Genomic DNA, 72,089 nt, shown 5'->3' on the forward strand with positions numbered 1-72,089 from the left:
ATTAACATAAATAGCATCTTTTTTTTTGAGAGGGAGTTTCGCTCTTGTTACCCAGGCTGGAGTGCAATGGCGCGATCTCGGCTCACTGCAACCTCTGCCTCCCAGGATCAGGCAATTCTCCTGCCTCAGCCTCCTGAGTAGCTGGGATTACAGGCACGCACCACCATGCCCAGCTAATTTTTTGTATTTTTAGTAGAGATGGGGTTTTACCATGTTGACCAGGATGGTCTTGATCTCTTGACCTCGTGATCCACCAGCCTCGGCCTCCCAAAGTGCTGGGATTACAGGCGTGAGCCGCCGCGCCTGGCCCCATAAATAGCATCTTTAATGAACTATATTTTTTGAAACAAAACAGTCAGAAAAGTAGCATGATTTTACTTTTTTTTGGAAACGTCTTTTATGTGTGGCTTAATAGAAGACAGTGTCTGTTTCAGCATATATCTAATGAAAGATATATGCTTCAGCATTTAAACTGTTAATGATATCATATGTTATGTAGCCTCTGGAAAACTCCACTGCGCCTTCCTGAAATAGTGAGAGTATAAAAAGCAAATAATGTTTTCGTAGAATCATGAAAGTAGTTTTGGCCTTATGCAGCCTCTGAATGGATCTTGTGACCCACAGGAGAATCCAGACCACTTTTGAGAGCTGCTGCCCTAAAACTTTCTCCCTGCCCTACCAAAAGGATTTTCCACATTCCTGTCTGATGAAAACCACTCTTCATTCATTCCCCTCTTCTTCCCTACTAGCTTGCTCCCTTGCCTTCCCTGGTCTGTAGGGAAGGAAGTTGGAGATGAAGATTAATTGAAAGGAGAGGATGGCTGAAAGTGAAATGTTCTTAGGGCAGGGAATAGCAGAATGTTCCCCATTAATTGGTGGGTGGGGCATCCGAACCTTCTACTATGCCTAGTCTGCCTTCCAAATATTATGTTCTTTCAGCCACATTTGTCATGTCTCTTAAATTCATGAGTCCAGCTCACTTTCTTAATGGTCAATTCACTAGTTTGTCATTATCTTGCTTTGGGGAACCAAGGCAGAAAAGATCTATGCTTCCTTTTGCATAATGATAAACATGTATCACATACTATAAGTGTCTAATAACCAAGACCTATAAACTCAGTCCAGAGTGATGAAGCCATATGATTTTTTTTTCAGTGTCTTTCATACCAGTCCTCCTTCCCCACAACATCATCAATCAATCAAATTGCTCTTGTAGTTTGTTACGCTGCCATGGCAACATCTTCCTGCACAGTTAAAAATAAAAATTCTGTGCTCCTGCTGAAATTTAGAGAGAGCAAGAATCTAATTGCCTGGCAGTCCTCACCATGGGAAAACTGATACCTTGGCAAAGGCTATTCAGCCACTTTGGAGAGTCGAGATGAAAAGGAGCCACTGAGTTCTGTCTCTGTCTCTTGGGATAGTACCCATGAAAAAGTGAGGTTGTCTTTTGCAGAGCTGCATTGGTGTTTTTTGTTATGGACCAACTAGAGGCTTCCCAGTTCTTAGGCTCGGCATCTTGACAGACATCTCTGCAGTTTGGCAAATCTATGGGGAAGAAGGCAAAAAAAAAAAAAAAATCAAATGCAGAAGGCTGCTTGGGAGTTTTAATTGCTCTCGTGGATACTTTGGATTGCTTAGTAAGCAAAAGATGTCTTCAGAGATTTGAGTTCTCTCATAGACCCTGAGACAAGGATTCAAGGCAGGTAGTTTATTTAAGAGATACAGGGAACATCAGAGGTGGGAATGGAAAAGTAATATCGAGAAGAAAAGACGGCCAATAAGGGTGTATTATTAACTTAGCAACTATGGGTGACTCAGCACTGTGGGTGACTAGGGCTTAATTCTGCAGGAAATCCCTGAGAATTGGGGTGAAACACTTGCCTTTGAATTGTTCTATCCAAAGAGTGAGGGAGCTGAGGTATTTATACACTGACTCCCAAAAGTCTTTGGCTGAAGGCTATTCCCAAGGGTATTTCTTCCTAGCACTTTTGTTCTGCTCCTTGGTCAGGAGAAGCACTTCAGTTCTATAAAAAGCCTACAGGAACAGAGATGCAAGTATCTGCAGTGAGAGGGCTGTGGATAAAGAATAAGGGTGGGAGACTGATAGTGTCAACTACAGATGCTCAGATTGGGAGTTTTATTTTGGTAAGGTAAAGAAATTGTGTTGACACAAGCTTATAAGAACCTAGCAGCAATAATAGTGAGTGTGAAAATAATAAAAGTGTTTAAAAAAGAATTTTGTGGTTGTTTTAGTTAATTTGTATTTGTATTTATTTATTTTAAGATAGGTTCTCATTCTATTGCCCGGGCTGGAGTGCAATGGCATGATCACAGCTCACTGCACTCTCAATCTCCTGGGCTCAAGCGATCCTCCCACCTCAGTCTCCCTAGTAGTTGGGACTACAGGTGTGTGCCACCATGACAAGCTAATTTATATATATATAGTAGAGATGAGGTCTTGCCATGTTGTCCAGGCTGGTCTCAAACTCCTGGATTCAAGCGATCTTCCCGTCTTGGACTCCCAAATTCCTGGGATTACAGGTGTGAGACACTGTGCCCAACCAATTTGTATTTTTAAAATAGGAATTTTCATCCAAGATGCCAGATCTTTGAATGAATGTTTACATCTTCACTATCATAAAATGGCTTTTTCATCCTCCACTGAGCCCTTGGAACTCTAGTTCTTCAGATCCATGCACTTCATTCCAAAATAGCTTCATGTCACCATATTAGTGCAAACTACCTTCTGTATGTTTTGCTTTTGATTTTGTTTCTTTAAAACTTTTCTAAAGATGACTCCTGAGTTCAGTGTCTTTGAATAATGTGACTGGAGTAACTGACAGAAGATTACCCAGAAGGAGTGCTAGTAATAACTCACAATTATTGAGTGCCTACTGTATACGCTAGGCACTGGACTAACTGATCTCCATAAATCATTTTGTTTGAAATTCATAATCACTCACTGAGAAAGGTACTGTAACCATACCCATTTTATAGAGGAGGAAATGAAGACGCAGAAACTTGTTCAGGGTTCCACATCTATTCAGATTCAGATTCAGGACCCAGGACTGAAATCCAGGTTGTATGCTCCTATAAAATGTTTTTAGTCAACTTTATTATCTTTTTCATTCATTAGTACTTTTTTTCATTCATTAGTACTTTGAAATCAAATTGTTACTTGGGATTGACATTTTTCAATATTTAGATGAACCGTAACACACAATGTCCTGGATTATCCAGGGCTAACCCATCTATAGTTAACCAACCCTGGTCCTAGCCAGGAAGCAATGCTGCTTAAAATCAGATATTCAAGAGACATGTACTATCATTCTTTTTCCCTATAAAGGCAGACAACTGGTAATATTTGTCTCAGGTTAAAGTTGTTTCTTTGTACTTCATGGTAAAAATTCAGGGGCTTCAATTGATTTCAGTTTTTCCAGGCTCCTAAGAGGATGCTGCTGGAGAACAATTTTGCCTCTGGCTAAACAGATCCCCAAAAGATGGGTTTAGCCAATCTGTTGGGGAGGTGAAAGGCTCTTTCCATAGATAAAATAATATATTTTAATTTGTCTGCTTTGGGTGCAAAAAGAGTTATGTAGGAAAATTACTTTAGGTAATTCACCATTTACTTGAAGTGTACATATACACAGGAAGCTGGGAAAAGCTGAAGAACCAGACAGGAAAGGGCAGGACCCACGGAACTGAGAGAAGCAGAATGATCTCAATTCTGGGTTTGGAAATTGGTGTGGTTCAGCCACCTCTTCAAACCATCCTTGAATCCTTTTTGCTCAGATTTCTCATCTTTATCTCCATGTACTCCTCTGCCTCAAATCTTCTGTTTCTCATAGGTTTCTCTCTCTTTTTTTTTTTTTTTTTTTTTTTTTTTTAGCTTTGTTTTACACATGGAGCAACATGAATCCTGGCTTTCATCTATGTCATGACATTTCAACTGCTGTTTGGACAGTTAACTGTCCCAGTGTCAGTATTTTTTGTTTGCTTGTTTAAATGATGAAGGGAGCCAATCAGAATGGACAAGTTTATGTTTTCAAGCCAAGCCATGTGATGGGGCTCAAGAGATGCTACTTGCAAATATGGCAGCTTGTCATCTGTGGAAAAAAAGGCAGGGAGGTCACTCTCACCTTCTCCTTGCTCCTCTTCTGAAGCAGACCATAAAACCAGCTGACCTTCCCTTGAAGGAGGCCGTAAAACTTTCATTCCACAAGTGCCTGTCCTGCACCTTGAGGAAAGCAGCATCCTTATCTCCGAAGAACAGACACAGAGAATTATCTGAACAGCTTTGCTAAGTTCCCCCCAGTTTATTGCCATTAGATATATCCTGTTATCCTTAGATCTTACTTCTCCAAAACCGCCTCTTTCATCAAACATAAGTGTGCAAATACACATTTTCCATGTGGCACATATACACCATGGAATACCATGCAGCCAGAAACAAGGATGAATTCATATCCCTTGCAGAGACATGGATGAAGCTGTAAACCATCATTCTCAGCAAACTTACACAGGAATTAAAAACCAAACACCACATGGTCTCACTCATTAGTGGGAGTTAAACAATGAGAACACATAGACACAGAGAGGGAAACATCACACACCAGGGCCTGTTTGGGGGTGAGGGACTAGAGGAGGGATAGCATTAGGAGAAAGACCTAATGTAGATGACAAGTTGATGGGTGCAGCAAACCAGCATGGCACATATATACCTATGTAACAAACCTGCACCTTCTGCACATGTATCCCAGAACTTAAAGTATATTAAAAAAAAAAAAAAAAGAAAAGAGAAAACCCAAATACACATTTTCCTATTTCTTTGGGTCTTTCCTTTCTGAAGGTGCCAGAGTCATGTATAATGTATATTAGATAAATGTGTGTGCTTTTATCTTGTTAATCTGTCTTTTATGATAGGAGCCTCAGCCATGCACCTTGTGATGGATGAGTAAAAGTTACTAGTTTTTCTCCCCTACACATATCACAGGCCTAATTGGCATATGGCTTATTGGCCCTTAAGTTAGGTGACTGCCCCTAGTCCACTTAGCTTTGGCCAGGTACATGTGGTACAACCCCTTCAGAAATGATGTCTGCAAGGGGTCTGGGCAGGTATCATGATGGAGATCTTCTGTGCTGCTTTTTGATTATCTTAACCAAGTGGCATCTGACTCTTCACACGTCTGTTACCAAAAGCGTGCAGGTCTGATTTTAGGTATCAACCAGACAATAGACACACTCAAGGGAGCTCAGTCTTGAGTTGTCTGTTAAAGACACAGCCACAGTGTTTTATACTTGACTAAGGTTAACTAACAGCATTTCTAATCATCTAATCTTCTAGATTTTCCAGGCTATATCTCATCGAATTACAGCTCCAGAAAAATCACATACCTGGACTATATTAGTTTATTTCTCTGGAGAATAGCCTTCTGAAAATGATGATTTAATATTATACCCTTGAGGTTATATGAAATGTTCACATGAAAAAAAGTTTGCTTCTTTAAAATTGCTCTAAAAGTTACCTATTATTGTCTAGTGTTCTTTAGGTAAGGATTCATACAATAATTTTCTCTTAGATTTTAGTGCGAAGGAAAAAGCTTTGTTTCTATTTTAATAAGTGAGAATTACAATGTTCTCCAAATTTCCTGTTTGCCACTGAAAAATCTAAAACAAAATTTAGGACTGAATTATAATAACTGCCCTTAGCCTGGGTTTCTGATATAATAATCTTCCTCCTCTCAAGTACATGCTTTTAATATTTTATTTATTTATTTGCGAGACAGGGTCTTGCTGTGTTGTTCAGAATGGAGTGCAGTGGCACAAACATGGCTCACCACAGCCTCTACCTGCTGGACTCAAGCGATCCTCCTGCCTCAGTCTTCTGGGTAGCTGGGCGTATAGGCTGGCACCACTTTGCCTGGCCAATTTTTTTTATTTTTTGCTGCCCAGGCTGATCTTGAAATCCTGGGCTCAAGCAAGCTTCCTGCCTCAGCTTCCCAAAGTGTTGGGATTACAGGCTTGAGCCACCAAGCTGGGCTGATGTTTTATCCTTATTTTAATGATTGAGAAGCACATGTGTTTATTGTGTGAACCATATCAGGTACTTTTTTGAAATAGCTAGAATACAAGTAACAAATATGGTCTAATATAAAATATTGTCATTTCATATGGAAAATGCTAATGATTTTAGAAAAATATTTGGTGTTTTAGGGGGTCTCCAGGCCAGTTACTTTTTATATTTAACATATAGTAAATGAGATATTAGTTACTACTGTGCTTGTGCTACTAAGAAAATGTCTGCAGGGCCCTTGGCGCAATGTGATGATGATGTATATATGTTGTAGAAAATTTGAATTCAGTAGAGTTTGCACAAAGAGTTTTGTTGAAAGGGAAAGGACTGAGGTTGGTAGCCACTAGTGAAGAATTATTCATTTCAATAAATCAAAGAAAACCTGATAGTAACTGACTTTTTGTAATTGATGTTTTAGAATGCTAGAGGCTTTTGCTAGGTACTTTATTTTTGTTGTTCTGTAATTCTTATATTTGTTCTGGAACAGGTCTTTTTCTTCTCTTTTTCATCTTTATTGAGGTTCAATTGACAGATACAATGCTATATATTTAATGTGTACAACAACATTTTGATATATGTATACATTGTGAAATAATTGCTGCATCGAGCTAATTAACATTAATTACTTCACACAGTTACTATTTCTTTTTCTCTCTCGTTCTTTTGAAGTGGTGTCTTTTATTCTAGGTGCTTTAAGGGGCCAGTTAAAACTTTAGTGAATCAACTATTTTTCTACACAATATTAATAATGGTTTAACAGATTATTTTTTCTATCTAAAATAATCAGGCCAGCTGGTTGTTTTTCGGCATTGTTTGACATGGCTTCAGTAGTCAATTTTAAATAATTATATGGAAACATAAGCCTTCCAGACAGGAAGTCTCTTTTCTGGAAGACAGTAAGCCATGTGGTCTACCAGGGTTACAAACCCGTTTTCTACTGAATGTTTTTTGAGGTTTGCATTTAAAAAGTGAGATTTAGCTGTAGCACAAATAAAAGTGGTTGTTAGATTGACTTGCGTCTTTGTGGAGTGATATTTTCTGGGTCACTGGTATTTTCTGCTATTGGATTTAGTAGTATGTCATTGAATTTTTATTTTGAAAATTGCCAACTTAAAAATCTGCAGACATTTTAGCCCTGTCCAGACCTCCAGTGGGCTTGAATAGTTCTTAGTCAACCTCTGTTGTAGAGTGAATTTGCTATTTTTTTCTTTTTTCTTGAGGCTGGAGTGCAATGGTGCAATCTTAGTTCACTGCAACCTCCACCTCTTGGGTTCAAGTGATTCTCTCACCTCAGCCTCCGGAGTAGCTGGGATTACAGGCGTGTGCTATCACAGCTGGCTAATTTTTGTATTTTTAATAGAGACCACTTTCACCATGTTGGCCAGGCTGGTCTCGAACTCCTGACCTCAGGTGGTCCACCCGCCTCAGCCTCCCAAAGTGCTGGGATTATAGGCATGAGCCACTGCACCTGGCCAACTTCTGCTGCAGAATGAATTTGATTTGTTACCTTGGAACATTTTCCTACAGCCGTTTGTTCTTTGCTTTCACTTTGGAAGAGCTGTGCAGTTGCTTTTGGCACCTGAGTTTGTAACCTTTCCCGAATTTCTCCTTCAAAACCTCTTGTCACAGACCCAAATCCTAAAGGCACATGCTAACTCAGCCCAGATGCCAGGAAGCTCTGTCCCCAGCTGGGCCATCTGACCCTAATGAGTGAGCAGCCATATGTACAGTTAATTAAAACTGCAGTCAAAATAACAAAATGAGTTTTCAGGGTACACTTAGCAATGGCAAGATTTCATTTTATAAAACCTGAAAACCACTGTACAGCCACCAGGAAAAAGGAACAAGCTGCTTATGTTAATTCTATGTCCTTCAGAGTCTCAGTTTAATGGCTATACTGTGTATCTATGTCATACACTGAAGTCCACTGAAAGACATTACCAGAAAGATACAGTAACAAAGAAATCACAGTCTCTGTCCTCCATCAGCTCACAGTCTTATGGGGCACTGTAAAAATTAACATCTCTCCTTCAACGGCTGGCATTCATGATCTCTCTCTCTCTTCTGTTTCCTTTGACTCTCTGTAAGTAGACTTTGTCTCTTACCTTGGTGCTTCCATAGCCCTGCTCCTGCCTCCATATTCTTTATTTTTTTGTAGAAAGTGATTTATTAAAAGAAAGAGAGAAACAGGGGAAGGAGAGAGAGAGAGAAACAGGAGAAGGAGAGAGAGAGAAACAGGAGAAGGAGAGAGAGAGAAACAGGAGAAGGAGGGAGAGAGAAACAGGAGAAGGAGAAAGAAAGAAAGAAACAGCTAATTCTCACACTGAGTGAGAGAATCCAGAAAGATGGAATCCAGGAGAGAAAAGCAGCTTCCACACTGAGTGGAAGGGAATAGAGAGAGATGGAGTTTAGGAGGGGAAGACAGGCTTCCATGAGAGAGTGTGGAAGGGGACTCCAGAGGGAAAATCCAAGGGAGAGAAAGATGGCTTCCACAAAGGGAGTATTTGTGGAAGGGGACCCAAACATGGAGTCCAAAGGGGTGTGGAAGAAGGGGACTTTTAATCTGGGAGGAACCCTCACCTTCTCCAAGACCCCTGGTCAATGAAACGAGTTCCTCAGAACTTCCACTGGAGTGATTGACTCTTAGTTTCTTCCTGTGCCCGTGAAATTCAAACATAAACCGTTAAATCTCCCGGATGGAAAGAGATGGGAGGGGGGCATGGCCCTGAGAAATTCTTGCTCTTAAAACTACACCCCCTTGTGGACCCTGGAAAAAAAACACCATCTCTCATTCCCTCTCTCTGAACAGAAAAACCCAACTTCTGTTGGAACATGGGCGTGCGTCCTCTTTACTTCCTGCTGAAATGGGGCATAGAAGGGGCCCTGCGTTGAGGTTTCCTCCAGAGGGCAGCCTTTTAGGGGTGCAGGTTGATCTAGAGGTCCACGATAGACCTCAGGAGCCAAGGACATCCACGGTTCCTGTGGCAGGATTATTTGTGACCTTACGGTTTGGTTTACAGAATAGCAGCATTTTTCCTAGAAAGAGACAGGTTCCCTTCCCACTATGAAAAGGATACTCGTAGTTTGAGAGACAGCAAAGTTGAGAGTTATAGTCCTATTAATGCCAGTGCATAAATTAGACATGAGTGGTTACTTCCCTGAGGATCTCGTTGGAAAAGCCTATGTAGATCTTCTAATGGCTTGCAGGGATATGAAGGGTTGTCTCCTGGAACTTCAGGCTGGGGAGTGGAGGGTTTTGACTTTCCTCAGGAGGTATCCAAGGCTTCAGCCACTGTGATGAATCCGTGAGTTAATTTCCACTACCTTAACTGCCATTGGGGTAGACAGAATAACTGAAAATTGTTCTTCCCAGGATGGGCCTAGAGAGGGAGAATCTGAGGGAAGAGAATTAGCAAGCACCAAGTCTCCAGGGCAGGAGAGAAATACTGAGAAGGCCATGCAGTGTCCAGCCGGGCGTGGCTGAGGCCAGAACAATATCCTCAGGACTCGGGCTTCCTCTCCCCTAACCCATTTTCCACTGTAGGAAAATGCTCTTAAGGTTGTGAGACATGCCATTGACTATTTGGGGCCTGGAACCAGTTTAACTATGATCTTCTAGATGGAAAAGTTCTGCCGTAGAGAGAGCCAGTCCTAAGCAAGACAGATTATACGCCAAAGTCCCATGGCCTTCTTTTTCTGAATTTCCCCAAATGATTCCATCAATTCAGAACTAGCTCCACCAGGGTTTTGAACCAGCAACCTTGCAGTTGCAGGGCCTACACCTTAACTAGCTGTGCAAACAGGCCACTTTCATTGAGGGGAGGCAGAAAGCTTTCTTAAGACGTATTTTAAATGAGAATGCTACACCCTGAGGTGGCGTGGCCCGCCTAAAAGCTGGAAGGGACTGACAGCCAGCAGCCGCTTCCGCTGCTTCCTTTCCCTCAAAGCCTCATTGGCAGAGGAAAAAACCGCCTCAGTTTAAAAGCCGTGTTCGCCGCTGCTGCTGGGCCGCCGTGAGTTCCCTCACCCCCGTGGCTTTAGGGAGCCATGTTGACACCACCAGAACTACTTGCACGCCTGGGCCACTTCCGCAGCTACTGGCCACACAGGGACCCGTGGCTGGCAGGCAAACGCTCTGGGGAGCCTTTTTACCCTGCTGCCTGGGACTGGGGAATGCCGGAGAGGGCTGCCAGAGCCACGCCCCAGGCTGCCACACTCCCCGGTCCCCCACAAGCTGCAGTTGTACCCTGTCCCTTCCTGCTGTTTACTCCAGCCCATGGCTGCGCACTTGGTTCCACCCCTGGGGCTGGGCTGTTCCCAGTCTGCAGGGAGTGAAAGGCCTGGGGGGCAGTGCTAGCCTGCTCCGTTCCGCAGGCTCACTCAGGTTTTGGTCCCAGAGTTAGTATCTGAAGGTTAGAGAAGGAGAAGGAAAGCAGAGAGAGAGCCTGAAGGTAAAAACCTGTGTTTTCAATGCCCGTGGCTTAGCAACCTGCTCCAGTTCCCTGCAGCTCTGCCTGGCTGCGGCTGCTTCAGGTGTTCCTAAAGAGACAGGACAGAATGGGACCAGTTTTACTCACGATTTTGGGTAAATCTTCTCCAGCTGTACCGCTTTCCTAGCTGTACCCCTCTTTCTGGTGTACCCCTTTTTCTGGTGTACCCCTTTTTCTGGTGTACCCCCCTTTCTGGTGTACCCCTCTCCTGGCTGGCTCACCAAAACGTAATATTGGGGTACAGGGGTTCAGGGTGCCCTCAGCTCCCCTGAGAGGACGTTTCTCCAGGTTCTTGGTCTCCTGCCCCCTCAAGAATGAGAGAGGGGACCACAGCGCAGTGTGCAGTAAATGCTGGACTCAAAGGTGTTTGTAGAAAGTGATTTATTTAGAGAGAGAAAAAGGAGAAGGAGAGAGAAACAGTTAATTCTCACATTGAGTGAGAGAATCCAGAAAAATGGAATCCAGGAGAGGAAAGCAGCTTCCACACTGAGTGGAAGGGAATAGACAGAGATGGAGTTAAGGAGGGGAAGACAGGCTTCCATGAGAGAGTGTGGAAGGGGACTCCAGAGGGAAAATCCAGGAGAGAGAAAGATGGCTTCCACGAAAGGAGTGTTGGTGGAAGGGGACCCAGACATGGAGTCCCCCCTGCCTCCATATTCTGATGGCTACCTTCTCTCCCTTGCTTGACTATGTTTGTACTGTAGCCTGCTGGTATCAACTGGGGAGAGTTGATTGTTAAAAGTTCAGGAGTGATGCGAGTCATTTGCTAAACTGTGGGTAGCTTGAGATTGGCCATCGTGGTGTTTACACCATGGCATTTGGCAAATGCTCTAAACCAGGGCTGCAGTTTTTAAAAAATTATTGATTTTTAAAAAATTTTTAATTTTTAATTTTAAGTTCAGGGGTGCATATGCAGATTTGTTATATAAATTCGTGTCACAGGTGTTTGTTGTGCAGCTTATTTTGTCTCTAGGTGTTAAGCCTAGTCTTCATCAGTTATTTTTCCTGACTGTCTCCCTCCTGTGACCCTCCACCCTCAGGTATGCCTCAGTGTTTCTTGTTTGCCTATCTGAGTCCATGTGTTCTCATTACTTAGCTCCCACTTTTAAGTGAGAATATACAGTATTTGCTTTCTTGTTCCTGTGTTAGTTTGCTAAGAATAATGGCCTCCAGCTCCATCCATGTTACTGCAAAGGACATGATCTCATTCTTTTTATGTCTGCATAGTATTCCATGTTGTCTAAGTACCACATTTTCTTTTCTAGTCTACTGTTGATGGGCATTTAGGTTGATTCCATCTCTTTGCTATTTTGAATAGTGCTGCAGTGAACATATGCTTGCATGTGTCTTTAGGGTAGAACAATTTATTTTCCTTTGGGTGTATACCCAGTAATGGGATTGCTGGGTGGAATGGTAGTTCTGTTTTTAGTTCTTTGAGGAAACACCACACTTATTTCCACAATGGTTGAACTAATTTATACCCCCACCAGCAGTGTATAAGCATTCCTTTTTCTCTGCAATCTCACCAGCGTTTGTAATTTTTTGACTCCTTAGTAATAAACCATTCTGACTGGTATAAGATGGTATGTCATTGTGGTTTTTTGACTTGCATTTCTCTAATGATCAGTGATGTTGAGATTTTTTGGTGGGGAGGGGGACGGGGGAGGGAGGGAATTGGTTGGCCAGCACATGACTTTACTGAAGTCAGGTTAGGGCTTTCATTTTGGATCTCTGGAGCCTAATGGTGCCTGACATATGGTGGGTACTCAGTATGTATTTGATGAATGAATGAATGAATGAATGAATGAATGAAGAGACTATAACTAGGCTCTATAGGACACAAATGGAATAAAACCAACTGACCCACTTTTATGTATAATGAAACTGTCACAAAAATATAATTATTTAAGAGGCCTGTTGAAAGGTCCTCGTCTCCCACCAAAATAAGGTAGTGTGGCAAAACAGACCCTTGCTGTTTTGCACATAATATTCCTGTATTATGTCATTTAGAAAGTAAAGTGCACTTTCTGATTGGTTCTAGGCAGAAGTTTTCTGGGTAGAGCAGAAGGAGAAGCTGTTCAGAGGAGCAAGACAGTGGGAGGTAACACATTAGCAGATGACACAGTGAAAGGAGGATTAGTTTATCCAATTATTATTCTGCTTCAGATCCACCACTGTGCTGGAGCTGAGCAGAACCAGGAAGTGAGTGAGATTTATTCTGAATTATTTTTTATTTTCCTTTTTTTTTGGCCCCTTCTCTGTAACTTTATCTGTTCTCTCTCTCTCTTTCTCTTTCTTTCCTTCCTTCCTTCCTCTTCCTTTTCTTCCTCCCTTCCTCCTCCCTTCCTTTCTTCCTCCCTCTCTCCCTTCCTTCCTTTAACTTTCCTTTTTTTTTTTTGGCCCCTTCTCTGTAACCTTATATGTTCTTTCTTTTCCTTCCGTCCTTCCTTCTTTCCTTCCTTCCTTGCTTCTTTCCTTCCCTCCCTCCCTCCCTCCCTTCCTCCCTCCATCCCTTCTTTCCTTTCTTTCTTTCTCTCTCTCTCCAACTCTTGCCCTGTATCGCCCAGGCTGGAGAGCGGTGTCATGATCTCAGCTCACTACAACCTCCACCTCCTGGGTTCAAGCAATTCTCCTGCCTCAGACACACAAGTAGCTGGGACTACAGGTGTGCACCACCATGCCCAGCTAATTTTTGTATTTTTAGTACAGATGGGGTTTCACTGTGTTGGCCAGGCTGGTCTTGAACTCCTGACCTTGTGATCTACCTGCCTTACCCTCCCAAAGTGCTGGGATTACAGGCGTGAGCACAATGCCCAGCTGACCTTATCTATTCTTTCTAAATAAAATAATCCCTACGCTTTAGACTGAGTTTTCCCTTCCTACTTTTCTATCAAAACTGCCTTGTCTTTTGTTTCTTCCTCCATGAGCTCTCTATTCCTGATTACGACCTCATGTGTCATTCTAACCTGATGCTATTTTAATTCAACAGAGGATCTGTGAAAACAGTAAAGATTAAACCCAAAGCAGAAGAACTCCCAAGGATGGTATTTCAGGCACTGTGGGAGAGGGATGGGGAAAATTTTAGTATGGGAGCAGAGAACATTCTAGGTCATGTACTTTAAATCATATCATATAAGCAATCACCTTTCTTGCCTTCATGTATGGTAAATTCAACTCATTTTCAATCGAAGAGAGCAGGTACCTCCTGACTTAGGATTTGGCATGGAAAAATTTGATGGATGGGAAGAAGGCCAGGCCTAGGATAGGGAAGATGTTCCCTACCTTGGGTCCTGGACATTTGGAGGGTATTAGGAATATGGAGTGTGGGTATATGCTGGGGGTTGGAGGCTGAAGACTGGGGTGTGGTGGGAGGTGAGGCCTCTGAAAGGTATTGGTGGAGGGTGACAGAAGAGCAGAGGGAATCAGAGACAAAGGTGGCCTCGAGCTGGCTATGTGAGTTTGGCCTTTTGAAATACTTCTATTTTTTGTCATGGCTGCAAACTTGTAACAGGACAAGCTGCTTAGACCAAACTTGAAGTTCTGTGATGATGGCCTCGTTTCATCAAATTCACTTTCTTGGGATTATCTAGCCCTCACCCTGACCTCCAAGCCTTCATGGAGAAGCCAGCTCCACCTAAAAGGGAATCCCGAAGAAGGCTTCTTTACAGCCTGTTAAAAGGTTCTGGAAAAGAATTTTTGTTTATGCCAAAAAACAAAAGAGACAGACTCATTTTATTAAAATTCTTTCATTTACCTAAGTGCATGTCTTTGTTTCTCGGACAATCTGTGAGGAGCTGGCAGGTGGGAAGAAGCCAAATCCTCCAGAATATTTTGCAGTGTCGATAAGGTTTAAGTAAAGATTTTATCAAGGCTATTAAGGCTTCAGAAAATTGCATCTCTTCTCTTGGCTGCAGTTTTCTGTCTGGGGAAGAGCATGAGCTAAAGTGCAGATTGAGAAAGTGGCTTTACATTTTCCTCCACTGGGATTGCATTCTAGAAATGCAAGCAACATTTTTGGAAATCATATGAATAGGGAGATGGTGCCAAGCTGGGAGTGAGTTGCAGTGAGGTGCTCGTGCCAATGTATTGGTTTGTAACATACTGTACAAAGCTCAAATGGAAGCGACTGCCTCTTTAAAGGTGTCAGGCAGAAGTAATAATAAAACTGCACATACACTGACCTAGCACTTACTCTATGTTAGGTGCTCTGTGCTAAGTGCTTTCCATGGATTATCCGATTTAGTCTTTTCATACCTTGTGGGTAGTTACTCTTATAATCATCCCCATTTTACAGGTGAGAAAAATGAGGCACAGAGAAGTTGAATAGTTTGCTGTTAGGTAATAGTGGAGATAGGATTGCAAACTTAGGCAGTCTGAAGCCTTAGCCCATCTAACCATTACGCTGCACTGTCTCTTAGCAGTAGAAGGCAGGGCAAAAACTGCAGCAGCAACAGCAGCCATTTACTGAGCATCTACTATATGCCATGCTCTACGCTGTGTTTCTTACATGCGTTATTCGCCTATTTTCTTAACAACACAATGAGGTTGGTACCATTGTATTCCCATTTGACAGCAGAAGCAATTGAGGCATATGCCACATAATCAGTGGGATGGATCTGGGGGTGGAGGTGAAGCATCGGCTTGCCCTGAGCTGCTATAACTGACCACCAGAGTGAGTAAAAACACTAGCAAGAGACCCATGCAAGTTTTCATACAGGCTAACCCTGGGATCTCACATGACTGGTTATGAGCATGTCCAGACCATGCAAAAACATGTGATTTCTCTTAGCCACAGTGCCGCCCGGGGATAGCACTGAGGTTGGGACTTGCCTTCCACAGCAACTGATGCCCTCATTACATTTGGCAAGGTCCTGCCTATTGCTGCTCTGAGCACCTCACTGCCCAAAGCCCAGCCCTCCAAGGCTATGGAGTGGGAAGCCTTTTGGTTGTTGCTGTGGGTAAAGGTAGGTGGACAGACAGTATCATTGGTTGGTTGGTTTGTTGTAATGAAGAAATAGAAGAAGATAATTTCAGGTTTTTCGAGATCACTCAGTTTCTGCTGCCAATATAATTCATCTTTTTCGGGTAAGAAAAGAGGAGCAACAACCAATAGAATGTAGAAGTTGCTAAAAGTAAAGTTTCACGGCTACAAAGATCCTCATACCTTGGACCTATGTGGCCAGGTTCAGGCTCAGAAGTTTATGGAACATGTCTTTGGCTAGCAAGGAAGAATGGGAGCAGATTTTAATTTATCCCTTGTTGGACGTCTCTTGAACTTACATTGCTCCCCAAATTTGATGCTACGGATACTGAGCTGATGGTTCCTCCTTGCTTCCCCCCATTTTAAAAGTCCTATATAATAATTCTTGTGCTTTGGGATTGGCCACTTCACTGACTTATGAAATGAGTGAGGTCTGTGGCCCTGCTATCTGAAGGTTTACTATCAGTGTTGGAGTTATTTTCTTGGTCACAGAGATAGACTTGCAATGATCCATGCTTGTTTTATTGTCCTGAGCCCCTAGTGACTAGAAGGAAGTGTAATCCAAATTTCCTTAAGCCTCCTGTGCTTACATGCATGGGGGAGGTCACATTCCTCTGCTCATGCCTGCGGCTGTTTAACCAATGATCTCCAGCCCCATTCGGATCTCCAAATTATTGCTGGGAGTCTCCGGGACTGCCTCTGTTTCTGTTTGGATTCTTGTCAATGTCTGTGGTTTGAGAGCCGCACCTTGTTGCTGCCACTGTGTAGTCTCCTGATGCTTCTCAAACTGCAAATCCTAACAGTGGCCTTGGTGCCTGGCCCCTCTGCATTTTTTCCTGATCCTAAGCCAGCCATGCTGGATGGCTTTCCTCTGCACAGATCTCTGAGTCTCCCAGAGTCCTGTCTGTGTACAGCTCTTCCAGCTTTTGTCTGCACCCTTCTTCTCCAAAGGCCTCAGACATGAGCCCCATGGGGTTGGCTGGGGTCAGAATCAAATGTGGACTCTCTGTCAGCCCATCCATCATGCCCAGACAATGGCGAATTCCAGGAGTGGGTACAAATTAGTGGGATCCAAAGCTCTCACGTAATATCCAGATTGTTATTCTGACAAATCCAGCTCAAGGATTGGAGTGAAACTCATGTTTCCAATCAGGCCCAGAACACGCTGCTTGGGCCTTTTAAGCTCTATCCCGGCTACTCAGAGTGTTGTGCCTGACCAGCAGCAGTGTCACCAGGGAACTCATTAGCAATGCAGAGATTCAGGCTCCCCACCACCCCACCTACTGAATGCAGATCTGCGCTTTATCCAGATCCCTGGGTGATTTACACACACAGCAGAGCCTGAGAAGCACTGCTCGATGCCAGAGCTGACAGATCAGAGTGTACTTAGGAAATGATGCTGGGGAGATTTCTCAGATCTGGGGAGCCATGCAGCATGATGGGTTTCAAGTAAATCCAGAGATTTTTCTTTTTCCTGTCTTTACTTATCACTTTTATTTAGATTTGGATTTTATTTTGGGATTTTTGATTTTCATTTTAGTCCATAATGGATCTTGATATTGTTTATCAGCTTGCATTCCCCTTTTCCTTCATTCTTCTTGGGTTAAGAACTCTGATAATAGAAAGAAACTATAGAGCTGACATTCAAGGAAAATCCAGAAAATGAATTCCTTTTCATCTTTGGGCAGAGCAGCTCCAATGAATAGAGCACTGTAATAAAACCTTTTTATATGCCTGTCATAGAAAGACAAACCTTTTCCAAAGGAAATAGATTTGGGTATTTGCAAGATATGATAAACAGCCTGACAAAACCCCCGAATTTCCCTTTTAAATGTTCAGTAGAGGGAGGTTTTACCTTCCCTTGTCAGGTAAAAAAAGAATTCATTATGAAAGCCATTCCAGCCGAAACTCAGAAATGAAAACTAGACCGGATCAGAGTGGAAAGCAATGATTTAGAAATGTGTTAAAGGAGTAGTTTAATGAATAAAGTGTCAACTTTCTATAGGAGTAAAAATAAATCACGCATGGGCTTAACCAGTTTTGTCGCCTTGAATTAGCTGGGTGTAGCCAGCTCCGGCACTCTGTAAGGAAACATTAAAATCTAATTCTCCGTGAGATTTGTATAAGTGAGTTGTTGATAATGATGTTAATAATGGCATTGTGTTCACTTTCTGACTTCTCTATTCCAGCCTAATGCTAAAGGGAAAAAAGAAAATGAGGAGCATTTGAATTAAATAGCCCTTATTTTCAAAGTTTCTGCATTCAGCAGTTGGCTTTGAGCCCTAAAATCCATCCATCAAGAAATGACCTGAGGTCCTCATGCTGCAGAGTTGTCTAGACGCTTTGTATTGCTGTCCTGGCTCCTACTTTCCAGATATATTAGTTTTCCAGGGCTATCTTAACAAAGCACCACAAACTGGATGCCCTAAAGATAGAAGGTTATTCACTCAGTTTCTGGAGGCTGAAAGTTCAAGATCAAGGTGTCAGTAGGCTTGGTTCCTCCCAAGGGCTGTGAGAGAGACTCTGTGTCATGCCTCTCCCGTAGCTTCTGGTGGTTTTGTATTCTTTGGCTTGTAGATATATCATTCTGACCTCTGCCTTCATCTTCAAATGACATCCTCCCTGTGTCAAAGTTTCCCCTTTTCTTTTTTTCAGCTTGTGTTTTCTTTTTTATTTCATTGGTTTTAGGGGAACAGGTGGTATTTGGTTACATGTATAAGTTCTTTAGTAGTGATTTATGAGATTTTGGTGTATCCATCACCTGAGCAGTGTACACTGTACCCAGTGCGTTGTAGTCTTTTACCCCTCATCCCATCCCACCCTTACCCCTGAGTCCCCAGAGTCCATTATATCATTCTTATGCCTTTGCGCCTTCATAGTTTAGTTCCCACATGTGAGTGAGAACATATGATGGTTTTAAAAAGCAGAGTTTCCATTTACTAGCTGTCTTCTCTTGTCTGTTGCCATGTTTCACCTTGATTGTGAGGCCTCCCCAGCCACGCGGAACTGTAAGTCCAATAAACCTTTTTTTTTTTTTAAATTGCCCAGTCTCAGGTATGTCTTTATCGGCAGCATGAAAATGAACTAATAGATTAAGTCAGTGACGCTGAAACATTTCTGACTGTGACCCACAGGAGAAAATTAATTTTGCCTTATAATTTATTAGCGCATACAGAACTGATACATTTCATTAAGTAGTACTTACCCTTACACATGCAATACTCTCTGTTCCCTCCCCTCCCAGGCCTTCACTCTCCTTTCCTTCTGTTCCTCCCCTTTCATCCTTCCCATTCCATTCGGTTCTGTTCTCTTCACTTCTCTGGTCTTTTCCACTCCATCTTAAAAATGCTAATTCCTATTTCCTGGATTGATTTTATGATACACTGAGTTGTGAACTGTAATTGGAAAATGCTGTGGTAAAGACCACAAGGCATTGATCAAAATCCATTTGCTCCTTCTCTGGTCACAGGGAGATTACATTTCCTCGCCTTCTGTACATTGAGATGTAACCAGGTGCCTAAGTGCTGACTAGCAGAATGTGAGTGGAAGGAATATGTACAGCTGTCAGGCCTGGCCCATAAAAATCTCTCTGGTGAGTTCCTTTATGTTCCTTTCCTCTCATGGCTAACTGGACGGCAATTCCCAGAGAGGTCTTGGCAGCTGCTTTCTGAAGATGGCAGTGCCATTGTCAGCTTGGGTACTTGGACTGTTATAGACAAAAGAATAAACTTGTTCATTAGACCCCTAAATCTTTGTGGCTATCTCTAAGGACAACTTAGCTTATTTTCACTTATCCAATGACCAAGTAGAGGCTTGACTTTTTCTTTTTTTTAATTATACTTTAAGTTCTGGGATACAGATGCAGAACGTGCAGCTTTGTTACATGGGTATACACATGCCATGATGGTTTGCTGCACTCATCAATCCATCATCTACATTAGGTATTTCTCCTAATGCTCTCCCTCCCCTAGCCCAGAGGTTTTACTTTTGAGAGACACCAGATCTCTGCTTAACACTGTCCTTTGTAGCTGTGGGCCACATTTATGTATACAGTGCTGGCAGAAATATGTCTAAGAAGACAGGAGTTTATTCCAACACCTCATGAACACAAACGTCCTGAAACATGACCTCATCACCAAGTCTCCATTGAACTTTCAGTTACAAGCTGAATTTGTAACTTGTAAGATGGCCACATTCACACAATTACTGCTGCCTTTTTATGTATGATGTGAGACAGCACAAATAGAATGAAAGTACAAATTTGTAAGAATGAGAAGAGCAGAGCCTTAATGAGAAAAGATACATCAAATCTAAGTTATTGTGAGGAATCCAGTCGAATGCTCACATACATTCAGAGGCCTCCTGAGCAGACAGCGAGGAAGGCTAGTCATTAGGTGCCAACTCTCCTTATACACCAAGGACAGGGCAAAAAATCTTGGGCATGTCAAGCAAGGTTTCCATTTTCTTCTCCTTTTCCTTTTATTATTTATTCATTTTTGAGACAGAGTCTCACTCTGTCACCCAAGCTGGAGTGCAGTGGTACGATCTTGGCTCACTGCAACCTCTCCCTCCTGGTTTCAAGCAATTATCCTGCCTCAGCCTCCCTATCAGCTGGGCTTACAGGTGTGTGCCACCATGCCCAACTAATTTTGTATTTTCACAGAGACAGGATTTTACCATGTTGTCCAGGCTAGTCTTGAACTCCTTACCTCAAGTGATCTGCCTGCCTTGGCCTCCCAAAGTGCTGGGATTACAGGTGTGAGCCACTGCACTCAGCCTTCCTTTTCCTCTTTCATGTATCGAGTCCCCAGTGGTACCTTCTGGCATGTTGTTGCTTAATATCTGCTCTTCACCAAGTAAGGGAAATGAAATGATTGTATTTTAGGTTCTTTTCTTTTCTTTTTTCTTTCTGTTCATCTTATGGGAACATCAATGAACAGGATGACGGCTATGAGTAGCAGAACCAGAAAAGGAGAAAGCAGAGGACTGCATAATTTCTAATCTGAGTTCTTTTATGTACATAATTTAGAAATGACTAGAGACTTCTATAAAGTCCTTTCTTACGAGAAGCCAAGCTGATTTTAGGTAGTCATTTTTCCATAAGTATCTTCATCATTGAATAGAAGGAAGGATTGTAGAACTGGAAGGGGCCTTTTGATTTTCTCGTCCAATATTGTCATTTTACAGCAGGCCACTGAAGTCCAGAGATGGTGCGGGACTTCTCCAAGGTCACTAACATTAGTTTTTGCCAGAGTCTGCACTTAATTCTGCTTTCATTACGCTTGCATCTATTACTTTCAGTATACTGTATTTCCTCCCAGAAGTGAGTCCTGTTTTCTTCCTTCTCTCTTCCTCCTTCCCTCTATCCCTTCCTCCTCCCCCTCCTCTTCCTCTTCCTCCTTCTTCTCCCGTTCTTCCTCCTCCTCCTTTCTTCGTCCTTCTTTCTTCTTTCCAATGCTGCTGACAGCTGTATTCCTTGCAGAGCAAACTGCTTGCCTGGCGCCCCCCTCTGGACACTGGGATGATGACTCTATCAGTCTAGTGGGGCACATCCCAGCTAGGTCTATATTTATGTTAATACCTGGAGGGTATTACTATGCCATGCCACGCCATGTAAAGTAACAAACAGGACACGCTGGGAATGATGTAACTCCCACCATGGAACATTATGCAGATTACTCTAGGGGTTACCCAAGCTTGATAATTTACAACAATCATGAATACAATCCAGTGGTGTTGTGAGATTCATTTCCTCTTCCTAACCTCATGGTGAAACCCTTAGCAAACTATAGCCAAGAACTTATCTCAGTCCTGGTCTGATCTAGGCATCTTTTCTTACACCATCTTCATCCTCCTGACCATTTCCATGTGGCCAGTGCTGTTCTTGTCCCAAGCCACTTTGTAGGACTATTGGTTGGTTGTATCTGGCCCTTATTAGCATTTGTATGGAATTCTAAGTCCCTCTGCCACTGCTCCAAGTTCATTTTCAGCATGAGTCTATGTGACTGGTATTTAAAGGAGACCAAAGTTTCTCAACATGCTCTGCACAGACATCTGCATAGTTGTCAGAAGTGTCCTTTTCCCAAGGATCCAGGGCTTGCTCATCTCTGTTCTGAGCAGTTGCCCTGTGCGCTGCTACCTCTGGGTTCTGCCTGCATGTTTTCTGCTACACTGTGGCATTGTGACGGGCTTCCGCTTTGGCTTAATTCGGTAAAAAGAGTGACTTCTGTATTGCAGCCAAGCAGAAGATGGGCTGTATCTTGACTTTAAACACAGACCAGTATATTTCCCTGCCAATGGGGCTCTACCAGGCACTCTCCCTGGCTGCTAAAAATCTTGATGTTACTGCTTATCTTTCCATGTCTTTCCCCTCAACATGGAGTATGCAAGTGTATCAAAGGACCAACTACCCCCACAGCAATGCTCCTTATTTGGCAGGGAGAGGAATCGATCCTATATGGTCATATAATTTGATCTTGATTCATCAGGGTCCCTCAACTAAGTTGGGGAGATGAGCGTGCCTCCCAGTGTTTTGCTTTCGATTTGAGGCCAATGTCAGAAAAAGTGATTTGGCAGTCAGTGAGATTGTGCTTTTAAAAAACCACAAACCCAAACCCAAAACAAAACACTGGTGAAGTGGTGTGTCCAGAGTGGAAGTCTGGGCAGAGGGTGGCACTTGTATTTCCAGGTGAGCAATGGCACCAAATGGAGTGAGAGGACAAGTGATATCGGCTTTCCAGCTGCTGCGGTTCTCTCCTCTTCTATTTCTCTATTCCTAACCCTCACGTCCTTTCTCCTTTCTGATTTCTGCTTCCATTTAGCCCCTGTCATATACTCACCAGTTTATCAAGATAGTTAGCTGTCCACCAAAAATGTGTACTCTCCCTTCTGTGCTGTGGGAAGGTTACCAGGAGAAGGCAGCTCAGGCAGAGACTACCTTTTCTGTCCCTGCTTGCATATGTGTTCCCCATGATGGAATGTGAGCAGAGTAACGTCTCATCTCTGCGTCAGGGCTTTCAAAAGTGGGGTGCTTCTCTGCTGCTTCTCTCCTCTTCTACCAGCCCATTGTGAAAGACTCTGGGGCTCTGGCATGTTGGTTACAACCTTGGCAGTCATTGGAATTATCTGGGGATCCTTAAAAAAATCCTACTGCTCAGAGTCCACCCCTAGGATGCTAATTAATTGGGCTAAGGTGTAGTCCAAATAGCAGGAAAAATTCCTTGGTGATTCTAGGAGGCAGCTAAGTCAGAGGACTGTTGTTTTGCATGGGGTGGGGTGGGGAGTTGTATCCATAACATGGAAAGCATCATGGGGAAGAAAGCTGCACATAGACTGGGAGCACCCACATGAGAAAATTACTTAAATGAGAAACCTTTATTTTATTAAGGCTCTGGAAAGTTGGGATTTATTTGTTATAGCAGCTCAGTTACCTTGATTGTTATATCTTTTTAATGAGCACAGAGAGAATGCATCCTTAGCATGCTGAGATTCATCCCAACACCTGCCATCTGCTTTGTTCTGTCAGATTAAACCGTCCCACAGGTGGGCGACTAAGGTGCTGGTGGGATGTGGAGATGCCCCTCTGCTCTGGGATGCCCACACACCAGTCCTGCCACCGTGAGAACCTTGAATCAGGTAGCAGCTCCCCTGGTAGCAAAAAGCTTACACGTGGAGATAATCGTCGTTTTATTTTAAAGAGGGTGATTTCTTCAGGTTTGCATTTGTTCTGTGATTCTATTAGGCTTTGTAATTCTGTTTACTGATATCCAGTGCTCAGGATGACACTTTCTACTTGTGGGTTAGTGATATGATAACACATTTAATTTTTTCCAAGTTTTCTGATACCACTCAGTGGGAGAAGTAATTGTTGGTATTCGATTGCAGAATGTTTCTTGCCTAACTGTCTCGAAACTGCAGGGTATGTATTTGATTTCTTTGATTGATCTGTTTTGTGTATGTATTTTTCCAACCTCTTGAATAATTTAGGAGCAATCCTAAATTTTGTTTTGTGGCTAATTTGTTGTCTAGCAATTATACATCCTCCTGAAGCAGCATATTTCACCAAGTGCCTGAAAGCAGAAAAGAATTGCTTTATAGGAAAACATTGCTACATGAATTTGGGCACACTGTGTAGCCCATCAGGTTCCTGGAAACCTGGTGCTTCTCTGAAAGTAAAGTTGTATTTTGAAAGGCAGAGGTTGGTCCTACCTCTTGACATTAGCCTTGATGGGTTGGTAAGTTTTCTGTTTGCTCTAAGCTCTTTCCCTTGTGTTAGTTGAAAGCAATCATGAAAGGGAAAATGCCTGCAGGAGCTCCTGCACCAAGCTGGAAAACTTAGCCACAGGGAGGAAGAAGGAGCACGCTTGCTCACCTGTTTTTGTCCCCTTTGCTCGCACCTATGATCCAACTCTGTGGGAAGGGAAGTCAGTTCTGGAGTTGAAATGGCTGTGGCAGGGAGGTAAGCAGCAATAATACAGGTGCTCTGGAACCATTTCAGGACACAGAGAGAGCTGCCCAAGTAGGCAATAATCCACCCTCAAGCAGGGCAGGCAAAGGGTTTTATCTTTACCAAACTATACTTTTCTCCTGCTGCCTTAACGGACTCCACAGATAAGAGGCTGGGAGTTCACCTGCTAGATCTAAGAGCCATCATGTTTTTTTTGGCATTGGAGATGGCCCTCTTTGTCATGCTCCTTTCTTGGATATTTTCCAGGAGTAAAACTCCAGAAGAGGGACAAGGTGGGGAACAGGTCCCCCTTTTCTCTACCTCACAGGGGAACTTAGCAGTCCTCATTGAAGGATCTTAAGGCTTTGGGCAGGATGTGAATTCATATTTCCTCAATGACCTTTCAGCCAAAGACCACTGGGCACACACCTATGATTGAACAAGCTGAGTTTATTGCTGGTTGCAAGGAGGGAGACCATGCCATAGGGAACTGCAGGGAGCCTCAGCAGAAGGATGTTTCAAAGGACCTATTAGAAGATTTCAGCTTGTGTTCGGTGGTTTAGGGGTGGGTTCAAAAAATTGGGATTGCAGGTGTCCATCAATGGTGGGTTGGATAAAGAAAGTGTGGTACATATATACCACCGAATACTACACAGCTGTAAAAAGGAATGAAACTATGTTCTTTGCAGCAACATGCATGGAGCTGGAGGCCATCATCCTAAGCAAATTAACACAGAAAAAAAACCAAATACCACATGTTCTCACAAGCAGGAGCTAAACATTGTCCATGACGTATGGACGTAAAGATGGGAACAATGAACGCTGGGGATTTCAAATAGGAAGGGAGGAAAGGGTTGAAAAACTACCTGTCAGGTATTGTGTTCCTACTTGGAGCTGGGATCGTTAGAAGCCCAAACCTCTGCATCACACAACATACCCAAATAATAAACCTGCACATGTCTCCCCTGAATCTAAAATACAATTTTTTTAAAAGGAAATAAAAAAACTAGGGGTAGACGCATTCAAGACCTGGATGCTTTCAGGAAGCAGGGGGATTTTGTTGTTGGGTATCTTAGACAGTCCTCTATAAGGTAGGAACAAGGAATCAGGCCAGAGCTCTGATTGGTTAAGAAGTGGCTGTCTGGCCGGGCACGGTGGCTCATGCCTGTGATTGCAGCACTCTGGAAGGCTGAGCCAGGTGGATCATCTGAGGTCAGGAGTTTGAGCCCAGCCTGACCGACATGGAGAAACCCCTTCTCTACTAAAATTACAAAGCTTAGCTGGGCATGATGGCACACACCTGTAATCCCAGCTATTCAGGAGAGTTGCTTGAACCTGGAAGGTGGAGGTTGCAGTGAGCCGAGATTGTGCCACTGCACTCCAGCCTGGGTGACAGAGCGAGACTCCATCTCAAGGCCTGAAAAGTGAACTTAACAAAGGGGTGGGGGTGGGGGGGGAGAAAGACTGAAAAGAAAGAGCTGAAAAGGAAGGGAGGAAGAGAAGAAGGGGATTGAGAACCAGATGAAGGAGAGGAAAATTCAGGCCAAGATATCCCCGTATGTTACACTGTGGTTCAGTTATATTGAGTATGTCCCAAAATGAGTTTGCTACCAGCTGGAGCTTAGAAAACAATCATTTCATTCAACAGAAGTTTGGGTTGGAGTTGGATCATATTTGACAGACTTTAACCTGTAAAGAAAAGAAGGAAATGGAGTTCCGCAGTCTGATGGCCACTTGTGGCCTAGCGTTCTGGAAGCTGTTAGAATCTGTAGCTTGGCACCTTTGCCACTTTTCTTTCTGTTTGTATCCCATGATGCTCTTTTCAATCACAACTTGCATGATTCCTGTGCAGGTATGAAAAAATCTCACTGTCTTTGAGTTAGGATGAAAAACAGTGTTTTCCTGCCAAGTCTCTGAGAGAAGGCAGTGCCAACAGATGGTGGAGGAAGCTGCACAGAGAACCTTGGTTCACCCCACCATGATGTGAGCAGGAAATCACACACAAAGGCTCTTTCCCCTCTTGTGAATAACTTTTACAAATAGCCAGTGGGGACTGGGGGAGCGGGGATGGAGGCATGCATGAAGTTCCTTTCCTCTGAAGCCTTGGTTCTTTAAATTGGCAGCATAACCACTGTGTCCGTGCACACACAGGGGTTTTTGAAGGCATCAGTGAAAAGGATGCAGAAGGTAAACATGAAGCAGAGGACACGGTGGGTTGGCAGATGTGGGCTGGGTCCTGGAAGCCCACATGGACCAAAGTTGACTCCATCCTGAGTTCTCATTGTGGCTCTGTGTGTTCTGCTTCTCTGGGCATCTTGGGCAGTTGGTGTCTTTCTGGACACTTCTCAGTGCCTGGTTGTATGGGGTAGCAACAAGTATTCGTGAAACTCGGGCCAGGGTAAAGTAGGTAAGATACTCATGGTGTGAATTTTCCATTAAATTTCTTTTTAGAGATTGTTTTTCCTGAGAGAGAATTCGCGTCCTATTACACAGATGACTTTAAAAAGCCTCCACCAACTCTGGATCTTCTTTATGTGTGTGTTGTGTTTTGGGTTAAGAAAATCATTGTTAAAGTTATTCTTCCAGGGGCTGCGGGGGTTGGGGTTGGGGGAGGGGGTCAAGGTTAAGGAGGGGTCAGGGTTGGAGGAGGTCCTTTATCTAGGCACTAGATGTGTAGTTTGTCTAAATTTCTTTGTTTTCTTTGCTTTACATTTTTGGCTGGGTGAATATTCCTGGAGAGATGGATTCCCTTCCTATTCGTGTAGGAATCAGACATTTTCACAGAAGAGAGTTGCTTTGAGACCCCACATACCTTATGTCTACTTCCATGGAGACACCTCATGTGTATTGGAAACAACAGTGTGTATTGTATGAAGTGGCAACATTTTATCCAGCAATCCCAAACCTGATCATATTTTTTCATTCCTAATCCCTTAAATGTGCCCCAGAATCTCAGGAGAAAGCCCAGATCCCTGTAGGATTTGCCTCTTCCCTGGGAAGAATATAAAAGATGAGAGAATATAAACAACTGAGAGAATAGAAAAGATGCCGAACTCTGCCTTCCTCTTTAAAGAGGTCCCCAACCCTCTTTTATTAATCCTGTCCTCCGTCCTCTCTTTGATTTGGAAATATCATTGTTTTGTTCTGGGAAAATGACTCTGAAATCTCAGCCACTGATAGAAGGCTTGGTTACTGCAGCAGAAGGTGAATCAGAGATAAGTCTTTTTTTTTTTTTTCTGGGGTTGTCTGGTCTCCCGATCCTGACTTGAACCTCCTCGTTTCTCTGAGGGGCAGAAGCAGCTGACTTCTCTAGTAATTTACTTCATATTTTTCCTCCCTGCAGGCAGGACCCATGATCTTCTTGGTCAGCTTCACAGCTGGTTTGTGGCAATGCTTTTTGTATGTCTTTCCCCTTGGACATTCAAGCTTAGTGTCCTCAAAGAGAAAGAAAGTGGGGCCTGTACCCAGCAAGGTATACATGCAGTCCCCTGCTAATCCATGTTTTCATATTGTGAGCACTTCTCTGCTTGGATTACATTCTCTGCCTGGATTACATTCACTGCGGGTGAAATGAAATATCTGAACAGCTGCTGAAGCCTCCAGTGAGCTTGCCTCATGTCTCCCTACTAGCCCTACAAGTTGCCTCCATCCTCTCTCATGAAAATCCTGGACATCCCTCAGAATCAGCCCTTCTGGGCCTTGCTTTTCTGCTAATGCATGGGCTGTTGCCCTGTTCCACAAGGAAGCACCCGTGGAACATGTGGAGTTCAAACTGGGGAGAAGGGAGCCAGGCTGGTGGAATAGGGAGAAAGCAGCAAGAGAAAGGAGGTGAGCAAGAAGCCCACCTTTCTACACAGTTCCGGATACTCAGCTCTGCTGTGAAAGTAACTCACAATTTTCCCATGCCCAACCATCACCAGACACCTGCAAGTGAGCTCCCTGCAGCCCAATCTTGGCGTTGTCAGTGCTGCACAAAGCCTTCTTCAACAGACAGCGTAAACACCATCCTACAAACTCTCTAGCAAGCCTTTGTTTCTTCCAAGTCAGCTTTTGTTGCTGACTTGCCCATTGTCTCTCTGGCAACGTATTTTCCTACTTTCTCGAATAAATCTGTCTTCCTTTACCTGCAACTGTCTTGGTAAATTCTTTCACCCCCACACCACCACCACCAGCCACCATTCCCCCATGAAAGAACACATTTTTTAATTGAGCAGAAAGGACATGTGGCAAGGAAAAGAGACTTGCTCCGAGTGTTTGGGGGTTTATTTGGAAGACTCTCAGGAAATTATGAGAAACAGAAGATTGTCTTCATCAGTGGCACTGCCTGAACTCACAAAAACCAGGAATGATAGGAATGATATTTGGGAATGAGGCCACAGTTAAGTTTATACCATGGCTTATCTCATTCTGGGATCCCTCGACCAGTGTGTTCTCGCTCAGAGTCTTAGCTACTTCTGTCTGCTTTGTAACTGTGCTGACACTACGGACTCACTCCATTCTCTACCTCTAGGCTTGGCTTGTGGCTTCTGCTGACTGCTTTCTTCAAAGTGAGTTTTCCCACTTCTGTAGCCTCTGTGCCTGTTTTCCTCTCTGTATATTACATTCAGATTCCCTAAGAGAGGTACTCCATCTAGGCAGTCAGTGTGCAGGATAGAATGGCACCAATGAGCTGGGCTTTATTCTGTACCATAGGAGGTGGCCTAGGGCCACCTCCTATAGGGCACTGGCCCTACCATAAGGGAGCTGCCCTTAGGTCAGATGCGAATACCTGGTTCAGCCACCTGTGACCAAGGTAGCAGAGTTACCTGGTACGAAACATGTCAACCTGGGATAAGAAGCTTCAGAGAGGGGTCTGCTGGTGGGTTGGTATAGTAAAACTTTTCTCTTTCTTTCTTTTTTGTATTTTCTTTTTTGTTTTTTAGATGGAGTCTTGTGCTGTCACCCAGACTGGAGTGCAGTTGCGCAATCTCGGCTCACTGCAGTCTCTGCCTCCTGGGTTCAAGCAATTCTCCTGCCTCAGCCTCCTGAGTAGCTGGGACTACAGGTGCCTGCCACCATGCCTGGTAAATATTTTGTATTTTTGGTAGAGACGGGATTTCACCATGTTAGCCAGGATGCTCTCAACCTCCTGATCTTGTGATCCGCCTGCCTCAGTCTCCCAAAGTGCTGGGATTACAGGTATGATCCACCATGCTCAGCCTTAGTAAAGCTTTTCAGAAATTATAAGATAGCAAATAAGTGTGGCATTAGTAAAATGTGCTCTTAGTGCTCTAGATGAGGCCTGAAGAGGCTGAGATCATGATGGTCTGTGGTGGGCTTTACTCTGCTTACAGTCTCAGGGGCAACCTTATCTGAATGGCATAAGGTTCTTTGTGAGATCAGGCTCCTGCTTGGCATGTCAGCTTCACTTCCAGCCCCACAGATGCTATGTTCTAGCCACTGGGGCTCCTGGCAACCCCTGGATGATACCTCTGGATGATAGTGACATGTCCATGCAGGGGCACTAGGAAGAACTGCAATTGTTCTTTAATTTTGAGATGACACTTTTTTTTTCCCTGAAATCTTATCCTACTCCAGACACTTAATATCTCTTTTGTTCCCTGCAGCCCTCTGTACCTGCCTTTATTACAGCATCTAGAGCACTGGGCTATGATTATTGGGTTGACATATCCACCTTGTTCACTAGATGGCTAGAAAAGGGACTGATTGTGATTATTATTATTTCTTTTTTTAGACAGAGTCTCTCTCTGATGCCCAGGCTGGAGTGTAGTGGCGCGATCTCAGCTCACTGCAACCTCCGCCTCCCAGGTTCAAGTGATTCTCCTGCCTCAGCCTCCTAAGTAGCTTGGACTACAGGTGCCCACCACTACACCCAGGTAATTTTTGTATTTTTAGTAGTGATGGGGTTTCATGATCTTGGTCAGGCTGATCTCAAATTCCTGACCTAAAGTGATCCTCCTACCTTGGCCTCCCAGAGTGCTGGGATTAGAGGCGTGAGCCACTGTGCTTGGCTGTGATTTGCTCATCTCTGGATCCCAGCAGCGCGGCCAGTGCTTGGTACCTGCCACTACTGCTAGGACCAGCTCATGGTTTTAGTGCCATTAGTCTGCTCCTTGCACAATTCCAAAAGTGCTATATGTATTAACTATTTTAATCCTTCCAAGAACCTTCTAAATAGGAGCTGTAAATATCATCATTTTATGTTTTGGGAAGTTGAAGCACAGACAGGTTGAGAAACTTGCCCGAGGTCATGTGGTTAATAAGTGGTGGAGTCAGGATTCAAATCAGGCAAATTGTTTCAGAGTCTGTGCCTTGCCCACTGAGCAATACTGTCTCTTGACAGTAAACATTGTAGAGGAGGTAGTAGGCATTCAGTTAGTATTGGGGAAAGAAAGAAGCCAGTACTGGGGCTCTGAGGGAGAAGGAAAAGGCAGGGGCAAACATTCTAGGGGAGGGAAACGAGGCGTGCGAGAACATTCATGTGAGCCTTAGGAAGTGGAGCTGGGCTTGTCAGTTGGATCGCATCTTGGGGCAAGACAAGGGGCTGGGCTTTTGAGGAATGTAGTGACATGATTAAAAGGAAATTTAAAGAAGATTGATCTGGCTTCAGGGTACAAAATGGTTTAAAATGGGAAGAGAATGAACACAACTAGGAGGCCATCAACATTGTCTCCTGAGGCAATAGAGTGATGGGGTCATTTGCGTGGACCTGGGCTCAGACAAATGAGGAGTCTGCGTCTAGATTCTGTCACTTGTCATTGTGTAGCCTCTCTCAATCTCCACGCTTCTGTTCCTTCAACTAGAAAACAGAAATTATGACTTACCTCTTGCATTGTGGTAAGGATTAAAGGTATGTTTGCTAAGGGCTTAGCCCAGAACCCTGACCTTATTCTCCTTTTGTCTTGGGTCAAAATGATAAGGGTTCGTGCTTGTGTAGTAGCACTGGCAAGAAAATGGTTGGGAAATGAGACTCTATAGAACTTGCTGATTGATGGCTGCTGAAAAGTTGAGGCAACGAAGGGTCAGTGAATGGTTAGTGCAGGGGGTAAACTCTGAGGCCTGGGTTCTGGATTTGGTTTTGTCACCACTTTTGCCATATCATTCATCTACATTGCTGGATCTCAGTTCCTTCTCTAGGATGTGAAAACGGTAGACTGACAGTTGCTCATTTTCCTTTCCGCTTGGAATGCTATGACAACATGGCTAGAGGGGTTGGAGTCTGGACGTCGGGGAGAATAGAAAAGATGCCAAGCTCTGCCTTCTTCTTTAAAGAGGTCCCCAACCCCCTTTTATTAATCCTGTCCTTTGTCTTCTCTTTGATTTGGAAATATCATTGTTTTGTTCTGGGAAAATGACTCTGAAATCTCAGCAACCGATAGAAGGCTTGGTTATTTCAGCAGAAGATGAATCAGAGATAAGTTTTTTTTTTTCTTTCTGGAATCCCCTGGTCTACCCTGACTTGAGCCTCCTCGTTTCTCTGAGCGTGGAAGTAGCTGATTTCTCTGGTAATTTACCCTGTGTTTTCCTCCCTGCAGGCAGGACCCATAATCTTCTTGGTCACCTTCACAGCTGATTTGTGGTGATGTTTTTTGGGTGTCTTTCCCCTTGAACATTCAAGCTCAGCATTCTCAAAGAGAAAGTGGGGCCTGTACCCGGCAAGGTACATATGCAGTCTCCTGCTAATCACTGTTTTCATATCGTGAGCAATTCTCTGCCTGGATTACATTCACTGTGGGTGAAATTAAGTATCTGAGCGGTTGCTGAAGCCTCTAGTCAGCTTGTTTCCATGGCAGCCTTCAAAGGCCTTCTCCCGAAAAAAGTGATAGTTTATTTTCAATTAACAAAGGGCAAAGAGGTCTTTTCTGCAGTTTTGCATATGGGAATTTCAGATAAAATTTCCCAGCCCTACAGGTGCCATATAATCTCTCACTCACTTATCTTTACAGAGCTCTGAGGAGGATTGTTGATTTCTGTAACAGTGCAGCACCCCAGACACAGGATGTTGGTGATATGGACCAACAAAAGAGTGTTAGTTCTTAATAAAAAAGGGAAACATTACAAAATTGAGCTACTGGGCATTAATCAAGTACCTACTGAAAATTCCACCTGCTAGAGATGGCAAATTTTCATTCTTTCAGAGTTCTGGATTGGGTATCAAGGCTGGATGTCCACCTCATAGAAGAGTGAATTATAGCATTCTTTGAGCTGCTAACCAAAGGCAAAAGTCCAATCGACCACCAATATTAAACATTCCCAGAATCACAGCCTCTCTGAGGAATAGAAAGTCATTATTACCCAGGTATGCTCCATCAAAGAGCAGCTAACCATGTGGAAATTTACCATAATGCAATTGAAAGAATAGGAGACATTTTTTCCCTAGAGCCTCAGAAAATGAGGCTTATGATCTGAGGGGATTTGGCTTACTTTTCTGGTTATGGGTATTCATCCAATAATTAGCCTGGGAAGTTCCTCTTGTCTTTCCAGCTCTTCCATGTTTTAAAGTTGCCCCCCTCCTTTTTTTTGGTAGAGATGGGGTCTTGCTATGTTGTCCAGGCTGGTCTTGAACTCCTGGCCTGAAACGATCCTCCTTTCCTTGGCCTCTCAAAGTGCTGGGATTACAGGTGTAAGCCACCACACCTGGCCTTAAATTATTATTTCTACAGCTTTTCATTTTTCTTTGATTCCAGCTGCAAGATTGATCTGAGTAACCTAGCTGTTTTTTTCCAGGCACTGGAAGTCTAGAGTGATCTCTCAAAATGCAAGTCTCTGCAGGTCTTTTATTACCCACTGCTGTCATTCTCAAACAGGCTTGCTTGTTAAACTTTATTTACTTCCAGTTGGACCCTAGGTATCACTTTGAGAAACTTCTAGAAGAAAGCTTCTCAGCATGGAATACAAGGCCTCTTCCTACTCCCCCAGACCTCTTTTTCCTGTCCCCACACTGTGCTCCAACAATATAAATAAACTTAAAGGTACAGTAGTCCCCTTTATCCACAGGTTTGCTCTCCTCAACAGCGGTCCAAAAATATTAATTGGAAAATTCCAGAAATAAGCAATTCATAAGTTTTTAATTGCACACTGCTCTAAATAGCATGATGAAACCTCTCACTGTCCTTCCTGGGATGTGAATCCTCCCTTTGTCCAGCATGCCCATACTGTGGACGTGCTTTCTGACAGTCACTTAGCAGCCAGCTTGGTTATCAGATTGACTGTCCCAGTACCACAGTGTTTGTGTTCAAGTAACCCTTAGTTTACTTAATAATGGCTCCAAAGCACAAGAGTAGTGATGCTGGCAATATTGTTATAATTGTTCTATTTTATTATTAGTCATTGCTGTTAATCTGTTATTGTGCTTAAGTTATAAAGTAAACTTTATCATAGGCATGTATGCATGTATATATAGGAAGAAACACAGTATATATAGGGGTTGGTACTATCTGTGGTTTCAGGCATCTATTGGAAGTCTTGGGATATGCCCTCCAAGGTTAAGGAGGGATAACTATACCTGAATACAGTGCACTCTTTCACACCACTGTGCCTTTGCACATGCAATCCCTGCTGAATAGAATGCCCCTTTCTCTTTGCCTGTAAGGCAAATGCTTATTCATCTTTCAAAAGCCAGCTCAGAGGCTGCCTCCTTTGGGAAGTCCTTTGGATGCCCTCTCCCCACACCTTATAATTGATCCTCCCTTTGATTGTGGCAAACTTGGCACACAATTCTATGAATAGTTAACATACTGTTGCAACTTCCTTTTATACAAGATTTCAAGCTCTCTGAGGGCAGGGATTAGAAATATCTCATCTATATTTTATCCAGCCCTGAATTCAGTACCTAGCACATTGTTGATGCTCAATATAGTTTTGCTAGGTGATTGAATGAATGAAACACATAATTCAGTAATCCAGATACCCAGCCCCAGCAGAAAGAGCATTACCATGACTTCTGACACTTCGCAGAGTTAAGCCAAACTACAGGTTTAAAGGCCCAGCCCTCCGTGAGACTACTCTCACTTCAGATACTGGCTGCAAATCTGGAGATCTCTAGGGTACATTCACATCTGACAAGCTGGCTACAAATTTGGAAGTTTAAACCCCTCAGTGTTGGTAATTTGCTGGATGGACTCATAGCACTCAGGAAATGCCATAGTTATGACTACGGGTTTTATTACAGCAAAAAGGATACCAATGAAAACCAGCCTAGAGAAGATACACATAGGTGAGGTCTAAGGGAAGCTTCTGTGTCCTCTCCCTGTGGAGTCAGGAAGTATTTTTCTTTTACTACATTGTTGTGTGGCACAATATCACAATCAGGGAACTCACCTGAGCTTGGTGTTCTGAGTTTTTATTAAGCTTTCATTATGTAAACAGGATTGATTGAATCATTGGCTATATGATTGAACTCAAACTTCAGCCCTCCTTTCCTTCCTAAAGGCCGGGCTGATACAGTGTTGCTCAAAGCACCAAACCTTTGATTACATCGTTGTTCTTTCTGGTATGGCCAGTCCCCATCCTGAGTCATCTTGCTATTATAAACTATCTAGGGGGTCCACCATGAGTCACCTCATTAGCATAAGCAACTATCAGGGAACCCACAATGAATAACAGAGGCAAGCCTATCATTTGGGAAATTTTAAGGATTTAGACACTGCCTTCCAGGACCTGGAGGCAAAGGCCAAATTCTTTATTACATGAGATACGCTTTCAGCAATGATTTGGATTGAGTTGGTGCCCAGGCATGTAATCTGGTGGGTAGGGCCCACAGCAGGGGGTCCTTCCACAAATAGACACCTTACACAAGAGACACAGGTGAGTTGCATGTAACAGCTGACATTTAGAAATAGCTGCCCTTAGATTGTAGGCAGATATCATTCAGTGCTGGACACATAGTAGGTGATTAATATTAAGGAGTTATTAAATTGGTAAAGTGAGTATGAGTTGGATGTTGATGGATGTGTAAGCTGGGATGGATGAAAATAGGCGAGGAAGATAGGACATTCCCAGAACCAACTTGTCAAAGGCCAGAGCAAGGATACATGTGGCAAGTTCAGGAGCATGACTGTGGGTTCCTGCAGGACTAGAAGGAGAAGTTGGATGACTAGGAGCAGAACTCACAGATCCTTGAGTATTGGTATTAGTATATCAGTTTGGTCACTTTAATAGAAATGAAGGTAGAAGATTTAGTTCTAAGTCCTGTAAATGTCCAAGCTGGTAGGTGACCCAGTGAAGTAGTTGGTTCTGCTTCTCTCCTTCTCAGAGGTATCCAGGGTCCCACATGCCTTCATTATTTTATGCTTCTGTACCCCGATATATCTTCTGCATGGTTGAATCTGGTTCACTTCTACCCCATCTCTCTTCTGGTGCATGGAAAGAAAGAAAGAGGACATAGGCTGAACATGGTAGCTCATACCTGTAATCCCAGCAGTTTGGGAGGCTGAGGAGGGAGGATTGCTTGAGCCCAGGACTTTGAAACCAGTCTGGGAAACATATAGAGACCCCATGTCTACAAACATCTGTATACAAAATTAGCTGGGTGTGGTGGCTCATGCCTGTAGTCCCAGCCACTTGAGGTGGGAGGATCCCTTGAGTCCAGGAATTTGAGGCTGCAATGAACTATGGTCATTCTACTGCACTCCAGCCTGGGCAACAGAGTAAGACCATGTTCCTGTTTCAAAAAAAAAAAGGGACAAAGAAGGCAAGGAATTTTCTTTTAAGGAGATGATCTAGACACTGCCCACAGTATTTTTCCTCGCATCTCATTAACTACAAAGTAGTCATATGGAAGGTAGAAAATGTAGATTCTAGCTGAAAAGACTTGTGCCCAGTTAAAACTCAGATGTGTAGCGGGGAGGGTAAGAGTAGTATTTTAAAAAGTAAGGAGAGAGTGGATATTGGGGAAAAGTTAGCAGACCATGTCATTCCAGCCTAAAGTGTTTAGACTTCAAATCACAGGATATTGAGACCTGGAGAAAGTTTTGAGAAAAAATGGTCATGTTCCGTTCTAAATGCCTTCTAGAGCCACCTGAAGTGGTTTTTGAGATCGGTGCACATTGATTTATGATGACAGCAAGGTGAGATCAGAGAAGGACCAGCCTTACCACAGAGGGGGAGGCAACAGTCCAAAAACTTCTGCAAATATCTCTTCCACTGATGCTTGAATTTAATCTTTTTGGGGGGTATACATTTAAGGGGTACAAGTATAGTTTTGTTACATGCATATACTGTGTAGTGGTGAAGTTTGGGCTTTTAGTGTATCCATCACGTGAATAATGCACATTGTACCCATTAAGTAACTTCTCATCTCTGTCATCCTTCTGGGAAGGGTGTTGACAGTCAGTGTCTTTGAGCCTCTTCCTGAAGGGGGAACTGTGATGAGGATAACACATATTCCCCACTATTTTTTTCAGTGAATTAATAAAATTATACATATAATGTCTAATTATATAAATATATGAAAATATGTGCAGGCATTCATGTTTGTAAGAAAACATGTAACCTGCCTAAGAAATAGTTTGAAAAACAGGTTCACCACGTAAACACTTTCACTGTACAATCATGAGGTTAGAGAGCAAATTCATTGAAAGTTACAACAGAGATTCTTGAAAAGGCATATTGTAAGAGAAGGCAGGAGAGAAAAAAATAAAAGCTTTGATAATACACAGATTTAACCTTTCACTTGTAAAAATGCCACAAAGAATCATTTACTTTTAATACTATTAAGATTTGAATAGTATGTCAATTTTCCAAAGAAGTAAGGGAGTCACCATCAATCAAATACAAAAATAAATGTAAATTTCAACTGTAATATGATATTGTAAACAAGACACTAGTATTATGAAAGCAAGTAATATATATGGTTGTGTGTGTGGTTGACAAAGTCAGAGATATAACGGAAGTATTCTCTAAAGAATTGACCATTTATTTTCTTTTTCTTTTCTTTTCTTTCTTTTTTTTTTTTTTTTTCTTATAATAGGGTCTCACTCTGTCACCCAGGCTGGAGTGCAGTGGTGCAGTCATGGTTCATGCAGCCTCAATCTCCTGGGCTCAAGTGGTCCTCCACCTCAGCCTTCTGAGTAGCTGGGATCACAGGTGTGTGCTACCATGCCTAGCTAATATTTTTTTTTTTTTTTTTTTTTTTTGTAGCGACAGGGTCTTGCCATGTTGCCAAGGCTGGTCTTGAATTCCTGGGCTCAAGCAATCCACCCGCCTTGGCCTCCCAAAGTGCTGAGATTACAGGCATGGGCCACTGCACCCAGCCAACAGTTTACTTTAGATGTAAACTCTGATAACATTAAATAAGCAAGAGGAGAGAGGATAGTATGTTATGCAAAAGGAACTGTATGTACAAGTGCCCTGAGGCAGGATAGAATCTGGTGACTAAGAATAATTAAAAGTATAGTGTAAGTGAAATGGAGTGAGCACAAAATGATTATTGAAGGCTGGGCACGGTGGCTCACCCCTATAATCCCAGCATTTTGGAAGGCTGAGGCAGACAGATCACTTGAGCTCAGGATTTTGAGACCAGCCTGGCCAACATGGCAAAATCACCATCTCTATACAAAAATTAGCCAGGCATGGTGGCATGTGCTTGTAGTCCCAGCTACTTGGGAGGCTGAGGCAGGAGAATTGCTTGAACCCAGGAGGTGGAGGTTGCAGTGAGCTGAAATTGTGGTACTGCACTCCAGCCTGGGTTACAGAGCGAGACTCCATCTATAAAAATGAAATAAAAATAAAACAAAATAATCACTGAAAGGCAATAAAGTGCCTCTTAAGGGTGTCAGCCTTAGACCTAAGGATAGTGCGGATCCTTTGAAGTATTTTAAGCAGGTAAGTATTTCAAATATATTCATCTTGGTGAGTGCAGAGAAACATTGGAAGGGAGCAAAGGCAGACGAGGTTTCAGCAAGCATCATAATATACATTAACCGAGTGATGGGTACCCTAAAAATCCTGACTTGACCACTAAGCAGTCTATGCATGTAACAAAATTGCACGTGTACCATATATATTTGTACCAAAAATGAAAAATTTATTCTTATGAGTAGACCTGTAATACAAAATTATACCCAATTGTTACTATTGTATTTTAAAAACATGTCAATTAAAAGTTGTAGAAGTTTATACCCTTTCTTATGAGTACTACATAAATAATGGCCTTGATTTTAGCTTGCAAAGCCTGAAATATTTATGGCCTAGCCCCACTGTCAATGATTCCTTCTGTGTGGAGGATGCTTTCTAGAGGAACACTCTGCTCTCCCCCGCTCCCATGTGATGTGTCACTCTTCTCCAGATGAGGAGGTTAGACCCGATTGATGAAACCTGGAGAAGGAGCTTAGCATCTGCCTTTAGTAGAGATGGTATTTCTTTTGTCCTTCGTTAAGAGGAAAACCCCACAGGGTTGGTCCCTAAGGAGGAACCTGTCATTTTCCAGCTGCTATTGGTGAGTAACAAGAACTAAGCCATGGCCTCCGATGGAGCTTTGCATCAGTATTGAGGGCGCTATTGCTGCCGTCAGCCTCCAGGTTCCCATGTCTACCTCTGAACTGTTTCAGAACTCCAGTGGGGAATAGGGATGCTGTTTGTTAACCCCTCCAAAGCCAAGAGGGTGCACAAAGGTTGCTCCTGGCGGGCTATCAGAGCAGCTGTGCTCATCTCTCCTGCCACTGAGATGTAGAGAGTCTGACGTAAGAGGGGAGGATGTGGTTGGCTCATCAGCAAACACTTGAAAACTGATTTGAGTCCATAAACCAAGGCTCTCCCAGAGAAATCAAACTGATGGAAGAGAGCAGGAAGAAAAGGGAGAGCAGGAGAGAAGAGGGGCTCAGAAAGAGGGGAGCTAAATTAGTGAACCTGGGTAGGCTTAGTGTAATAGCTAAGGGTGTGGTAGTTTTTATATTCTTCTTTAACAATTTTTCCTTGCTTTCAGCTTTCAGGTTTATGTTTTCCCTCTTCCACGAGCCCAGACTTTTCCACAACATACTGGTCAGTTTCATAAACTTTCTTTAAAAGGGGTGATTGTGAGTGCAATTTTCCATTCTGCTTTCCAGCGCACTTAGCTCTTTTTAGGAGGCTTGACAGGCTGTGGCAGTGTCCAGCTGCAGGGAGTCCTGCATCTCTGATAGCGAGTGATGATTCACTTCCTGCTGCCTGACTTGAGAAGCTCCTGAATACACTCCTGGGTCAGGCCCCTGCAGTGCAGTCTTAATCTGCTGCTGACCCAGGATCCAACCCAGCTGTTAGGTGGAGATCCCACAGTTCCAATTCTGCAGCAGTGGAAGGCTTTCTGGGTAGCCGTCCAGCTCAGATGCTTTGAAGGAGGGATGAGAGGAAAGCTGTGAGTGAGAGGGCAGGAATGTGCAGGCAGGGCCAGCATCCCAGAGGGTTTTGTTTATGATACTGGGAACATCTCATAGGCCTTGGGGTAATGACTTCTCAAGATTCAGGAATGATTTAGCTTTCCATGCCCCACTCAAGTAAGACTGATTGTACTTTAATAGACATAATAAGAAAATTCTTAATCCTGGCTGCACATAATAGCAACTTCTGTTAGATGGCTAATAGGTTCCTTGAAAGTTAAACATTTAAAATAGAGCTCTTGATCTTACCCCTCTCTCACCAAACATGCCCTTTTCCAACCTTCCCTCTTGTTGCGTGACACCACTTGCCACATATGTAGCCTCAGTTCTCATCCTCTGGACGGCTGATATGGTTTGGATATCTTGTTCCTTCCAAATCTCATGTTGACATGTGACCTCCAATATGGAAGGTGGGCCTCCTGGGAGGGGTTTTGGTGATGAAAAATAGCCCTCATGAAGGTGTTGGTGCTGATAATAGTGAGTTCTCACTCTGAGTTCACTCCAGATCTGGTTGTTTGAAAGAGCCTACCTCCTCCCTTTCTCTCTTGCTCCCACTCTTGCTATATGATATACCTGCTCCCTCTTTTCGTTTTGCTATGATTACCAGGCTCCTGAGTCTCTCACCAGAAGCAGATGCCAGCATCACACTTTTTGTACAGCCTGCACAACAGTGAGTCAAATAAACTTCTTTTTTTTTTTTTTTTTTTTGAGATGGAGTTTTGCTTTTGTCACCCATGCTGGAGTGCAATGGTGCAATCTTGGCTCACTGCAACCTCCGCCTCCTGAGTTCAAGCGATTCTCCTGCTTCAGCCTCCCAAGTAGCTGGGATTACAGGTACCCACCACCATGCCTAGCTAATTTTTTTTGTATTTTTAGGAGAGATGGGGTTTCACCATGTTGGTCAGGCTGGTCTCGAACTCCTGACCTCAGTCGATCTGTCCACCTCGGCCTTCCAAATGCTGGGATTACGGGTGTGAGCTACCGCACCCGGCCAATAAACTTATTTTCTTAGTAAATTACCCAGTCCCAGGAATTCCTTTATAGCAACATACAATGGATTAACACAACATCCTATGTCCATGAGCTATCCATCATCAAGCCCTGTAATCCTCCTTTGAAAATCTACCCTAATTCTACCACTCCTCACCATCTCCATGGCTTCCACCTAGTCAAGTTTCCTCCATCCATCATCCGGACTATTGTGGAAACGTCTAACTCATCTTCCTGCTTCTGTCATTATAAGGGTAAATCATGTCGGACGTCTCTCCTATTGACTAGGCTCACTCTCAATGGCTTAAATTGCAATCAGAATAAAATCCAAACTTCTTATGAGAACTTGCAAGGCCCCAAATGCACACCCTTTCCTTACCCAACTCTCTGATAATTTTTTCTACTATTTCCCCACATCATGATCCTCCAGCCACAATGCTCTTTTCTCTGTTTCTTGAACCTCCAAACTCATTCCCACCTCAGATATAATGCCCCCTGTATTTGGAAGTCTCTTCCCCAGATCTTTGCTTACATAGCTCCTTCACATCTTCTGGAATCAGCAAAAATGTCATCTCCTTAGAGCAACCTTCCTTGATCAGCATACTTCACCATGCCTTGTTATTCTCCATCCCACTTACTGTGTTTTGTTGTTCTCATCACTCTATCTGAAACTGTGTTTATTTGTTTCTCTGTCTATTCTGTGTCTCCTTTTACTAGAATGAAAAGCAAAGATTTTGTCATTTTCATTACACGGTGTCTGGAACAGTGAGCCTGGATATAGTAGATGCTCATTAAATTTTTATGGAATGGCTGGACATGGTGGCTCACACCTGTAATCCCAGCATATTGGGAGACCAAGATGCAAGGACCACTGGAGGCCAGGAATGTGAGACCAACCTGGTCAACATAGTGAGACCCCCATCTCATTAAAAAAATTTATTGAATAGCTGAATGACTATTAGCTGTTGTCTAACAAACACCTGTTATGCACTGAACTAGGGGTGCATCTCTGCTATTGGCCAAGCATCAAGTGATCCAGACCCACCTGGTGATACCTCCAGCTACATGAGTTCCCTCTATAGACAAGATGTTTGAAATCACCATGAGGCCAGTGTCAGGTCAAAGGCAAAGGGCACTTAGAGAAAAGATTCTAATCTGTACAATCATAACACAGCTTCCCAAGCTGTTGATGACACCCCATTGTTGACAAAATAAAAGTAGACTTCTCTACCAGATTGCCATCACTCTTCGCAGACTGGCCACAGTCTCTTCTGCATCCACTCTCTCCTTGTCCCTGCACCCCATCTCTAGCCACATTGGACCTTCCTGAACGTACTGCCAACCTGCATCCACTTATGCCATTTCCCTGGCCTTAAGGATTCCTTCTCCATTTCTCTACCTCATGAAATCATACACTCATCCTTTTAGAGCTACCTCGAATGTCACCTTTATATAAAACTCCTTTGCTTATTTCCCTTTGTAGTCAAAATTAATCACATTTCTAAGCTATTACAACGTGTTGTTCTTCCTGCTGGTGTAACATGACAGGATATTACAATCCGTTAGAGCTCTTATTTTGCATCTATCTCCCATAGTGCCTAGCAGAGAACTTGGCATAGAGCATTATGTTAGTTTGCTAGGGCTGTGAGAACTATGTGGCTTAAACAACAGAAATTTTTGTCTTGCTGTTTCTGGAGGCTAGAAGGCTGAGATCAAGATATTGGCAGGGTTGGTTCCTCTGGAGGACCATTAGAGAGAATCTGTCCTGCACCCTTCTCCTGGCTTCTGGTGGTTTGCTGCAAACTTCGGTGTCCTTGGCTTGTGGAACTATCACCTCAGTTTCCACCTTTATCTGCACTTGGTGCTCTCCTTGTGTATATGTCTGTCTCTGTTCAAATGCTTCCTTTTTATAAGAACACCAGGCTGAGTGTGGTGGCTCATGCCTGTAATCCCAGCACTTTGGGAGGCTGAGGCAAGTGGATCACCTGAGGTCAGGAGATCAAGACCAACCTGGCCAACATGGCGAAACCCCATCTCTACTAAAGATACAAAAAAATTAGTCAAGCGTGGTGGTGGGTACCTGTAATCCCAGCTACTTGGAAGGCTGAGGCAGGAGAATCGCTTGAACCTGGGGGGCAGAGGTTGCAATTAGTTGAGATCATGCCATTTCATGGTAATCCAGCCTAGGCAACAAGAGCAAAACTCCATCTCAAAAAAAAAATAAAAAGAGAAAAGAAAAACAAATAAGGACGCCAGTCATGGATTAGGATCTGCTATAATGACCCCATTTTAACTTGATTACCTCAATAAAGACCCTATCTCCAAATAAGGGCACATTCTGAGGGTACTGGGAGGTTAACATACCAATGTATCTTTTGTTTGGGGGCACAGTTCGAATGATAACAAATATTTTCCCAAAAAGGACTTATTAAAGAGTCAGTATGAACTGGAGTCCTTTGGGGAAGAAAAGCATCCATCTGTCTTCTGTCTTCTTCTCTAGGTTGCATTTTCTGAGGGCAGGACCTATGTCTCTTGAAGAAAAGTGATACAGCATGTGGTTGCTCAGTAAATGGACAATTGACTATAAATACTTATTCGGTTACCACTTTTTGTCAAGAGAAACCTGACATCGCAGGGAAGCTCCAAAGGCTCTATAAGGATGGAATTCACATGGTGGTAAGTAAGTTCATGCAAACCTATCTCACATTTTGTGTTGCATTTTTCATCATAGTGACAGTAAGATAAATTATGTTTTGAATCCAATAAAATATCTACATAAGTCAGGTACTGGGGCCAGGCAAAGGTAATAATAGCTAATGTACATTCTCTCAGTTAACTCTCATGAGAGCCCGCTAAGGTAGTTATAGGTATGAGTCCCATTTTATTGGATAAAGAAGCAAGATAGAGCATTCCTCTACACCAATAACAGACTTAAAGAAAGCCAAATCAAGAACGAACTGCCATTCACAATTGCTACAAAAAGAATAAAATACCTAGGAATACAACACACAAGGAACATAAGGGACCTCTTCAAGGAAAACTACAAACCACTGCTCAACGAAATCAGAGAGGACACAAACAGATGGAGAAACATTCCATGTTCATGGTTAGGAAGAATTAATTGTGAAAATGGCTATAGTGCCCAAAGTAATTTACAGAATCAACGCTATCCCCATCAAGCTACCATTGACACTCTCCACAGAACTGGAAAAAAACACCATGAACTTCATATGGAACCAAAAGAGAGCCTGCATAGCCAAGTCAATTCTAAGCAAAAAGAACACAGCAAGGGGCATCACACTACCGGATTTCAAACTATACTACAAGGCTACAGTAATCAAAACAGCATGGTACTGGTACCAAAACAGAGATATAGACCAATGGAACAAAACAGAGGCATCGGAGGCAACACAACATATCTACAACCATACAATCTTTGATAAACCTGACAAAATCAAGCAATGGGGAAAGGATTCCCTGTTCAACAAATGGTGTTGGGAAAACTGACTAGCCATGTGCAGAAAGCAGAAACTGGACCCCTTCCTGACACCTTACACTAAAATTAACTCCAGATGGATTAAAGACTTAAACATAAGACCTGGCACCATAAAAACCCTAGAAGGAAATCTAGGCAAAACCATCCAGGACATAGGAGTAGGCAAGGACTTCATGACCAAAACATCAAAAGCATTGGCAACAAAAGCCAAAATAGACAAATGGGACCTAATCAAACTCCACAGCTTCTGCACGGCAAAAGAAACAGTCACTAGAGTGAATCGGCAACCAACAGAATGGGAAAAACTTTTTGCAGTCTACCCATCTGACAAAGGGCTGATATTCAGAATTTACAAAGAACTCAAACAGATTTACAGGAAAAAAACAAACAAGCCCATTCAAAATTGGGCAAAGTATATGAACAGACACTTTACGAAAGAAGACATATATGAGGCCAACAATCATATGAAAAAGTGCTCATCATCACTGGTCATCAGAGAGATGCAAATCAAAACCACATTGAGATACCATCTCACGCCAGTTAGAATGGCGATCATTAAAAAATCTGGAGACAACAGATGCTGGAGAGGATGTGAAGAAAAAGCAACACTTTTACACTGTTGGTGGGAGTGTAAATTAGTTCAACCATTGTGGAAGACAGTGTGGCGATTCCTCAAGGCCTTAGAAATAGAAATTCCATTTGACCCAGCAATCCCATTACTGGATATATATCCAAAGGACTATAAATCGTTCTACTATAAGGACACATGCACACGAATGTTCATTGCAGCACTGTTTACAATAGCAAAGACCTGGAATCAACCAAAATGCCCATTGATGATAGACTGGATTGGGAAAATGTGGCACATATTCACCATGGAATATTATGCAGCAATCAGAAATGATGAATTCGTGTCGTTTGTAGCGACGTGGATGAATCTGGAGAACATCATTCTCAGCAAACTGACACAAGAACAGAAAATAAACACCACATATTCTCACTCATAGGCGGGTGATGAAAAATGAGAACACATGGACACAGGGAGGGGAGTACTAAACACTGGGGTCTATTGGGGGGAAAAGGGGAGGGCCAGCGGGAGGGGGAGGTGGGGAGGGATAGCCTGGGGAGAAATGCCAAATGTGGGTGAAGGGGAGAAAGGAAGCAAAACACACTGCCATGTGTGTACCTATGCAACTGTCGTGCATGTTCTGCACATGTACCCCAAAACCTATAATGCAATAAAAATTTTTTTTTAAAAAAAGAAGCAAGATAGGTACAAGAGAGATAGAGATTGGGTGGCCCAAGGTCACAGAGATGGTATGTTATGGAGCCAGGATTTGGCTCACTTCTGATACAAAAGCCAATATTCTTAGTCCCCATTAAACTCTGCCTTTCTGCTTATATTATGACCTAGGTTTTGGGAACCTGGGCTCATAAGTTGGAATGGGCTTTGAAGGCCATCTCAATACCCTCTTCAATGCGGGAGACCCTACTCTAACCTCCAGGACCAATGGTGTGCCAGCAGTATATCTAGGCTTAAATTTCACTTTCCATAAAATGAAGAAGTTGGGCTTTGTATCCCCTACCAACTTAATAACTCCATGATCCTGCAAAAAAAAAAAAAACAAAAAAAAAAAACCCAGGAAATGCATTATACCAAAAGGTGTGGTTGCAAATTCTAATTATAAGAAAAAATCTTTCTTATAATGAATTACTATCTATCCTCCTGCAGCTTCTATCCTTTCTCCTTGTTTGGCCACTCTGAAGCAACAGAGAGAATAGTCCACTCTTTCCACATGATAGCTCTGTACACACAACAGCCTTTTTTCCTTTGACACCATCTCCAGGTACTTTCCCATGTTGGTTATCTTCCTCTGGGCACACTCCATGTTGTCAAGTAAATCTAGCTTAAAAAACGTGAACTAGAAGGTCTGAAAACATTGAGTAGCTTAGTGTCTGCTACATGTAAAATCTTTCTCTTGTTTGGTGCTGTTTCTTCTGCAGAGCATCATGGAGGGAAACAAAGCCAGCCAATTAAACTAGGGCTGTAGCGAGAGTGAGTCAACCGCAGGTGTTCTGGCATGCAGGAGCTCTGCCACTTTTCAGGTGGTTGCTAGAGCTCAGCCCACCAGGACTCTCAAACCCACTGCAATGGACTGAATCTATGTGTCCTGCCACCAAATTCTATGTTGGAATTCTAACCCCCATTGTGATGGTTTCAGAAGATGGGGCCTTTGGGAAGTAATTAGATCATGAGAGTGAAACACTCATAAATGGGATTAGCACCCTTATAAGGGCATCTTTTTATAAAAGAGATCATTTGCAACCTGGAAGGAATCCCTCACCAGAACCATGCTGGCACCCTGATCTCAGGCTTCCAGCCTCCAGAACCATGAGAAACAAATTTATGTCATTTATATGCTACCCAGTCTATGGTACTTTGTGATGGCGACTGGAACACACCAAGACACCCACCCACATCCTCATTCATTTCTAACATTGACTCAGGCTTGCTCATAGGTTCACCTCTAGCTCATCACTTATCTAGTTAAGTCCCAGTTACTATTATTTCTTTAGATGGTCTGGAGCAGTGGGAGGTGTTTGCCTTCCCACTGCCACCTCTCCTGGCCCGTCCCTGATACAGAGGTACCTCGCTTTCCACTGTAGGCCCCATCCTCTCTCACTCCTATCCACCCCGTTTACTGTTGCCAGAGTAATTCTTCTGCAGCACAGCCTCCTCTTGCAACTCCCTAATCACCTGCCACATTGGTTCTCTGCCCATTGGCCTATGGGACAGGGCCTCTGTCCAACAGAGCCACCTTCCTAGCGGACTCTCATCTCAGTCTCTGTCATGATGAGAATGACACCTTTTTCTTAGTTTATATCTAAAAAACCGGCACAGAAAATGTCTTAAAAAAAGTTTGTTATTAAATTGTTATGAACTCTTCCTTTTGTGAGCAAATACCCATCTGTTTCCTGACACTGAGGGAAGGACTTATTTGTGTTCTTCTCCAGAAGTCAAAAGAACTGAGTCTGGCTGGACCGCTCTGGTTTTGAACACAATTCCCTTGCTCATTAAAACATTTTGAGATGTTTGAGTTTGTAATTAAAGAAAACACCTCCTCCCAAATTAATCCCAAAGAAATTCATCCCATTTTAGCGACTCAGAGGAAGATATTACAGATCCTAACATATGACAAATACCAATTCCAGATGGTAAGAATGAAAGAATATTAAAAGTAAGAAAGCCTGTAATTAAGCGGACAAGTGGATGACATGATGGCTTTCGGTTTCTGGATGAATCCCAGATGGAGGATAAGGATCCGCTCCAGCTGTGTAGCAGGGCGAGGCATTCCCAGGAATGACACTTACAGTTTCCACTTATCTGCAAGTCCGATCTGTGAGAAAGATATTAGATTCACTTCTCTTTCCAATAGCAAATGTATTTTGAAATGACTTTGGTTGGGTCCAGTTCCTTATTTCCTCACTGAGAGTTTACTCCACAATGATATTCCATGACTGCAGGAGCATCGGAGATTAGGACTCCCAAAAGCATACTCCTGAATTACTTCCTGCCATTGCAAGCCATCCTCGAGGCCTGGGGCCTGGGTCTCCTTTTCTGGACCCAGGTCAGAGAGGAGTGAAGGCTCACAGCTGGGAACAGTGGACAGCAACTTAGTCTATGAGGCCATGGATTTCCTGGAAGTAAGAGTGTTGGCTTGTGCTTCTCAGAACTTCAGGCAGCACAGCACCCTCTCTTTTCCTTCTATGGGAGACACACATTCCCATCTCTTGCAAAAACTTTAGCAAGCTCTTGAGGGTAAGGGTGAAGCTTGGCATGGATGGATGAACGTAGAGGAACAGCTACAGGAAGCACCATCTCATCTGAATGGTATTTTGGGCTTGAACAAAGCATAATTTTTAAGACTTTTAATTACCAAAGCAAAGTCTTAAATACAGATGCTGAATAAGTGGGATCATAGCGTCATGCAAGGATTATTACAGCATGTGATTTCTGTGGAGTATTTGTAATTAATAGATTCATTTGATAAACATTTATTAAGACTCATATGTGCCAGGCATGTGGCTTAGTGCTGGAAATAAACCTAGAAAATGGGAAGAATTCAGTAATTGTTGAATGGCATGTGTACACACACACACACACACACACACACACACAACATTCCCATTCACATAATCTTCTTTCAACACCTGGAGACTGTTGGTTTGAAGTACCAGCTGTAGCTGCTTGCATTTGCTTTGGATACCTAATTTCCTCATTTACTTTTTACCCCTGATTTAATTTCATGTTGCCACTAAGTAAGAGAAGCTTAGATATTGGGAGAGCGATGGAAACAGACATATGTATTTGGTGTAAGACGTTTGTGTGCACATCTGAGCTGTTGATTTAATGAGATGACATCCAGGTCTGCAAATTGAGTGAGAAAGGGGAGAGAAGGGATTCACACACTGGCTGCATAATTACAGATTTGTTTAACTGTCAGTAGGAATCCATTTCATGGTTTTGTTTTTGTAATTAAAATTATTTCACCACTGGGTTAAAACCTTATATCTTAAGTGTCACCCAGAAGCATAGTTTTGTGATTGAGTTGTTCTGGAAAGCCTTTGAAACATAAGGTTTACTGAGGAAATAATAAAATACAGGCATAATAAATACAGGGTACAAAGTCAAGGTGGTTGATTAACGTGTAAAGATTATTGAAGTGTGCAGTGAAATATGGGGTAATCTAGTAGACATGGTTTATTGGTAAAAATTTTAAAACACAGGGTATTTTAAAATAAATAAAACCCAACTTTGATTAGTGTGTGCACTTTCAGTAACAGAATACATAATCTTGAAAAAATATTGGAGTCCCTTTTGAGGTACAATGGTTTAGCACCGATTTTTCATTTGAAATTAGTGTTTACTCTCAGCCAGAGAAAACTCCCAGATGTTTTTTTCATTAGACCATGTATTTAATTAGAAGCCATAATTATAGAGCACTTTGCAATGTGCAATGTGTTATTCCTCATAGGTGAACCTACACCAGCATTAATAACTATCATTCATTAAGGGTTTGTTTTGTACCTGGCCCTGTGGTAAGCACTTCACAAACTCATTTAATTCCCAAACCCTGTGGCTATTTTTATGTGCATTTTACAAATTAGAAGTCTGTTACCAAGTAAAGTTAATAAGCCCCTTGCCCACGGTTATGGAGAGGCAGAGCTGGAATCTCTGCCTCTTGGTCAGATCTGTCTGACTGCAAAGCCTATGCCCTTCATCACTGCACTGACCCTGGATGTATCTGAGTGGGGAGGTATTTGTATGGGGCTTCATCTGCTTAGCTTTGTCCTGCATATTAACAGTGTGTGTGGTTGGAAAGAACACCTGGTCACTTTGTCTTCTCTAGCAACCAGCACCTCAGTTTCATGCTCTGTAAAATGGGGATCTAATTCCTATTACTTACAGGGTTATTATGAGTCTTCAATGAGATAACTCATAAAGGTTAAAACTTGCAAGAAGTCATGTAAATATGAATATCAATTATGTTAATTTTACTATGTCAATATTTATCTGTCAGTCCTTCTGTGGATATAGTTACTCCTGTAGTGGAGGCAGAGTATCTAGCTGGCTTTTTAAAATTTAAACAACAGAAATGTGCTTAGGAGTAAAATCCTTTTGCTAATCCTCCACTTTCTCCCTGTAGATCAAATAGGAATACCCATATCTCCCTGCAGATGGAGAGTTTTGTTTAACTGAAAAATGACTTGGCTTCCGAAAAGCGTTCTTTCCTTCTCCATAAATATTTAAAAGCTCTATTGTCATTGGAAGAACTTCCTTTGCACATTCGCCACTGCATTCACTCCCATATTTTTCCTTTTCTTTTTTCCCTCCTAGTAACCCCAAAGCTTTAAAGAGAAACTTTGGGATTGTTTCTTTCCTAAAAGGGATATTTATTTTATTCCGAAATGTCAGATGACTCATGGCAGTTGGAAGAGGGCCATTTAGATAGTGGATGCTGAACTGCTGAATAAATCATAGTTGATATGCCCAGAGCAACTTCTCTTAGCATGTGCAGACCAAACACGAGCCTTCATTCAAAGAGATAGTTGCTCAGGCTTTCACGGTTCAGAAGCAGCAGATAAGGTATAAAGTACGTATACTCACAGCCAACCCACTACATGAAAGTACCATCTGGAGAAGTTCCTGAAAATTCATATCCACTTAGTAAATATTTGCTGAGGGTCAATCACACAGAAAGAACTATGTTAGGGATGAAAGGGGCACAAAGATGAGAGAGATGCAGAGTTTGTTTGCAAGATGTTTTTATATTATTGGGGAGGCAAAGACTGCAATACAGGTAAGCATAACATAAGTAGAATAACACACATGTCTAACAAAGATACAACATGTTGGATTAAGAAGGAAGGCTAGATCACATCCTTTTGGGGAAAAGAAAGAGACTTCATGAAGTTGGGACACTGGTAACAAACAGTGGTCCAGCTTGGCTAGAGTGTTGGGTGACTGTCAGGAAAGAATGGGAAATCGGATGAAAAGGTGAATCGTTCAGGTGACATTGCAGTAAGTCTTCAAAACTGAGTCTTCCACAAGGGAGACTCAGTGAGAAGCTCGTCCCTGGAATTGTCCCATTTTCACATCTACTGCAAGTCCTTATATAGCGTTATAATAAACCTACATCTTTTGTGGGGTACCTTGGGTGGATTTTGTGTACAAAATGAGCAAGACCAAAGCTAACCTCCTTCCCTTGTTAGTTTTTCCTCCATTTATTATATTTGCTTTTCCCCAGGGCTTGATATCAGAGCTGTGGGTGTGTGATAATTGGCTACAGCTATTGATGGCAAAGGGATTCCTTGCTCAGCCCATTTGAAATCTTTTAATCTGGATTGCACAATCCTGTAATGATTGGAATGGATCCGGACAGGGAGGAGGGTCCTTAAGTTATTGGTTCTCAAAGCTGGCTGCATATTAGAATCACTTAGGAAGATTTAAAAAATTTTGTCCTTTTGGCCCTGTTTCAGGATAACTGAATTAGCCCCCTTGAAGTTGGAACTAGACATTAGTTTTAATTAGGTTTTAATTTTTAGGAAATTCCTCTGGTGATTCCGATGTACAGTGAGAGTTAGGAACCACTGCTTAAATAATTTCTGTCAGGAAACACAAAAAATCCAGCTGTCAAGTAGCCTAACATTTCCCTTTTTGATATCTTTTTCTTGAAGTCAGGGTGAAACTCAAAGTGTGATTTCTCAGTGTAGGTTCCCATTCAAGCATTGTCTATATGTAACAGCCAGAAGCCTTGCTAGAGAGAAGGACAGATCACATATTTGCCCCACATAGGAACCAAGGCTGGCCAATATCAGGATTGTGATTTTTGACAAATTGACCACTGCTTTTTGTTCTAAGACATTGTCTTTAAGACAATGACTTCAGAATCCTCAGTGTAACCAGCACTTTCATCTCTCAACACATAATGTCGACATGGCATGTGGGATTGCTGAGCCCAGCTGTTATAGGAAAAGGGTCCTGATCCAGACAGTAGGAGAGGGTTCTTGGATCTTGCACAAGAAAGAATTCAGGGTGAGTCTGGAGTGCAAAACAAAAGCAAGTTTATTAAGAAGTAAAGTGGTAAAAGAACAGCTACTCCATAGACAGAGTACGGTGTTCCTAGAAGTAAGAGGAGGAACACATCCACCCTAGGTGCAATATTTGTACATATAGGATGAAAAAAAAAAGGGCTGGGCATGGTGGCTCATGTTTGTAATCGCAGCACCTTGGGAGGCAGAAGTGGGTGGATCACAAGGTCGGGAGTTTGAGACCGGCGTGGCCAAGATGGTGAAACCCCGTCTCTACTAAACACTATAAAAATTTGCCTGGTGCAGTGGTGCGTGCCTGTAATCCCAGCTACTCAGGAGAATCGCTTGAATCTGGGTGGCCGAGGTTGCAGTGAGCCAAGATCATGCCACTGCACTCTAGCCTGGGCGACAGTGAGACTCCATCTAAAAAAAAAATAAACAATGTGGGGAGACGTGCTCTGCTACAAGGGCTTGTGATAAAGGATTTATTTTCTAAATTACTGTATTTTTCAAGGATCAATGTTATTGTCTTTAAAGCAAAATTAGGAATGCCTTTGCCTGGTCTGGTTAGTAAACATTATCAATTTGTTCCTTTAACGGTAAACATCTAGAGGCTAAGAATACCTTTCTGGAACACAGCCCAGCAAGCCCCAGCCTCATTTTCCTAACCCTTCACTCAAGATGAAGTCACTTTGTTTCAAATGCCTCTGATACAGCTACTTGAAATAGATTTTTCTGCCAAAAAAACTTTTACTTAACATCCTTCAAGATAATGTCAGACTCTTTGCTTAGGGTTCTTCTGGTTCAAGTCCCTCAAAATAAGAAGTCTGGTTTCTAAGAGCTTGATGTTTTGCCTTGAATTATCTGGGTAATTCCTCCTCTAAGCTCTCCATTCTATATATAGACTTTTCCTTGGATTAAGAAATCCAGATTCAAAAATATGGAGCACTGTGTTTTGTGCCTATGCTGCTCTCCAGAGTTATAAATTGAAGGGAGAACCCTTCACAAATACCAGCTTATGGGAAGAATCTGGTTCAAAGTCACAGATGGTTTTGACTTCACAGTTGTCCTGTGGAAAATTACCTTGATAAACTAATGGTCTGAGATTATGATCAGGCAAGGTAGAGTAGCCTGAAAAGTACATTATTAAGCAAGCTAGAGTAAAAACTACACTTCCCAGTATTCCCTTAAAGCCAGGCCTGGCTATGTCACTAAGTACTGGCCAATGCGATATAAGCAGAAATGAAATGTAACATTTTGCCAACCTCAGAAGGAAGGAGTACCTTCTCTCTCTCCCCTTCCTGCTGGCAGGAATGAGGACTTCATGAAAAGTCATCTGGGGCCATGTGGTTGAGGGCAACTTTCATGTGAAAGAAAAATGTATTTCTATCTTGTTTATACCAGTGTTATTTTGGGGTGCTGTCACATACAACTGAGCTCATATTAGAACTCATACACCATCCCTCAGAGTCTTAAGTACCATTACAAAAATGTTCAGCAGGTACTTGTGTCGGGAAGGGAAGTTGGGAAGAAAACTTGACTTGCAACACTTCGTCACCAACATCCTGTTGAAAGGAGTCTGATTTGAGTTTATCAGATGGCCAAGCAGAAATGGATCACACAAAAACCAAATAGTCTAGAGGGGTCATGGAAGCATAGGTGTGCACTAGGCCTAGCTTCTGGCATGTTGGAAAACTCAGTCAAGTAGAAGAAACACAGCAGAAACAAATTCCATTCCTCTGAGAGGAACAAAGTGTTAGCCACACTCTAAAAGGAGACATCCCCGTGTTTCATGCACAGTTCACTGGGAATCATTTATTTAAAATAAGACATTATTTATGTCTATATGTTCAACCTGTCTCCCAGGACAAAACAAAGGTTGGATTTCTGAATTACGTGCATCAGTTGCTTTGCTAAAGTCATATATTCCAAGGAAAGAGCAAAATGTGAAAGGCGTTAAAATCTAGGGAACACTTTCGGCTGAGACAGTGAGCCCCATACCATTCCTTATCAAGTTTGGCTGCCATTTGTCTCTGTAGGAGCTCCCTAAGCAATGATCCTTCTGGATATCTGTGGAGATGAGGGGCTCAACTCTATATTTCATAAGGTTCACTTCATTTTTCCTCAGCCCCAGAGAAGGCAGTCTAGCATAGAGCATGTTTAGGAAAGAAAGTAATGAGCTGTCAGGAAGGGCAGATTAGAAGCAATTCACTGACTAGTCAGTCAGTATCTTAAGCCATGTTCTTGTCAAGTTGGTGAACTTTTCTACCTCTCTGTTCTTCCTAGGAATTCATGTATTACCCTCAGGGCATTGCATCCCATCAACTCACTTGGGTCATCTAATCTGTTCACACTGGCTCCAGTTTTCTTGGCACATAAGAACAGAAGACACACGTGATGTATGTACATATTTCTCTGCTGAGCCACTGTTCTTGCCTCAGTTCCAGTGCAGACTCAGACATTTCAAGAGCACAAGGTTTAACAAAACATATGGCACCAAGTTACATGAAATGTGGTGTTTAATTCCACCCAGAAGTGTTTTTGGTGATATAGTGTGGAGTTTTAAAATAATATTTTAGCACACAAAAAAGTAAATGTTCTTGGAAATGTCACATCTTTCCCAAGTGCTTTGGTTGATTTATCCTTAAGTGAACAGCCTTAATTATATTGCTGTTACTCATGAATAGCTGCAGTACAGGATGAGTGGGGATATTCAGTCTCAGAGCTTTCTGAGTGCTGACTTGATGAGACGACGCATAGACATGGGGAAAAACATGTCCCCCAAAGAGATGGGATGATGGATTTGCTGATTTATTTGGTGCTATAACCAATATTCAGGAAAGGATGTAGCACTTTTTAGGGAAAATAATTGCTGAGGTTGAAGTGTCATGTTCTTACAGGTCACTGAGTTTCCTTCAGCTCTGCCAGGATTCTCTAGGCATTCTGGTAGGTTCCTGATATCAGCTTCTCCCTGAAACTGTGAACCTCCATCCAGGATATATTGTTATGGTCCTTTCCACTGAATACCTTAAGGAAAGAGGGGGCTGCAGGTTCTGAGGGGGAAGAAATGAGAACTAGTTGGCTGTGACGGCAAGGAGGACAAGGTCTGGGGGCCAAAGGAAGAGTGAATCAAGAGAAAAAGCAACTTAACATATGGGTATGCAATAGGCTGGCGTAGGTGAGAACAATTTGTAGCTCAAAAGCTGGGTAAATCACCCGGAGGCGATTGTGGTTGCCAGCATCTACCAGGGAAGGGTCCTAATGGGCAGAGGCAAAAAGCTGAGCTTTGTCTCTCCAGCTAATTTAGTCTCCCTGGGACGGCCTGCTTAAAGTGGATAGGGAGAAGTGGTCCAAAAAGCTAACATTGATTGACAAAGCTAACAATGCCTCATTCAAGCCTTATAAATTGGTCTTTAATGTAGGTATTATTATCCGTGTTCTTCCAAGAGAAACTGGGAAGTTAAGTAACTTGACAGAAGTTAGTCAGAACTGATAAGACATGGATTCATTTCTTCATTCATTCATTTATACATTAATTCATCCTGTAGTTGGGGGTCTATATGTTTATAAGTTATTACTTGAATATACAGAGGAACATGTAGCTTCTTGTTTTCTATAACTCAGGCCCCCTCACTAATGTTTTGTGGCATAGCAGTGCAATTGATTGCAGGGATACTGAGACCTTGATACTCTCTGCATCATGGAACCTGGGCAGGGTTGGGAGTCCCTAGCCAGTTGTCTTGACTGTTTTCCTCCATGTTCTATACAGGTATTATCATTTTCCATCTGTGCTACCATGTGAAAAAGGTTGGGAAACTCTTCTGGAAACTGACCTTGCTCTTGGGACCCACCGACCCTGCTGGGCAAAGGGTACATCCACTTCCCAATTGATGAAATGATGACTTCTCCGTCTTTTCCTGTTTAAACTGCCTTTTTCAGGTTAGCTCATTGCCTTCCACAGAAATGCTTGAATTTTCAAAATTTCTTTCCTTCCCCCTTTTTCATTCCAGGTTGGCTCCCAGTGTATGGGCGTGCAGTTCTTTGGCTTGTATTTTCTGGATCCTTGCTGGCTTTGATGGAAGGGTCTTCACCTGCTTGATTGAACATACCAGCTTCTGTCCTTCTTGAATTCACTGCTGGTGTCACTGGTCCTTCCTGGCTTTGGGTCCCATGCAGGCATCAGCAGTTGCTGACCATGGACCTTGCTTTTATCTCCATTCTCAGGGTTCCTGATCTGGATGGTCTTGCCTTCCTCACAGCAGGCCTCCTTAGTCCTTCATTCCTCCATCCACCTCTGTGTCCTCCACCAGGGCACATGGGAACTTCTTGATTGTCTGCATATAGTGCACCAGTCATGAGAAACTGCCAGTGCCAGCTCAGGCTGTCTGTCTAGACTTTTCTCTGTATTGCCCAGTGGCCCACAGGTCCTCCTCCATAGAAAGTGTGACCCTCGGTGTCGCACATTGGAGGCCATCCCTTCTCTGATCCTCTGGCTGCACCCCTTCCTTCTAGTGAGGGTTCCATGGGGCCAAGAGGTTGTGCTCTTTTCTTAGACCACACTTTCGGCACCCAGCACTCTAAAGTTCCTGCGTTAATATCGCTGAGGCTGCATCCAGGACCTTGAATGCCATCTCCTAGGCCCAATGATGTATATATACCTGGGCCCAATGATGGCTGGGAAGCAACAGTTTGGAAAGTCTGTGGACATTTGCGTGGCCCCCATTTCGTTGCAGAATGGAGCCAGGAGTGGGAAGAAAACTGGAGTTAGGGCCAGGCATGGTGGCTCATGCCTGTAATCCTAGTACTTTGGGAGGCCAAGGCAGTGGGTCACTTGAGGCCAGGAATTTGAAATCATCCTGGCCAACATGATGAAACCCTGTCTCTACTAAAAATACTAAAATGAGCTGGGCCTGGTGGTGCATGCCTGTAATCCCAGCTACTCAGGAGACTGAGGCAGGAGAATCACTTGAACGCAGGGTGCAGAGATTGCAGTGAGCCGAGATTGCACCACGGCACTCCAGCCTGGGCAATGGAGTAAGATTCTGTCTCAAAGAAGAAAACAAAAACAAAAACAAAACTGGAGTTAGGTTCAGAAGGTCAGAGAAGGTGAACTCTTTTCCAGGCACCCCACCTGCTCCCCCTTCTACCAAGGTGCACATCTGCAATTGTGCCAAACAGTGTGATGCTGCACAGGATGTGGGGCTTCTGGAGAAGCTTGCTGCAGCCTCCACCCGACTGTGTCATGAAACCTGGCCACTGGTCCTGGTGCCCTCTAGTTTTTCCATGTGTGTCTGGATGCTTCTACTACAGTCAGCAAGGTCTTCTCCCTGCCCTGGGATTTTTACCTGGTGGTTTTGGGTGCAGTGATGATAGAGTGCTGGGAGTGGGGAAGTGGCTAAGATGTGTCTGACTTCTTGTTTCTCCTTGTTCTTTTTTACCCTCTGCATACTAAAAACCTCTCTAACAGAGCTAGAAATTCTTCTCAGAGTGATTTCTAGCTTCCTGTGGCTCAGAGTAAAACTCTCAGACTTTAAGAGTTCATTTTTGGTATCTAAAGGAAGTTGTGTGGAATCTTGCTTTCTTCAAAACCTGACATCTAGCAGTGCTGCTGTAGCAATTTCACAATGCAGCAATATCCAAGTATGTGATTAGCTCATTCCTTTTATTGAACAAGGTATAGATTTGTTTGGTTGCCTTCAAATTCATGTGTTAAATCACCAGTAAGCCTGGGAGCAGGAGCTTACACCTGTAATGCCAGCATTTTGGGAGGCCAAGGTGGTCAAATTGCTTGAGGTAAGGAGTTTGAGAACAGCCTAGACAATCTGGAGAAACCCAGTCTCTACAGAAAATACAAAAATTAGCTCAGCGTGATGGTGAGTACCTGCAGTCCCAGTTACTTGGGAGGCTGAGGTGGGAGGATCCTGGAAGATGGAGGCTGCGGTGAACTAAGATCAAGTCACTGTACTCCAGGCAGTGCATGCCTGTAATCAGGGTAACAGAACAAGACCCTGTCTCAAAAAAAAAAATCAGCTGTAGATACTCCTCATGTGCAATGGATCCACATGTGGATTTAGAATGATAGAAAACAATATCACAGGTCCTCCTCCATAGATAGTTTGAGAAGCATTGGTAAAGTGGGCCCATAGCTTAGAGTACAAAAGCTTATAAAAGACGCTGTTTTCTTTCTTTTTTTTTTTTTTTAATTTTTTATTGGATTATAGGTTTTGGGGTACATGAGCAGAGCATGCAAGACAGTTGCGTAGGTACACACATGGCAGTGTGCTTTGCTTTTCTTCTCCCCTTCACCCACATTTGGCATTTCTCCCCAGGCTATCCCTCCCCACCTCCCCCTCCCACTGGCCCTCCCCTTTTCCCCCCAATAGACCCCAGTGTTTAGTACTCCCCTTTCTGTGTCCATGTGTTCTCATTTTTCATCACCCACCTATGAGTGAGAATATGCGGTGTTTCATTTTCTGTTCTTGTGTCAGTTTGCTGAGGATGATGTTTTCCAGATTCATCCATGTCCCTACAAACGACACGAACTCATCATTTCTGATTGCTGCATAATATTCCATGGTGTATATGTGCCACATTTTTCCAATCCAGTCTATTATCAATGGGCATTTGGGTTGATTCCAGGTCTTTGCTATTGTAAACAGTGCTGCAATGAACATTCGTGTACATGTGTCCTTATAGTAGAACGATTTATAGTCTTTTGGATATATACCCAGTAATGGGATTGCTGGGTCAAATGGAATTTCTATTTCTAAGGCCTTGAGGAATCGCCACACCGTCTTCCACAATGGTTGAACTAATTTACACTCCCACTAACAGTGTAAAAGTGTTCCTTTTTCTCCACATCCTCTCCAGCATCTGTTGTCTCCAGATTTTTTAATGATCGCCATTCTAACTGGCGTGAGATGGTATCTCAATGTGGTTTTGATTTGCATCTCTCTGATGACCAGTGACGATGAGCATTTTTTCATATGATTGTTGGCCTCATATATGTCTTCTTTCGTAAAGTATCTGTTCATATCCTTTGCCCACTTTTGAATGGGCTTGTTTGTTTTTTTCCTGTAAATCTGCTTGAGTTGTTTGTAAATTCTGGATATCAGCCCTTTGTCAGATGGGTAGACTGCGAAAATTTTTTCCCATTCTGTTGGTTGCCGATCCACTCTAGTGACTGTTTCTTTTGCCGTGCAGAAGCTGTGGAGTTTGATTAGGTCCCATTTGTCTATTTTGGCTTTTGTTGCCAATGCTCTTGGTGTTTTGTTCATGAAGTCCTTGCCTACTCCTATGTCCTGGATAGTTTTGCCTAGATTTCCTTCTAGGGTTTTTATGGTGCCAGGTCTTATGTTTAAGTCTTTAATCCATCTGGAGTTAATTTTAGTGTAAGGTGTCAGGAAGGGGTCCAGTTTCTGCTTTCTGCACATGGCTAGCCAGTTTTCCCAACACCATTTGTTAAACATGGAATCCTTGCCCCATTGCTTGTTTTTGTCAGGTTTATCAAAGATTGTATAGTTGTATGTATGTTGTGTTGCCTCCGGTGCCTCTGTTTTGTTCCATTGGTCTATATCTCTGTTTTGGTACCAGTACCATGCTGTTTTGATTACTGTAGCCTTGTAGTATAGTTTGAAATCTGGTAGTGTGATGCCCCCCGCTGTGTTCTTTTTGCTTAGAATTGACTTGGCTATGCGGGCTCTCTTTTGATTCCATATGAAGTTCATGGTGGTTTTTTCCAGTTCTGTGAAGAAAGTCAATGGTAGCTTGATGGGGATAGTGTTGATTCTGTAAATTACTTTGGGCAGTATAGCCATTTTCACGATATTAATTCTTCCTAACCATGAACATGGAATGTTTCTCCATCTGTTTGTGTCCTCTCTGATTTCGTTGAGCAGTGGTTTGTAGTTCTCCTTGAAGAGGTCCCTTACGTTCCTTGTGAGTTGTATTCCAAGGTATTTTATTCTTTTTGTAGCAATTGCGAATGGCAGTTCGCTCTTGATTTGGCTTTCTTTAAGTCTGTTATTGGTGTTGATGAATGCTTGTGATTTTTGCACATTGATTTTATATCCTGAGACTTTGCTGAAGTTGCTTATCAGTTTCAGGAGTTTTTGGGCTGAGGCGATGGGGTCTTCTAGGTATACTATCATGTCGTCTGCAAATAGAGACAATTTGGCTTCCACCTTTCCTATTTGAATACCCTTTATTTCTATTTCTTGCCTGATTGCTCTGGCTAGAACTTCCAGTACTATATTGAATAGGAGTGGTGAGAGAGGGCATCCTTGTCTAGTACCAGATTTCAAAGGGAATGCTTCCAGTTTTTGCCCATTCAGTATGATATTGGCTGTTGGTTTGTCATAAATAGCTTTTATTACTTTGAGATACGTTCCATCGATACCGAGTTTATTGAGGGTTTTTAGCATAAAGGGCTGTTGAATTTTGTCAAATGCCTTCTCTGCGTCAATTGAGATAATTATGTGGTTTTTGTTTTTGGTTCTGTTTATGTGGTGAATTACGTTGATAGACTTGCGTATGTTGAACCAGCCTTGCATCCCTGGGATGAATCCTACTTGATCATGATGAATAAGTTTTTTGATTTGCTGTTGCAATCGGCTTGCCAATATTTTATTGAAGATTTTTGCATCTATGTTCATCATGGATATTGGCCTGAAGTTTTCTTTTCTCGTTTGGTCTCTGCCGGGTTTTGGTATCAGGATGATGTTGGTCTCATAAAATGATTTGGGAAGGATTCCCTCTTTTTGGATTGTTTGAAATAGTTTTAGAAGGAATGGTACCAGCTTCTCCTTGTGTGTCTGGTAGAATTCGGCTGTGAACCCATCTGGACCTGGGCTTTTTTTGTGAGGTAGGCTCTTAATTGCTGCCTCAACTTCAGACCTTGTTATTGGTCTATTCATAGTTTCAGCTTCCTCCTGGTTTAGGCTTGGGAGGACACAGGAGTCCAGGAATTTATCCATTTCTTCCAGGTTTACTAGTTTATGTGCATAGAGTTGTTTGTAATATTCTCTGATGATGGTTTGAATTTCTGTGGAATCTGTGGTGATTTCCCCTTTATCATTTTTTATTGCATCTATTTGGTTGTTCTCTCTTTTATTTTTAATCAATCTGGCTAGTGGTCTGTCTATTTTGTTGATCTTTTCAAAAAACCAGCTCTTGGATTTATTGATTTTTTGAAGGGTTTTTCGTGTCTCAATCTCCTTCAGCTCAGCTCTGATCTTAGTAATTTCTTGTCTTCTGCTGGGTTTTGAGTTTTTTTGATCTTGCTCCTCTAGCTCTTTCAATTTTGACGATAGGGTGTCAATTTTGGATCTCTCCATTCTCCTCATATGGGCACTTATTGCTATATACTTTCCTCTAGAGACTGCTTTAAATGTGTCCCAGAGGTTCTGGCACGTTGTGTCTTCGTTCTCATTGGTTTCGAAGAACTTCTTTATTTCTGCCTTCATTTCGTTGTTTACCCAGTCAACATTCAAGAGCCAGTTGTTCAGTTTCCATGAAGCTGTGCGGTTCTGGGTCGGTTTCTGAATTCTGAGTTCTAACTTGATTGCACTATGGTCTGAGAGGCTGTTTGTTATGATTTCAGTTGTTTTGCATTTGTTGAGCAGTGCTTTACTTCCAATTATGTGGTCAATTTTAGAGTAGGTGTGATGTGATGCTGATAAGAATGTATATTCTGTGGATTTGGGGTGGAGAGTTCTGTAAATGTCCACCAGGTTTGCTTGCTCCAGGTCTGAGTTCAAGCCCTGGGTATCCTTGTTGATTTTCTGTCTGGTTGATCTGTCTAGTATTGACAGTGGAGTGTTAAAGTCTCCCACTATTATTGTGTGGGAGTCTAAGTCCTTCTGTAAGTCATTAAGAACTTGCCTTATGTATCTGGGTGCTCCTGTGTTGGGTCCATATATGTTTAGGATCGTTAGCTCTTCTTGTTGTATCGATCCTTTTACCATTATGTAATGACCTTCTTTGTCTCTTTTGATCTTTGTTGCTTTAAAGTCTATTTTATCAGAGATGAGAATTGCAACTCCTGCTTTTTTTTGCTTTCCGTTTGCTTGGTAAATCTTCCTCCATCCCTTTATTTTGAGCCTTTGTGTATCCTTGCATGTGAGATGGGTTTCCTGGATACAGCACACTGATGGGTTTTGGATTTTTATCCAATTTGCCAGTCTGTGTCTTTTGATTGGTGCATTTAGTCCATTTACATTTAGGGTTAATATTGTTATGTGTGAATTTGATACTGCCATTTTGATTCTAAGTGGCTGTTTTGCCTGTTAGTTGTTGTAGATTCTTCATTATGTTGAAGCTCTTTAGCATTCAGTGTGATTTTGGAATGGCTGGTACTGATTGATCCTTTCTATGTGTAGTGCCTCTTTTAGGAGCTCTTGTAAAGCAGGCCTGGTGGTGACAAAATCTCTGAGTACTTGCTTGTTCGCAAAGGATTTTATTCTTCCTTCACTTCTGAAGCTCAGTTTGGCTGGATATGAAATTCTGGGTTGAAAGTTCTTTTCTTTAAGAATGTTGAATATTGGCCCCCACTCTCTTCTGGCTTGTAGTGTTTCTGCCGAGAGATCTGCTGTGAGTCTGATGGGCTTCCCTTTGTGGGTGACCCGACCTTTCTCTCTGGCTGCCCTTAGTATTCTCTCCTTTATTTCAACCCTGTTGAATCTGACGATTATGTGCCTTGGGGTTGTTCTTCTTGCGGAATATCTTTGTGGTGTTCTCTGTATTTCCTGCAGTTGAGTGTTGGCTTGTCTTGCTAGGTGGGGGAAATTTTCCTGGATGATGTCCTGAAGAGTATTTTCCAGCTGGGATTCATTCTCTTCGTCCCCTTCTGGTACACCTATCAAACGTAGGTTATCTCTTTTCACATAGTCCCACATTTCTTGGAGACTTTGTTCATTCCTTTTTGCCCTTTTTTCTCTGATCTTGGTTTCTCGTTTTATTTCATTGAGTTGGTCTTCGACTTCAGATATTCTTTCTTCTGCTTGGTCAATTCGGCTATTGAAACTTGCGTTTGCTTCGCGAAGTTCTCGTATTGTGTTTTTCAGCTCCTTTAATTCATTCATATTCCTCTCTAAGGTATCCATTCTTGTTATCATTTCCTCGAATCTTTTTTCAAATCTTTTTTCAAGGTTCTTAGTTTCTTTGCATTGATTTAATACATGATCTTTTAGCTCACAAAAGTTTCTCATTATCCATCTTCTGAAGTCTAATTCCGTCATTTCGTCACAGTCATTCTCTGTCCAGCTTTGTTCCCTTGCTGGTGAGGAGTTTTGGTCCTTTCTAGGAGGCGATGTGTTCTGGTTTCGGGTGTTTTCCTCCTTTTTGCGCTGGTTTCTTCCCATCTTTGTGGATTTGTCCGCTGGTCGTCTGCGTAGTTGCTGACTTTTCGTTTGGGTCTCTGAGTGGACACCCAGAATGTTGATGATGAAGTATTTCTGTTGCTTGGTTTTCCTTCTACCAGTCTAGCCCCTTCGCTGTACGACTGTTGAGGTCCGCTCCAGACCCTGCTTTTCTGGGGTGCACCTCTAGTAGCCGTGGCACAGCGAGGGATGCTACCAGTTTCTTTTTCTGCCCTCTTTGTCCCAGGATGATGCCTGCCTAATGACAGTCTTTTGGATATAGAGGCGTCAGGGAGCTGCTTGAGGAGACAGTTTGTACTTTATAGGGGTTTAATTGCTGAGCTGTGCACTCTGTTGTTCATTCAGGGCTGTTAGGCTGCTATGTTTGATTCTGCTGCAACACAGCTCATTAAACAACCCTTTTTTTTTTCTCAAATGCTCTGTGTTGAGGGGTTTGGGCTTTATTTTTGGATGTCCGATCAGGTGTCCTGCCCAGCTCAAAGGCAGACTAGCCACTGTTTGGCTGCCGAGGCTCCGCCCTGCTGTTGTGTGATTCGCGCTGTTCCTGCCGGCTCTGCTGTGGTCTCCGCCACGCCCTGCGGCGGAGTCTCTTCGTTGTAGCGTGTTGCCTGAGCAATGGCAGGCTGCGTCAGCAGTGGGTGTGTATCTCAGTAGGGACGGGTTGCCTCGGCAACGGCTGGCTGCCTCAGCAGTGGGCGTGTATCTCAGTTGGGGCGGGTTGCCTCGGAAACGGCTGGCTGCCTCAGCAGTGGGCGTGTATATCAGTTGGGGCAGGTTGCCTCCTTAGTGGTGGACGCCCCTCCCCCACAGAGCATCTCGGACCGTCTGCCCGGGATAGTTTGAAATCGCGGTTTTGTTCGTCCCACTGGGTATCCCAAACGATCTGTCCCTGCAATCCCCCGGGCTGGGCTACTGTGCAAGTCTCATTCAGTCTCAAGTTTAGCCCTCTCAAGTCTCAGGTTGCCGGTTCAACAAGGCACCCGGACAAGCGCGCCCTGTGGGGATTGCTGGGTAGGGCCGGCCGCCGCTGCCCCGGCTGCCGGCTTCACCAGGCAGACCTACTGCCTGGTGTCCCGTGTCTTTTTATACTTGGGAGTTTCCCCGTTCTGTGGGCAACAAAGATCAGTCTGGAAATGCAGCACTGACTCACCGTTTGCGAATTCAACGCGGGCTCCAATCCTGGGTTGTTCTCACAGCGCCATCTTGAGTCCCCCTGTTTTCTTTCTTTCTTTTTTTTTTTTTTGAGATAGAGTATGTAGTCTTGCCCCCATGCATAGGCTGGAGTGCAGTGGCAAAATTTTAGCTCACTGCAACATCCACCTCCTGGGTTCAAGGGAATTTCCTTCCTCAGCCTCCTGAGTAGCTGGGATTATAGGCGTGCACCACCACACTTGGCTAATTTTTGAATTTTTAGTAGAGATGGGTTTTTGCCATGTTGACCAGGCTGGTCTCCACCCCCTGACCTCAGGTGCCACCTGCCTTGGCTTCCCAAAGTGCTGGGATTACAGGCATGAGCCACTGCACCCAAACCAAAGACCGTCTTTTCTAGATGGTATCTAATACCTCCCTAAAGGGTAGGTACATTGTTGTCCCGAGGCCACTGAATTTATAGGATATGAAAATACTTGCATTACCAATTAATTCAACAACTATCACTGTGCACCAACTATATTCTAATTACTTCTGGTATTTAAACTCAGATATATGCTATTTCGAAGGCTATTCTTATTCCCCTAAGCTGTATCTCCTCTGTATGTTATGTTTCCTGCAGTTTCCACCATTCATCTCACAACTTTGGCTGTATAGGTATGTCCTTCTAATCTTCTGCTTTTTATTTCCCTTGACCAGTTTCTCCCTCTGATTGCCTTATCTGTTCTTGATCTAATTGCAGGGTCTTTATGGAGCAGGGGTCCTTGGGATGCTAGAGGGCACAAAACACCCACGAGTAGCTAAATCTCCTTCGTTGTTTCTAGGTTCTGTCATGGCACAGTCAGTATTGGACTTCAGCTTTCTTAAAGGATGGTCATTTTCCAAGCTATTCTAGTGACTCCCATATTCCAAGTCATTCTAATGATGATAATTCCTATGCCCAGACCACTGGCCTGAGCACCTGGCCCAAAAGCCACTCCAGGCTTGTCTAATCCTTTTGTATCCTTTAGGATCCTGTGCAGGTTTGTATACTCCAGGAAATATTCCTTGGTCCCTGAGCAATTTGGGTGTGGAGCCGCAGCCCTGTAGAGGTAAAAATCTGTAGCACCGTAGAATCCTGGGCATTCTGTGCTTGCCTGGAGCACAGTGAAGCAGTGGCTTTGGCTGGTTTCCATCCTAGCAGCATCACTCTTTCCTGGAAGCTGTCAGAAATGCAAATTCTCAGCACCAAGACCTGCTGAATCAGAAAGGGTGAAGTTGGAGCCCCACAATCTGTAACTTAACAAGACTTTCAGAGGATTCTGGTTTTCACGAATGTTTGAGAACCACTCTGCAGAGAAATAATTTTACATGTTAGACTATCAGCTCCCTAAAGTGAGGGATGATGAGCTTGATTTGTCTTTGTGCCTCCAGTATCCAGAAGAGTTCCTGTGTGTGTGCCAGGCCCATGACAGATAAAGCTGGTGGATCTGCTGCTTTATTGAGGATTTTATGAGCAGATTCCCATGAATGCCCTTATTTTTACTCCCAGTAACAACCCTTTCTCTGTCACCTGGAGAGTTTCTGAGAAAACAATAGCAGAATGAGAATAAAGGATCTCTTTATAATAAGTGGACCAGCTGAAGGCCAGCAGGAAGTTGGTAAAGTCTGGGTTAAATCATGCAGTTTTGGCGCAGAGCTTATATGTATCTTCTAGTGACCCCATTTCAGACCATGGATCACACTACCCTCTGCCTGTGGTGTGGAGGAAGGACATTTAGGAGGGAAAGAGGCTGCCAGTTGGTCTGTAAACAGGCCCTGGTTTAACCTGTCACCAGTCTAAATCTGCATGTAAGGATGCTGTAGAAAAGGAAGGTGGGGGGTGTTGCTCTTCTGGGGTCCTAGGCCATCTTTCCTACCCAGCCACATGGACTCAAAAAGAATGATAGGAGGCCGGGTTCAATGACTCATGCCTATAATGCCAGCACTTTGGGAGGCTGAGGTGGGCGGGTAACTTGAGGCCAGAAGTTTGAGACCAGCCTGGGCAACAGACTGAGACCCCATCTTTTTCTTTCCTTCCTTCCTTCCTTCCTTCCTTCCTTCCTTCCTTCCTTCCTTCCTTTTTTCCTTCTTTCCTTCCTTCTTACAATGATAGGAGCGGTGCTGATGAGAATAGGAGCTAACATTTATGGACGATTATGTGCCAGACATTGTTTTAAATGGAGCAGAAACAATGACCCAGGTGCCAGTTTTCCAGATGAGGAAACTGAGGCACAAGGAATATATTGTCAAGGTCATAAAACCTGTAAGTGGTAGAGCCAGAAGCAGGAGTCTAACTATGTTGCTCAGGCTGGTCTCAAACTCCTGGGTTTAAGAGTTTTTTTTTCTTTTTTTGGCCACCTTGGCCTCCCAAAGTCCTGGGATTACAGGCATGAGTCAAGTTAAGTCCCAGCTCAAAGCCTGATCTCATAACTACTTTGCTAAACTGCTTCTCCATAGAGAGAAGTACAGAAGGGCCCTAGGGGATGTTTAGGGGCAAGTAGGTGGGAGTGTGACAGGGACAGAGAAGGACAGGTGGGGACACACACAGTGAGAGAATGACTCCTGGGCTTTGTTGGGCCTCAGAGTCTTCTTGTCTACCCAGCCTCTTGGTCTCGAAGAGAGTGAGGCTGGCTGGTATGTCCTGCAGGGCCAGGTCCTCCTAGGCTCCGTGAACACATGAAGACCAGAAGTAGGACCTAACAGAGAGAGAGGAACAAGGGAGACCCAGGGTTCCTGCTTTTAAGGCGTTGAATGCCCCCTTCCCTCATCCAAATAATAAGCATGTCCCAATGAATGTCTTCTGGCTAAACTAATCAGGCTAGAAAATCCACCTTCCCTTTGGAGTGTGGTAAGGGGAGCTGGGAGGGAAGGAAGTGGGCAGAGTTGGGCATGGCTTAATGAGCCACGCTGCATGGCACAATGAGCCATGCTGCATGGCACTCTACCCTTTAATAAATCACAGACAGATGGGGAAAGGGAGGACAGGAGAGAAGGAAGACTCTTGGCATAAGGGGTATCTCAGCAGTGGAAGTGGGCTGGGGAATGAGGCCCATGTCTGAGTCAATTGGGAAGTAAATTGATCAGAAAAGATAGAAAAGGGGTTCTTTACCCAGTTTACATTTGGGCAGCCTCAGAACTTCCTTTAAAAAGGTAGATGAAATGTGGCACATATACACTGTGGAATACTATGCAGCCATAAAAAAGGATGAGTGCATGTCCTTTGCAGGGACATGGATGAAGCTGGAAACCATCATTCTCAGCAAATGAACACAAGAACAGAAAAACAAACACTGCATGTTCTCACTCATAAATGGGAGTTGAAAATGAGAATACATGGAAACAGGAAGGGGAACATTACACACCGGGGCCTGTCAGGGAGTTGGGGGCTAGGGGAGGGATGGCATTAGGAGAAATGCCTAATGTAGATGAAGGGTTGATGGGTGCAGCAAACCACCATGGCGCATGTATACCTATGTAACAAACCTGCATGTTCTGCACATGTATCTCAGAACTTAAAGTATAAGATAAAATTTTAAAAAGGGAGATGATAGTGAATTGGGTAGAGATGCTAAGTCAACAAACAAGAAAAGCAAGCCACTACCACTGTTTTCTTGCAAAGATTTTTCTGTATTGTGAAAACATTTTTTTTCCCTTTTCAATAAAACCACCAGCTTTGGTGTTTCTCTTTGCATTAAAGGTACATCATTTTTCTCAGTGATTAGATTGAAAAAGAATTAATTTACCTCTCTTACTGATCTGAAATGTGAGAGGTTATGGAAAACAGAATTGGCTTATGATATATATCTTTCCCCCTCTCCCCTGCCCAAGCACCTCAAAGATACTGAAATTGATAGAGATTCTTCTTCTTATGTTACAAATGAGGGAACAGACTCAAGGAGACTGAGCACCTGCCCATGGGTGATCAGTCAGCTGTCAGAGGCAGGATGAGGTCTCAATTCTCTTCTTGCTGTTCTGAACAGTATGCATGCTTTTGGGTATTGGTGCAGCGCAATCTTCGCCTGTGGTTTCGAGCCTAGTTCTAAATAGGCTCATTATAGAGATGCTTGTAATGGATTCACCTCACTTTTAGAGGGAAGAGTTAATTTCTTCTCCCAAGATACATATGATGGATTAAATTATTATCTCATCAGCTTAATTATTTTTTCACTTTGGAGTGCAGGGAACTAGTCACACAGGCTTTTGCTGAACACACACACACACACACACACACACACACACACACACACGCCCTGCAGTGGTGAGGACCTCGCACTGTCCCTGGAGGGGGCGTAATGGAGCCCTGCAGAAGTGGCATTTACAGGTTACCAATTTCCATTTGTAACTCTGGGATTCCACACTGTACACTCATAAAAACACCCCATAGATATGACAGCCATATTAATTCAGGGAGCCTGCATTTTCTTCATCCCTTTCTTCACAAACTGTATGAAGCACAGGAAAGCCCATCTTGGGTTTCAGTGACTGAATGGCCAACAGGACAAGGTAAACCAGATTAAATGGGATTTATTTGAAGGGAGAGAAAATGGAGGCAAGAACTCCATTCATTCATAGAAGTAAATGATGAAAATATCAGTAGCTGTCCTCAAGTTAGTTAGATGGGCAGGCCCAAGACTGGGAGCAGAGCTAGAGTTAGGGGGTGGCTGGATAGGAAGCTTCCCAGATGCCAATCTGTAAACTAGAACCTCCTAGAAATACAGTACAGACTAACTCAGGTTTCCATGTGATGCCTTCTATACTGGCCAAATGTAAATCAATTCTGCTCCCATGGATGTAGCCACTGCTCTACAGTAAAAATTAAAGATTTACCCTTGGCTGCCATCTTGGAGTATCTTTCAACATGCACGTACATATAAGTTCACATTGTCTGTTCCATTAACCCTGAGACCAGCTCTTGTTGACAGTTGTGAGAAACTGGTGTTTGCAACTTATTTTGAAACTTAATAATATAATGACATGTTACTCTTTAGTGGGTCTCAGTAATTTATTTTAGAGTGATTTATTATGTACATCTTTACATGGTTCAATTTTCTTACAAAACATTTTTTTCATTCTGAAAACCTTAGTAACGAATTTCATATACTGAAAATAGAAAAGAACACAATTTTATTAATATAAAATCAGTTTCTCTTTGCTTTTATGAAGAGTATTGATCTGAAGGGTCATCTGATTATTCACTGCTCAGGCCTCTCACAAGTCTAGGTAAGTATAGGTCTGCCTACCTTCCCAACTGAAGCTGTACAATTGAATGTGGAAACAAGGACAGATTTTACTGATGTTGCCAAGGAAGAAATGACAAAAACCAAACAGGTAAAGGCAATGAAAAGTGATGCTGCATTGGTTTGCATTCAGCTAAATCACATTTCCTGAGAGATGTGGCCATTTAGGGTAAATGAGGGAACTGGCACTTTGAGGACATAATGGCTCTCAGAATTTTAAAGGGGTCAGAATCAGGCCCAACAATGAGGTCTTTGGGGCATTTTTGGTTCTAACATAACTGTATGAATTCAGTTAGAGGTTATTCTGAGATTTTCACTAACAATAATGAGAGTCAATGCATTTTTGCTACATGAAAGAAATAATAAAATTAGGGAAAGAAAGTGGAAATAAAAAAAGTCATCCTTGCCAAATGTAGCTAGCACTGGGGTCTAACAGGAAATGTCCAGAAAAAGGAAAAGAGAAAGGTGAGCAAACAGTCAGAGGAGGGGGTGGAAGCACACAGAGAAATCCCCCGCCTCTCCCACACTAGTTCAGAGCTAACTTACAGAGCCACTGTGTTTTCCAGGTGATTCTCTACTTTGTTGCAGATTCATACACCCTCCTTGGAGAGAATCTAGATAAACACAAAGCCTAATGATTACCAATACATTGTTATTTCCTCATGTTGAACATGGGAATTATTATTTGTAGTGATTTTCTGCATTTTTCTCCTGCCCTTTACAGATCGTTAAATGTATTTTGAAATCAAGACAATTCTCGAAGGCCTTCATCAGCTGGGATTGTTTATGGAGCAAAAACTCAGCCCTCAATAAATATTTGCAACTTAATGATACATTTGTATAATGCCCCAGAATTTTTATATAAAACAGGCGTCAGTGCATGTATATTTCACTGCTCTGTTAAGCATCTATCTTTCCCTTTAAATTACTCCCCATCTTACATGGCACAAAGACACTGAAGTGGTCATTTATTTTAAATTAACTTTGTGCTGGGCTGGAAAACATGGAAAAAAATGATGGCAAAATTACTCCGACAAGGTCACCTTTGGGACTGTTCAATATAAAGTCATCTTTATAGGTCACTGTTTTTCATGCCCAACTGCTATGACTACATGAAAGGTAAATGTCTGGCACCAGGCAAAGAGGATGTTTGACCAGTGGGCTTTGTGGCCCAAAAAAAGTCCATTTCATTTTCTCTTTTTCGTTTTATTCACTGTTGGGACATGTGGAAAACAGATGCTCTGAACAGAGGAGACATTCAAAGGTCTCCCTGTTCCAGGGGCAAAATATAAACAAACGGGCTGGTCATCAGTTTACAGAATTTCCCGTTTATTGCTTTCATTGCAGCCACCTATTCTCCCTACAGGAATCCATTCTATTTCCCATGTGGGCCTCCTCTTGCACAGAGTTCTCACCCTTTAAGGGCTTCTGACCCTCCTGCATCCATACATGGCATCCCCTGGAGCTTAGTTCCCAGGTCCTCTAATTAAGCATCTTTGCCTCCTGCCAGGACAGTCCCAACGAAGTGCTGGTGATGCTTTTCTGGCTTTGATTCATGGTTTCTGGGTTTGTTCCTTGTTTATCAGTTTCACTTTCAGACTTTCCTACCTCCTGGTTCTCCTTAGTTCAGCCAAATAGCAGTGGGCATGAATAGCTGGTGGCATGGGATGAATTGCATATCTTTGTTTATGTAGCTCTCCTCCCAGCTTCAAGTGGATAGTGTTTTCTGAGGCTGTGGTGCTTGACTTTAGGACACAGCAGGGTTGCTGATGGAGTCTTTAAAACTCCTGATGCCCAGGCTGCCTTCAAGACCAACTACTCAGAATATCTAGGGTGGGACCTAAGCATGAGTGATATTCAAAGTTTCTCCATTAACTCTGGGGTGCAGCCAAAGTTAAGAACCACTGTCTTAAGAACTATTTGAGTGATTTTAAACCTTCCTTAGTATACACTGGTGGGAAGGTATTGACTGATTCTGCTTTTATTTCCCTGAAATAAATCAAACCTGGAAAATATGGGGTCTAGAGTTACCACCTAAGGTGTTTCTGATGCCTGGACATTGAGAATCTCTGCTCTCGAATAAACTTCTGCATTAGAAAGACTGCATACTTTTTGAATGAGAGATTCAACAGTTTTTTGTTACCTGATTAACAATTTAAAGCTATAGTTATATAGGGTATTGCTTAGAAATTGCTTCAGGAAGTACCATTTATTAAGTAATTTGCATATATGGAATTATATTGTTTATTATAATGTGATACTGAAACTGAAGGTAAGAGCTTTTCCCTATTCATTTACTTAGCTGTATATTCATTTATAATCCATACACCTCCCCACCAAAAACAAAATAAGGAAAGTAAAAATATTCCAGGAAATGGCATTTCAAGTTTTTTAGAAAGTTTACGTTAGGTAACTTCAAATGTACTCAGATGCAGCCATGTTGTTAACTATTTTTTTTTGTTATGATTGGATTCGATTTTTCAACATTCAGATAGCCAATTTCTGTATTATTACCTGTAAGAGGCTTGCCATAGATTAAATTACAATGGATTAAGATGGCAGATAGGAGGCAGGACTGGCTTGCAGCTCCCACTTGGATGGACAGCTAATGTGAAGACTCACATCATAGACTTTGCTTCAAGAACTACTGCAGGAACATACTGGGAAAGCTGAGATAATCCACAGACCCTTTGGAGGAACTGGATCCTCCACTGCAGGCCCCCTGAGATGCTGAAAAAAACTGTGAGTCCACTTGCTTTCTCAATATGGAGGTTCATGGTCAGGGGCAAGTTCTCAACCCTGTTCACCAGCTGTCTGGAAGTGGACTTGGTACTGTTGGGGGGGCATAGTGGGAGTGAGACCAGACTTTGGGTGAGCTCTAT

Source organism: Callithrix jacchus, chromosome 16 (genome assembly GCF_049354715.1).
Source record: "Callithrix jacchus isolate 240 chromosome 16, calJac240_pri, whole genome shotgun sequence".
Lineage (NCBI taxonomy): Eukaryota > Metazoa > Chordata > Mammalia > Primates > Cebidae > Callithrix > Callithrix jacchus.